General features: G+C 46.9%; 1 protein-coding gene across 1 annotated transcript; it reads left to right on the forward strand.

Annotated features, from left to right (window-relative positions):
• Positions 1 to 12767: 12767 nt before the first annotated feature.
• LOC138659112 (oocyte zinc finger protein XlCOF7.1-like) lies at positions 12768 to 47536 on the forward strand. Its single transcript, XM_069745882.1, has 7 exons — positions 12768 to 12822; positions 23964 to 24102; positions 27447 to 27623; positions 27707 to 27830; positions 27911 to 27978; positions 28197 to 28458; positions 44251 to 47536. The coding sequence occupies exons 2-7, from the start codon at positions 24025 to 24027 to the stop codon at positions 45042 to 45044; spliced, it is 1503 nt and encodes a 500-aa protein (XP_069601983.1). The 5' UTR covers positions 12768 to 12822; positions 23964 to 24024; the 3' UTR covers positions 45045 to 47536.
• Positions 47537 to 72089: the final 24553 nt, after the last annotated feature.

The raw sequence follows: 72089 nt of genomic DNA on the forward strand, positions 1-72089 counted from the left end.
CACACACGGCTCCGCACACATTACACATACGGCTCCGCTCCGCACACATTACACACACGGCTCCGCTCCGCACACGTTACACACACGGCTCCGCTCCGCACACGTTACACACACGGCTCCGCTCCGCACACGTTACACACACGGCTCCGCTCCGCACACGTTACACACACGGCTCCGCTCCGCACACATTACACACACGGCTCCGCTCCGCACACATTACACACACGGCTCCGCTCCGCACACATTACACACACGGCTCCGCTCCGCACACATTACACACACGGCTCCGCTCCGCACACATTACACACACGGCTCCGCTCCGCACACATTACACACACGGCTCCGCTCCGCACACATTACACACACGGCTCCGCTCCGCACACATTACACACACGGCTCCGCTCCGTACACATTACACACGGCTCCGCTCCGCACACATTACACACGGCTCCACGCACATTACACACACGGCTCCGCTCCGCACACATTACACACACGGCTCCGCACACATTACACACACGGCTCCGCACACATTACACACACGGCTCCGCTCCGCGCACATTACACACACGGCTCCGCTCCGCACACATTACACACACGGCTCCGCACACATTACACACACGGCTCCGCACACATTACACACGGCTCCGCTCCGCACACATTACACACACGGCTCCGCACACATTACACACACGGCTCCGCTCCGCGCACATTACACACACGGCTCCGCTCCGCACACATTACACACACGGCTCCGCTCTGCACACATTACACACACGGCTCCGCTCTGCACACATTACACACACGGCTCTGCTCCGCACACATTACACACACGGCTCCGCTCCGCACACATTACACACACGGCTCCGCTCCGCACACATTACACACACGGCTCCGCTCCACACACATTACACACACGGCTCCGCTCCGCGCACATTACACACACGGCTCCGCACACATTACACACACGCGCACATTACACACACGGCTCCGCACACATTACACACACGGCTCCGCTCCGCACACATTACACACACGGCTCCGCTCCACACACATTACACACACGGCTCCGCTCCGCACACATTACACACACCGCTCCGCACACATTACACACACGGCTCCGCTCCGCACACATTACACACACGGCTCCGCTCCGCACACATTACACACACGGCTCCGCTCCGCACACATTACACACACGGGTCCGCACACATTACACACACGGCTCCGCTCCGCACACATTACACACACGGCTCCGCTCCGCACACATTACACACACGGCTCCGCTCCGCACACATTACACACACGGCTCCGCTCCGCACACATTACACACACGGCTCCGCTCCGCACACATTACACACACGGCTCCGCTCCGCACACATTACACACACGGCTCCGCTCCGCACACATTACACACACGGCTCCGCTCCGCACACATTACACACACGGCTCCGCTCCGTACACATTACACACGGCTCCGCTCCGCACACATTAAACACGGCTCCACGCACATTACACACACGGCTCCGCTCCGCACACATTACACACACGGCTCCGCACACATTACACACACGGCTCCGCACACATTACACACACTGCTCCGCTCCGCGCACATTACACACACGGCTCCGCTCCGCACACATTACACACACGGCTCCGCACACATTACACACACGGCTCCGCACACATTACACACGGCTCCGCTCCGCACACATTACACACACGGCTCCGCACACATTACACACACGGCTCCGCTCCACACACATTACACACACGGCTCCGCTCCGCACACATTACACACACCGCTCCGCACACATTACACACACGGCTCCGCTCCGCACACATTACACACACGGCTCCGCTCCGCACACATTACACACACGGCTCCGCTCCGCACACATTACACACACGGGTCCGCACACATTACACACACGGCTCCGCTCCGCACACATTACACACACGGCTCCGCTCCGCACACATTACACACACGGCTCCGCTCCGCACACATTACACACACGGCTCCGCTCCGCACACATTACACACACGGCTCCGCTCCGCACACATTACACACACGGCTCCGCTCCGCACACATTACACACACGGCTCCGCTCCGCACACATTACACACACGGCTCCGCTCCGTACACATTACACACGGCTCCGCTCCGCACACATTAAACACGGCTCCACGCACATTACACACACGGCTCCGCTCCGCACACATTACACACACGGCTCCGCACACATTACACACACGGCTCCGCACACATTACACACACTGCTCCGCTCCGCGCACATTACACACACGGCTCCGCTCCGCACACATTACACACACGGCTCCGCACACATTACACACACGGCTCCGCACACATTACACACGGCTCCGCTCCGCACACATTACACACACGGCTCCGCACACATTACACACACGGCTCCGCTCCGCGCACATTACACACACGGCTCCGCTCCGCACACATTACACACACGGCTCCGCTCTGCACACATTACACACACGGCTCCGCTCCGCGCACATTACACACGGCTCCGCTCCGCACACATTACACACACGGCTCCGCACACATTACACACACGGCTCCGCTCCGCGCAAATTACACACGGCTCCGCTCCGCACACATTACACACACGGCTCCGCACACATTACACACACGGCTCCGCTCCGCGCACATTACACACACGGCTCCGCTCCGCACACATTACACACACGGCTCCGCTCCGCGCACATTACACACACGGCTCCGCTCCGCACACATTACACACACGGCTCCGCTCCGCACACATTACACACACGGCTCCGCTCCGCGCACATTACACACACAGCTCCGCTCCGCGCACATTACACACACGGCTCCGCTCCGCACACATTACACACACAGCTCCGCACACATTACACACACGGCTCCGCTCCGCACACATTACACACACGGCTCCGCACCGCACACATTACACACACGGCTCCGCACCGCACACATTACACACACGGCTCCGCTCCACGCACATTACACACGGCTCCGCTCCGCACACATTACACACACGGCTCCGCACACATTACACACACGGCTCCGCTCCGCGCACATTACACACACGGCTCCGCTCCGCACACATTACACACACGGCTCCGCTCCGCACACATTACACACACGGCTCCGCTCCGCACACATTACACACACGGCTCCGCTCCGCACACATTACACACACGGCTCCGCTCCGCACACATTACACACACGGCTCCGCTCCGCACACATTACACACACGGCTCCGCACACATTACACATACGGCTCCGCTCCGCACACATTACACACACGGCTCCGCTCCGCACACATTACACACACGGCTCCGCTCCGCACACATTACACACACGGCTCCGCTCCGTACACATTACACACACGGCTCCGCTCCGCACACATTACACACACGGCTCCGCACACATTACACACACGGCTCTGCTCCGCACACATTACACACACGGCTCCGCTCCGCACACATTACACACACGGCTCCGCTCCGTACACATTACACACACGGCTCCGCACACATTACACACACGGCTCCGCTCCGCACACATTACACACACGGCTCCGCTCCGCACACATTACACACACGGCTCCGCTCCGCACACATTACACACACGGCTCCGCTCCGCACACATTACACACACGGCTCCGCTCCGCACACATTACACACACGGCTCCGCTCCGCACACATTACACACACGGCTCCGCTCCGCACACATTACACACACGGCTCCGCTCCGCACACATTACACACACGGCTCCGCTCCGTACACATTACACACGGCTCCGCTCCGCACACATTACACACGGCTCCACGCACATTACACACACGGCTCCGCTCCGCACACATTACACACACGGCTCCGCACACATTACACACACGGCTCCGCACACATTACACACACGGCTCCGCTCCGCGCACATTACACACACGGCTCCGCTCCGCACACATTACACACACGGCTCCGCACACATTACACACACGGCTCCGCACACATTACACACGGCTCCGCTCCGCACACATTACACACACGGCTCCGCACACATTACACACACGGCTCCGCTCCGCGCACATTACACACACGGCTCCGCTCCGCACACATTACACACACGGCTCCGCTCTGCACACATTACACACACGGCTCCGCTCTGCACACATTACACACACGGCTCCGCTCCGCACACATTACACACACGGCTCCGCTCCGCACACATTACACACACGGCTCCGCTCCGCACACATTACACACACGGCTCCGCTCCACACACATTACACACACGGCTCCGCTCCGCGCACATTACACACACGGCTCCGCACACATTACACACACGCGCACATTACACACACGGCTCCGCACACATTACACACACGGCTCCGCTCCGCACACATTACACACACGGCTCCGCTCCACACACATTACACACACGGCTCCGCACACATTACACACACGGCTCCGCTCCGCACACATTACACACACGGCTCCGCTCCGCACACATTACACACACGGGTCCGCACACATTACACACACGGCTCCGCTCCGCACACATTACACACACGGCTCCGCTCCGCACACATTACACACACGGGTCCGCACACATTACACACACGGCTCCGCTCCGCACACATTACACACACGGCTCCGCTCCGCACACATTACACACACGGCTCCGCTCCGCACACATTACACACACGGCTCCGCTCCGCACACATTACACACACGGCTCCGCTCCGCACACATTACACACACGGCTCCGCTCCGCACACATTACACACACGGCTCCGCTCCGCACACATTACACACACGGCTCCGCTCCGTACACATTACACACGGCTCCGCTCCGCACACATTAAACACGGCTCCACGCACATTACACACACGGCTCCGCACACATTACACACACGGCTCCGCACACATTACACACACGGCTCCGCTCCGCGCACATTACACACACGGCTCCGCTCCGCACACATTACACACACGGCTCCGCACACATTACACACACGGCTCCGCACACATTACACACGGCTCCGCTCCGCACACATTACACACACGGCTCCGCACACATTACACACACGGCTCCGCTCCGCGCACATTACACACACGGCTCCGCTCCGCACACATTACACACACGGCTCCGCTCTGCACACATTACACACACGGCTCCGCTCCGCGCACATTACACACGGCTCCGCTCCGCACACATTACACACACGGCTCCGCACACATTACACACACGGCTCCGCTCCGCGCAAATTACACACGGCTCCGCTCCGCACACATTACACACACGGCTCCGCACACATTACACACACGGCTCCGCTCCGCGCACATTACACACACGGCTCCGCTCCGCACACATTACACACACGGCTCCGCACACATTACACACACGGCTCCGCTCCGCGCACATTACACACACGGCTCCGCTCCGCACACATTACACACACGGCTCCGCTCCGCGCACATTACACACGGCTCCGCTCCGCACACATTACACACACGGCTCCGCACACATTACACACACGGCTCCGCTCCGCGCAAATTACACACGGCTCCGCTCCGCACACATTACACACACGGCTCCGCACACATTACACACACGGCTCCGCTCCGCGCACATTACACACACGGCTCCGCTCCGCACACATTACACACACGGCTCCGCACACATTACACACACGGCTCCGCTCCGCGCACATTACACACACGGCTCCGCTCCGCACACATTACACACACGGCTCCGCTCCGCACACATTACACACACGGCTCCGCTCCGCGCACATTACACACACGGCTCCGCTCCGCGCACATTACACACACGGCTCCGCTCCGCACACATTACACACACAGCTCCGCACACATTACACACACGGCTCCGCTCCGCACACATTACACACACGGCTCCGCACCGCACACATTACACACACGGCTCCGCACCGCACACATTACACACACGGCTCCGCTCCACGCACATTACACACGGCTCCGCTCCGCACACATTACACACACGGCTCCGCACACATTACACACACGGCTCCGCTCCGCGCACATTACACACACGGCTCCGCTCCGCACACATTACACACACGGCTGCGCTCCGCACACATTACACACACGGCTCCGCTCCGCACACATTACACACACGGCTCCGCTCCGCACACATTACACACACGGCTCCGCTCCGCACACATTACACACACGGCTCCGCTCCGCACACATTACACACACGGCTCCGCACACATTACACATACGGCTCCGCACACATTACACACACGGCTCCGCTCCGCACACATTACACACACGGCTCCGCACACATTACACACACGGCTCTGCTCCGCACACATTACACACACGGCTCCGCTCCGCACACATTACACACACGGCTCCGCTCCGTACACATTACACACACGGCTCCGCTCCGTACACATTACACACACGGCTCCGCACACATTACACACACGGCTCCGCTCCGCACACGTTACACACACGGCTCCGCTCCGCACACATTACACACACGGCTCCGCTCCGCACACATTACACACACGGCTCCGCTCCGCACACATTACACACACGGCTCCGCTCCGCACACATTACACACACGGCTCCGCTCCGCACACATTACACACACGGCTCCGCTCCGCACACATTACACACGGCTCCACGCATATTACACACACGGCTCCGCTCCGCACACATTACACACACGGCTCCGCACACATTACACACACGGCTCCGCACACATTACACACACGGCTCCGCTCCGCGCACATTACACACACGGCTCCGCTCCGCACACATTACACACACGGCTCCGCACACATTACACACACGGCTCCGCACACATTACACACGGCTCCGCTCCGCACACATTACACACACGGCTCCGCACACATTACACACACGGCTCCGCTCCGCGCACATTACACACACGGCTCCGCTCCGCACACATTACACACACGGCTCCGCTCTGCACACATTACACACACGGCTCCGCGCACATTACACACGGCTCCGCTCCGCACACATTACACACACGGCTCCGCACACATTACACACACGGCTCCGCTCCGCGCAAATTACACACGGCTCCGCTCCGCACACATTACACACACGGCTCCGCACACATTACACACACGGCTCCGCGCACATTACACACACGGCTCCGCTCCGCACACATTACACACACGGCTCCGCACACATTACACACACGGCTCCGCTCCGCGCACATTACACACACGGCTCCGCTCCGCACACATTACACACACGGCTCCGCTCCGCACACATTACACACACGGCTCCGCTCCGCGCACATTACACACACGGCTCCGCTCCGCGCACATTACACACACGGCTCCGCTCCGCACACATTACACACACGGCTCCGCTCCGCACACATTACACACACAGCTCCGCACACATTACACACACGGCTCCGCTCCGCACACATTACACACACGGCTCCGCACCGCACACATTACACACACGGCTCCGCTCCGCACACATTACACACACGGCTCCACACCGCACACATTACACACACGGCTCCGCTCACATTACACACACGGCTCCGCTCCGCACACATTACACACACGGCTCCGCACACATTACACACACGGCTCCGCTCCGCGCACATTACACACACGGCTCCGCTCCGCACACATTACACACACGGCTCCGCTCCGCACACATTACACACACAGCTCCGCACACATTACACACACGGCTCCGCTCCGCACACATTACACACACGGCTCCGCTCCGCACACATTACACACACGGCTCCGCTCCGCACATATTACACACACGGCTCCGCTCCGCACACATTACACACACGGCTCTGCACACATTACACACACGGCTCCGCTCCGCACACATTACACACACGGCTCCGCTCCGCACACATTACACACACAGCTCCGCACACATTACACACACGGCTCCGCTCCGCACACATTACACACACGGCTCCGCACACACATTACACACACGGCTCCGCTCCGCTCACATTACACACACGGCTCCGCTCCGCACACATTACACACACGGCTCCGCTCCGCACACATTACGCACGGCTCCGCTCCGCACACATTACACACACGGCTCCGCTCCGCACACATTACACACACGGCTCCGCTCCGCACACATTACACACACGGCTCCGCTCACATTACACACACGGCTCCGCTCCGCACACATTACACACACGGCTCCGCTCCTCACACATTACACACACGGCTCCGCTCCACACATATTACACACACGGCTCCGCTCCGCACACATTACACACACGGCTCCGCTCCGCACACATTACACACACGGCTCCGCTCCGCACACATTACACACACGGCTCCGCTCCGCACATATTACACACATGGCTCCGCTCCGCACACATTACACACACGGCTCCGCTCCGCACACATTACACACACGGCTCCGCTCCGCACACATTACACACACGGCTCCGCACACATTACACACACGGCTCCGCACACATTACACACGGCTCCGCTCAGCACACATTACACACACGGCTCCGCTCCGCTCACATTACACACACGGCTCCGCTCCGCACACATTACACACACGGCTCCGCTCCGCACACATTACACACACGGCTCCGCACACATTACACACACGGCTCCGCTCCGCACACATTACACACACGGCTCCGCACACATTACACACACGGCTCCGCTCCGCTCACATTACACACACGGCTCCGCTCCGCACACATTACACACACGGCTCCGCTCCGCACACATTACACACACGGCTCCGCTCCGCATACATTACACACACGGCTCCGCTCCGCACACATTACACACACGGCTCCGCTCCGCATACATTACACACACGGCTCCGCTCAGCACACATTACACACACGGCTCCGCTCCGCTCACATTACACACACGGCTCCGCTCCGCACACATTACACACACGGCTCCGCTCCGCACACATTACACACACGGCTCCGCACACATTACACACACGGCTCCGCTCCGCACACATTACACACACGGCTCCGCTCCGCTCACATTACACACACGGCTCCGCTCCGCACACATTACACACACGGCTCCGCTCCGCACACATTACACACACGGCTCCGCTCCGCACACATTACACACACGGCTCCGCTCCGCACACATTACACACACGGCTCCGCTCTGCACACATTACACACACGGCTCCGCTCCGCACACATTACACACACGGCTCCGCTCCGCACACATTACACACGGCTCCGCACACATTACACACGGCTCCGCACACATTACACACACGGCTCCGCTCCGCACACATTACACACACGGCTCCGCTCTGCACACATTACATACACGGCTCCGCTCCGCACACATTACACACGGCTCCGCACACATTACACACGGCTCCGCACACATTACACACACGGCTCCGCTCCGCACACATTACACACACGGCTCCGCTCCGCACACATTACACACACGGCTCCGCACACATTACACACACGGCTCCGCTCACATTACACACACGGCTCCGCTCCGCACACATTACACACACGGCTCCGCTCCGCACACATTACACACACGGCTCCGCTCCGCTCACATTACACACACGGCTCCGCTCCGCACACATTACACACACGGCTCCGCTCCGCACACACTACACACACGGCTCCGCACACATTACACACACGGCTCCGCTCCGCACACATTACACACACGGCTCCGCACACATTACACACACGGCTCCGCTCCGCTCACATTACACACACGGCTCCGCTCCGCACACATTACACACACGGCTCCGCTCCGCACACATTACACACACGGCTCCGCTCCGCACACATTACACACACGGCTCCGCTCCGCACACATTACACACACGGCTCCGCTCCGCACACATTACACACACGGCTCCGCTCCGCTCACATTACACACACGGCTCCGCTCCGCACACATTACACACACGGCTCCGCTCCGCACACATTACACACACGGCTCCGCTCCGCACACATTACACACACGGCTCCGCTCCGCACACATTACACACACGGCTCCGCTCCGCACACATTACACACACGGCTCCGCTCCGCACACATTACACACACGGCTCCGCTCCGCACACATTACACACACGGCTCCGCTCCGCACACATTACACACACGGCTCCGCTCCGCACACATTACACATGGCTCCGCACACATTACACACGGCTCCGCACACATTACACACACGGCTCCGCTCCGCACACATTACACACACGGCTCCGCTCTGCACACATTACATACACGGCTCCGCTCCGCACACATTACACACGGCTCCGCACACATTACACACGGCTCCGCACACATTACACACACGGCTCCGCTCCGCACACATTACACACACGGCTCCGCTCCGCACACATTACACACACGGCTCCGCACACATTACACACACGGCTCCGCTCCGCACACATTACACACACGGCTCCGCACACATTACACACACGGCTCCGCTCCGCTCACATTACACACACGGCTCCGCTCCGCACACATTACACACACGGCTCCGCTCCGCACACATTACACACACGGCTCCGCTCACATTACACACACGGCTCCGCTCCGCACACATTACACACACGGCTCCGCTCTGCACACATTACACACACGGCTCCGCTCCGCACACATTACACACACGGCTCCGCTCCGCACACATTACACACGGCTCCGCACACATTACACACGGCTCCGCACACATTACACACACGGCTCCGCTCCGCACACATTACACACGCGGCTCCGCTCCGCACACATTACACACACGGCTCCGCACACATTACACACACGGCTCCGCACACATTACACACACGGCTCCGCTCCGCACACATTACACACACGGCTCTGCTCCGCACACATTACACACACGGCTCCGCTCCGCACACATTACACACACGGCTCCGCTCCGCACACATTACACACACGGCTCCGCTCCGCACACATTACACACACGGCTCCGCTCCGCACACATTACACACACGGCTCCGCTCCGCACACATTACACACACGGCTCCGCACACATTACACACACGGCTCCGCTCCGCACACATTACACACACGGCTCCGCTCCGCACACATTACACACACGGCTCCGCTCCGCACACATTACACACACGGCTCCGCTCCGCACACATTACACACACGGCTCCGCACACATTACACACACGGCTCCGCTCCGCACACATTACACACACGGCTCTGCTCCGCACACATTACACACACGGCTCTGCTCCGCACACATTACACACACGGCTCCGCTCCGCACACATTACACACACGGCTCCGCTCCTCACACATTACACACACGGCTCCGCTCCGCACACATTACACACACGGCTCCGCTCCGAGCACATTACATACACGGCTCCGCTCCGCACACATTACACACACGGCTCCGCTCCGCACACATTACATACACGGCTCCGCTCCGCACACATTACACACACGGCTCCGCTCCGCACACATTACACACACGGCTCCGCACACATTACACACACGGCTCCGCACACATTACACACACGGCTCCGCTCCGCACACATTACACACACGGCTCCGCTCCGAGCACATTACATACACGGCTCCGCTCCGCACACATTACACACACGGCTCCGCTCCGCACACATTACACACACGGCTCCGCTCCGCACACATTACACACACGGCTCCGCACACATTACACACACGGCTCCGCACACATTACACACACGGCTCCGCTCCGCACACATTACACACACGGCTCTGCTCCGCACACATTACACACACGGCTCTGCTCCGCACACATTACACACACGGCTCCGCTCCGCACACATTACACACACGGCTCCGCTCCGCACACATTACACACACGGCTCCGCACACATTACACACACGGCTCCGCTCCCCACACATTACACACACGGCTCCGCACACATTACACACACGGCTCCGCTCCTCGCACATTACACACACGGCTCCGCTCCGCACACATTACACACACGGCTCCGCTCCGCACACATTACACACACGGCTCCGCTCCACACACATTACACACACGGCTCCGCTCCGCGCACATTACACACACGGCTCCGCTCCGCGCACATTACACACACGGCTCCGCTCCGCACACATTACACACACGGCTCCGCTCCGCACACATTACACACACGGCTCCGCTCCTCACACATTACACACACGGCTCCGCTCCGCACACATTACACACACGGCTCCGCACACATTACACACACGGCTCCGCTCCGCACACATTACACACACGGCTCCGCTCCGCACACATTACACACACGGCTCCGCTCCTCACACATTACACACACGGCTCCGCTCCGCACACATTACACACACGGCTCCGCTCCTCACACATTACACACACGGCTCCGCTCCGCACACATTACACACATGGCTCCGCTCCGCACACATTACACACACGGCTCCGCTCCGCACACATTACACACACGGCTCCGCTCCTCACACATTACACACACGGCTCCGCTCCGCACACATTACACACACGGCTCCGCTCCGCACACATTACACACACGGCTCCGCTCCGCACACATTACACACACGGCTCCGCTCCGCACACATTACACACACGGCTCTGCTCCATCCTCCTCTATGACATTAGACATCATCCAGCACAGCAGAGTCCTGCAGACACTGAGAACCCTGGAGCTCCGCCCCCTGATCATGTGACTCCTCCCCATGTGACTGATCACATGACGGTGACGTCACACAGGTCCTGGCCGCACACGGGGCCGCTCTGCAGGTGGAGGTAGGTGTGGGTCCTCGGCTCCGGTCGCTGCCGGTTTTCTTCTCGTTCCTCCCTGGCTGTTCCCGGGTGCGGGCGGAGGTCGCGGTGCGGAGCTGATGGCGGCTCCTCTCTTCTGTACGTGGAGGGGATGAGCTGGAGGAGAGAACAATAGGGGGAGCGGAGCACAATCAGTTATTTGTACAGGACAGGTAGAGCAGGTTCTGGTCCCGGGCCTCCCTGCTGCACATGCGCACATTGTCCCCTGTAGACAGCTGTGATCCCTGTGATTATTGGGGGATTCAGCAGTGATGAGTTGTGGGGTCTTGTGTTGTTGTTGTAGGTGTAGAGATCCCGGCCGTATACAAACCGTGTGAACGGAGCCGACCGCGAACAGCAAATAGTGGATTTAGCCAACACAAAGGTTGTTAGAGCAAACATGGAGGAGACCGGGGACACAGGGGTGAGATTAGCCGTATCCGGACCACCGGACCTGTCCGTAATCTGTCACCGCTGGGCCACAATCGCCTCTTTATTTTTTGGAGGTCCGCCAACCTCTTAACCTCTTCTTCTTTTCCTGCAGGCCGCCAATCTACTCTTCTTTCTTTCCAGCAGGCTCGACAAGCTCTTCTTTTTTTCTTTCCTGCAGACCCGACAAGCTCTTCTTTTTTTCTTTCCTGCAGGCCCGACAAGCTCTTCTTTTTCTTTCCTGCAGACCCGACAAGCTCTTCTTTTTCTTTCCTGCAGCCCCGACAAGCTCTTCTTTTTTTCTTTCCTGCAGACCCGACAAGCTCTTCTTTTTTTCTTTCCTGCAGGCCCGACAAGCTCTTCTTTTTTTCTTTCCTGCAGGCTCGACAAGCTCTTCTTTTTTTCTTTCCTGCAGGCCCGACAAGCTCTTCTTTTTTCTTTCCTGCAGGCCCGACAAGCTCTTCTTTTTTCTTTCCAGCAGGCCCGACAAGCTCTTCTTTTTCTTTCCTGCAGGCCCGACAAGCTCTTAACCTCTTCTTCTTTTCCTGCAGGCCGCCAATCTACTCTTATTTCTTTCCTGCAGGCCCCACAAGCTCTTCTTTTTTTCTTTCCTGGAGACCCGACAAGCTCTTCTTTTTCTTTCCTGCAGGCCCCACAAGCTCTTCTTTTTTTCTTTCCTGCAGACCCGACAAGCTCTTCTTTTTTTCTTTCCAGCAGGCCCGACAAGCTCTTCTTTTTTTTCTTTCCTGCAGACCCGACAAGCTCTTCTTTTTTCTTTCCAGCAGGCCCGACAAGCTCTTCTTTTTCTTTCCAGCAGGCCCGACAAGCTCTTCTTTTTTTCTTTCCTGCAGGCTCGACAAGCTCTTCTTTTTTTCTTTCCTGCAGGCTCGACAAGCTCTTCTTTTTCTTTCCTGCAGGCCCGACAAGCTCTTCTTTTTTTCTTTCCTGCAGGCCCGACAAGCTCTTCTTTTTCTTTCCTGCAGGCCCGACAAGCTCTTCTTTTTTTCTTTCCAGCAGGCTCGACAAGCTCTTCTTTTTTTCTTTCCTGCAGGCCCGACAAGCTCTTCTTTTTTCTTTCCAGCAGGCCCGACAAGCTCTTCTTTTTCTTTCCTGCAGGCGCGACAAGCTCTTCTTTTTCTTTCCTGCAGGCCCGACAAGCTCTTCTTTTTTTCTTTCCTGCAGACCCGACAAGCTCTTCTTTTTCTTTCCTGCAGGCTCGACAAGCTCTTCTTTTTTTCTTTCCTGCAGACCCGACAAGCTCTTCTTTTTTTCTTTCCTGCAGGCCCGACAAGCTCTTCTTTTTCTTTCCTGCAGACCCGACAAGCTCTTCTTTTTCTTTCCTGCAGCCCCGACAAGCTCTTCTTTTTTTCTTTCCTGCAGACCCGACAAGCTCTTCTTTTTTTCTTTCCTGCAGGCCCGACAAGCTCTTCTTTTTCTTTCCTGCAGACCCGACAAGCTCTTCTTTTTTTCTTTCCTGCAGGCTCGACAAGCTCTTCTTTTTTTCTTTCCTGCAGGCCCGACAAGCTCTTCTTTTTTTCTTTCCTGCAGGCCCGACAAGCTCTTCTTTTTTCTTTCCTGCAGGCCCGACAAGCTCTTCTTTTTTCTTTCCAGCAGGACCAACAAGCTCTTCTTTTTCTTTCCTGCAGGCCCGACAAGCTCTTAACCTCTTCTTCTTTTCCTGCAGGCCGCCAATCTACTCTTATTTCTTTCCTGCAGGCCCCACAAGCTCTTCTTTTTTTCTTTCCTGGAGACCCGACAAGCTCTTCTTTTTCTTTCCTGCAGGCCCCACAAGCTCTTCTTTTTTTCTTTCCTGCAGACCCGACAAGCTCTTCTTTTTTTCTTTCCAGCAGGCCCGACAAGCTCTTCTTTTTTTTCTTTCCTGCAGACCCGACAAGCTCTTCTTTTTTCTTTCCAGCAGGCCCGACAAGCTCTTCTTTTTCTTTCCAGCAGGCCCGACAAGCTCTTCTTTTTTTCTTTCCTGCAGGCTCGACAAGCTCTTCTTTTTTTCTTTCCTGCAGGCTCGACAAGCTCTTCTTTTTCTTTCCTGCAGGCCCGACAAGCTCTTCTTTTTTTCTTTCCTGCAGGCCCGACAAGCTCTTCTTTTTCTTTCCTGCAGGCCCGACAAGCTCTTCTTTTTTTCTTTCCAGCAGGCTCGACAAGCTCTTCTTTTTTTCTTTCCTGCAGGCCCGACAAGCTCTTCTTTTTTCTTTCCAGCAGGCCCGACAAGCTCTTCTTTTTCTTTCCTGCAGGCGCGACAAGCTCTTCTTTTTCTTTCCTGCAGGCCCGACAAGCTCTTCTTTTTTTCTTTCCTGCAGACCCGACAAGCTCTTCTTTTTCTTTCCTGCAGGCCCCACAAGCTCTTCTTTTTTTCTTTCCTGCAGACCCGACAAGCTCTTCTTTTTTTCTTTCCTGCAGGCCCGACAAGCTCTTCTTTTTTTCTTTCCAGCAGGCCCGACAAGCTCTTCTTTTTTTTCTTTCCTGCAGGCCCGACAAGCTCTTCTTTTTCTTTCCTGCAGGCCCGACAAGCTCTTCTTTTTTTCTTTCCAGCAGGCCCGACAAGCTCTTCTTTTTTTCTTTCCTGCAGGCCCGACAAGCTCTTCTTTTTTCTTTCCAGCAGGCCCGACAAGCTCTTTTTTTTCTTTCCTGCAGGCCCGACAAGCTCTTCTTTTTCTTTCCTGCAGGCCCGACAAGCTCTTCTTTTTCTTTCCAGCAGGCCCGACAAGCTCTTCTTTTTTCTTTCTTGCAGGCCAGACAAGCTCTTCTTTTTCTTTCCTGCAGGCTCGACAAGCTCTTCTTTTTTTCTTTCCTGCAGACCCGACAAGCTCTTCTTTTTTCTTTCCTGCAGGCCCGACAAGCTCTTCTTTTTTTCTTTCCTGCAGACCCGACAAGCTCTTCTTTTTTTCTTTCCTGCAGACCCGACAAGCTCTTCTTTTTCTTTCCTGCAGGCGCGACAAGCTCTTCTTTTTCTTTCCTGCAGGCCCGACAAGCTCTTCTTTTTCTTTCCTGCAGGCCCGACAAGCTCTTCTTTTTTTCTTTCCTGCAGGCCCGACAAGCTCTTCTTTTTTTCTTTCCAGCAGGCCCGACAAGCTCTTCTTTTTTTTCTTTCCTGCAGGCCCGACAAGCTCTTCTTTTTTTCTTTCCTGCAGGCCCGACAAGCTCTTCTTTTTTCTTTCCTGCAGGCCCGACAAGCTCTTCTTTTTTTCTTTCCAGCAGGCCCGACAAGCTCTTCTTTTTTTCTTTCCAGCAGGCCCGACAAGCTCTTCTTCTTTTCCCGGCTATTCTTTTGATTACCCGAGCTGGTGTGACATTTGCAGGCTGCAATGATGGCGGCACACCAGCCTGGCTAATCAAAAGAAGAGCCTCTAGAAAAGAGGAGTTTAGTGGTCTTCCTGTCCTGCGGTCATAGATTACTGACCGGGCCAATGGTGCGCAGTCCGGCGACTCGATTATCTCATCTCCAGTAATATCAGCGCATCTGAAGGAAGTGGAGTCAGACTGACACCATGAGCGTAATCTTGCTTGTTTCGCTGCTAACAGGTGCCTTTGTCAGGGAAGGTCTGCCTTATGTTTTTCTATGGTCTATAATGACATTGTTTTATTGGCACAATGGTGCACACATCAATGTTAGAATGATCCCATATAAACAGATGTAAGGTTACTGCCTCGCTCTGGGCACGTGGGCAGTGAACATGTGTGATCTGGAGCAAGCGATCACTTATCCCATAATCACTCCGGTCTCTAATTGTTATGATCTCGTCTATCTTACTGTATTTATTGGGTAGAGTCTTCTATAGTATAAAATAAAGACTGGAGACGGCAGTCACCGGCACTTCTGAAAACTTATTTTGCATCTTCATTAAAAGTCACAAGCAGTGTAGACGCCAGCTGAAGCGTAAGCCAGGCGAAACCTCCTCAGCTCCTTGTTCCTGCTTCCTCCCCTATAGTTGTGTATTTTTAATGAAGATGGAATAAAGAATACGGCCTCGAATCATCATTTGGGATTTATTGAAGTCACTTTTTTTTCGTCCAGTGGTAACTCCTGAGATTTTATTGCTATTTTATTCATGGTTCATGAATTCATCACAATATCAAAAATTTTAGTTTTTTTGTGACTTTTTTCATCACCAAAAAGTTCCAATAATGCACCAAAGTGAAAACTCCAGAGACTTTATCCTAGGCAGGAACTTGAGTGAGATTCAACCCAAAATTGCATCTTTTGGTGAAAGTATTTGTCTGCTATATACTACATGGCTCCTATATACTACGAGGCCTGTGCTATATACTATGTGGCTGCTATATACATACATACATATTCTGGAGTACCCGATGCGTTAGAATCGGGCCACCATCTAGTTAATACACAATTGGTTATTATGCAACCCACCATTCCAAATATAAATTATAATACGCCACTGAGCCCCGTCTAGCTATACATAGCCACTTTCCCCACCTAATAAATATATAAATTAATTAGCACCTGTACTCTTTCCCCCAATTCATTACCAGTCATTGCATTCTCAATGACCCCACTATGTACCTCCCGCTCCCCCGACTCATTATATTTACATGCCCCTTCCGCCCCAATTCATTGTCATGTATTTTCTCCCACCCTCTATTCATTATCAACAGCTCTACCCCCACATTCAATACATCATTTACTCACCCACCCTCAAAATTATTTGCTCTCTCCCAATTATGATTTGCTCTCTCCACCCCCACCTTCAATTCAATTGCTGTCCCTCTTCCCTCACTCTCAATTCATCATTTGCTGTCTCCTGTCCCCTCCCCCACTTCATCATGTGCAGTCCTTCACCCCCACTTCATCATTTTCAGTCCCCTTTACCCCATGTCATCCATTGTAGTTTCTTTTAATCCCCACTTCATGTGCAGTCCCCCTTTAACCCCCTCCCCACATCATCATGTGCAGTTTCTTTAACCCCCCACATCATCATGTGCAGTCTCCCTTTAACCTCCCTCACCACATCATCATGTGCAGTCCCCCTTTACCCTCCCTCAACATCATCATGTGCAGTCCCCTTTACCAACATGTCATCCTTTGCAGTTCCTTTTAACCCCCCACTTCATGTGCAGTCCCCCTTTACCCACCACATCATCATGTGCAATCCCTTTTACTCCCATGTCATCCTTTGCAGTTCCTTTTAACCCCCTCCCCACATCATGTGCAGTCCCCCTTTAGCTCCCCACATCATCATGTGCAGTACCACTTTAACCCCCCTCCCCACATCGTCATGTGCAGTCCCCCTTCAACCCCCTCCCCACATCATGTGCAGTCCCCCTTTCACATCCCTCCCCACATCATCATGTGCAGTCCCCCTTTAACCCCCTCCACCTCATCATGTGCAGTCCCCCTTTATCCCCCTCCCCACCTCATCATGTGCAGTCCCCCTTACTCCTTCCCCTGTCATCATGTGCAATTCCTCCTTCCTTCACCCATTTAATTCATTTTGTACAGAAAACAAAAAAAAGTTTTGTATACTTACCTCAGTTGCTCCCCAGCAGCGCGTCTCTGCCGGCAGAGTCCGGTACATGTCCGGCGGCGCATACGCGACGGCGTCGTCGCGTACGCGCTGTCACCTGACATGAAGTGCATAGAAGACAGAGGGAGCAGGAGTTGCGCAGCCGTCAAGATAAGATGGCCGTGCACAGCTCTGGGAAAGCTCCCGGGCCCCATCGCCGATGTGTGTGCCGCAGCGCTCACCACTTTGCTGCAGGATGGGGCCCGATGAACAGTAGCACATAAGGGGGGCCACGGACCTGCGGGGCCCTCTGTGTTCTGCTGTTCACCGGGCCCCATACAGCAGTAAGGGCAGTAATGCCCTGATGGCGGCCCTGCTGATAGGTTTTGTGTTTATAAAAAAATATCGACCTAAATTTACCATTATCATAAATTATAATGTGCCACGAAAAAACATTCTCAAAATCACTGGGATTTGTTGAAGCGTTCCAGAGTTATTAAGTTACTAGATTGTGGCCCGATTCTAACGCATCGGGTATTCTAGAATATGCATGTCCCCGTAGTATATGGACAATGATGATTCCAGAATTTTCGGCAGACTGTGCCCGTCGCTGATTGGTCGAGGCAACCTTTATGACATCATCGTCGCCATGGCAACCATTATGACATCATCGTCGCTGTGCCCGTTGCTGATTGGTCGAGGCCTGGCGGCCTCGACCAATCAGAGACGCGGGATTTCTACGTCGATGCTGTGCCCGTCTCTGATTGGTCGAGGGCTGGCGGCCTCGACCAATCAGAGACGCGGGATTTCCTGGACAGACAGACGGAAAAACCCTTAGACAATTATATATATAGATTACCACATAAAGGGACACTGGTCAGATTTCAGAAATTTGGCTCGGTCACTAAGGGGTTAAAGCAGAGGTGGGGAACCTCAGGGCCATTTACGGCCCTCGATGACTTTTTATCAGGCCCCCGAGTAGATTCTCAGGGACCGCATTCTTGGGCAAGGAGCTGTATTTTGATTGCCACAAGCTCATTAGTTTCTTCTTGCTCTATTAGCGCACACACGCAGTGTTCACTACTGAACATTGAAGGGCATGCAATGAAAGATTACGTCCTGCCACCAATGCCGGAGTCAGGATGTACTTTGTGGGTCCCCGAAGGACGGTATAAATATCCAAATAGCCCTTCGCAGAAAGAAGATTCCTCACTCCTGGGTTAAAGTCTATAAATACAGATGATGCATGGAAGACAGACTTCAGTACTTCAATATCCATCCGAGATTCATTTGTTTCAGCCCCGTTACCTTGTGTGACAGGACGACACTTGTCTGATCTCGGTTAACAGAATTTTCCAAAGGAAAACCTACTTTACTTTTGTTCTACACATCAACCAATCACGGCTCTGTTTTCATGTTGTCCGAGCAACCAAGCAGAGCACAGCTTTCATTTTACCCAATCACAGCTTTGCTTTCACTTTACCTCACCACTGTGACTGAGGCCATTGTTTTTCCTGACAGGAAGGAGATGATATGAAGGAAACTTGATAGGTTTTACATTTCCTTCATACACTTCAATAAGTGTTAACGGCGTTATCTGACGGCCTCCTGGGAGCCCCTGAGAACGCTTGTTTGAATAGAGAATTTTGTGCTTCCATTTTTTCCCCTCACCTTTTTCCAGCCTTATGAGGCTTGTGTGTTGCGGGACGAGTTGTAGATTTGAATGACACAATCCATTTTACCATGTAATGTACTGAAAAAATGGGAAAAAATGTATTCCGAGTGAAGTGAAATTCTCAAAAAAATTACCTCAAATCTGCCATCCTGTTTTAGATTTTGTTTTTACATCGTGTATTTTTATTAAGGGGAAAACACGTGTTTTTCAAAAATTTAATATAATTTTTAAAACTTTTTTTTTTCTTAAACTTTATTGGATTGGAACCTGCGATCATTCGACCGCTTGTCACTGGGCTTCACAGGAGGACCAAGATGGCAATTACAGGGGTCTTCAGCAGTTCCCCAACTGCAGTGGCAATCAGACCGCATCCTGTGATTTTGTTGCTTGTGCCGATGTTAGCCTGTGCACGTGCACGTGTATGTGTTGACAATGGCATTTAAGTGGTTGTGAGCTTCTATAAACTTCAGTTAAAGTCGGTTGTCAGCTGTGTAACACAGCCAGCATCTGCCTGGTATGAAGCAGGCCCCACTCCTGAGCCGACTTTTTACTTTAACAGCCTATTAAAATACGTGTCCAGCATGACAAAGATGGCGATTGCTTTATTGATAAACGCTGGTCATGTAAGTGTAATAAGAAAGAGTTTGAGGAAAATTTTAGTCATCCACACGGTTCTGTTTCACCCGCTAATAGCCCTTCTGCCTGAGTGATCCGAGTCCCGTCTCTGCGGCGTCCATGGCGTCCATTGGTGTGAAGACGTCAGGGAAGGATCTTTGCTAAGACAGAGGGTGCGCCAACATCAGAATTCTGAGCACAGTTGGCTGCAGGAGGACCAAGCGTGGGAGAGACGAGCCCCCAAGGATAATATGACGAGGACAATTCGGACTTGTGACACAGTTTGGAGTGGTGGAAAAAAGCCACAGTATGGTGCCAACTATTCTTACGAATTCACACCATCTCTAGCTCTAAGCTACTGTATATTCTGTAAAACATTTCTAGATGTAGCTGGTAGAGTTGGTGCCACTCTATTCGCATGTCCCAATCCATCGGCCATGACAGTCATATGTGGCTGGCTGCAGATAGAGAGCTGGAGAACTATATTTTCATCATAGGGTGTTAATGAAAGTAAGAAGCCGGGTTCGGAACTCGCCATACCAGGCAGATTCCGGTTGTTTTGCATGACTGGCATCTATCTGTAACTGCAGAGTCCAGAGCTAGCTCTTATCACTGCTGTTTAACCATTTCAGTGCCCCTCTCCACTGCCGGCAGTTTTTTTTTTTGTCATTGGTCTCTGGCAATACAATGGCAGCCAAGAACCTGCAGAAGGCCTCCACCACTGCCATGTTAGGCTACGTTCACATTAGCGTTGCGTCGGGGGCAGCCGTGGCGACGCATGCGTCATGCGCCCCTATATTTAACATGGGGGTCGCATGGACATGCGTTGCTCTTGCATTTTGTGATGCATGCGTCACTTTGGCGCAACTGTCAGGGCATGATGCAGTTTTTTCTGCACCAAAAATCATGAAAAAATGAACCCATGCGTCGCAAAATGCTGCGTTGTGCATGCGTTCACATTTGCATTGTGCGCTGCGTCGCCGACGCTGCACCGCACAACGCAAATGTGAACTTAGCCTTAGTCTTCCTGAGAGGCTCCTCAATTCCATTATATACTGCAGTACTGTGCCAGTATATAGTGTTATCAGTCAGATGCCCACAGGCTCCAGTCCCCAAGGGGAACTAAAAACACAAATAAAAATCCAAAAAATATATAATTTTTAAATATTAAAGCTTTAATTTCCCTCGCAAAAATAGTTTGTTTTTTTGTTTTTAAATGAGGTATTTGATATTGTTGTGACCAAAATAGTGTGATATTACAAAATATAAAAAAGATTTAAGCCATACATTAAATTCCACAAAAAAAAGCTGTATAATGAATTTCCATTTTTTTTTTGGTCACCACACTTTCCCCCAAAATGCGCTAAGAGGTTAGCTCAGCATGAAAAATTAAACAACGACCTTCACAGCTGCGGATCTCATATTTTGTTTTTTTCAACAAATTTCAGAATTTTGTTTTTTTGACACTAGACTATATAAAATCTAGATAATTTTGCTATTGCTGTAATCATACTGACCTGGAGAATCATCTGGCCAGATACATTTTTACTACACAATGAACACTATTTTTAGTTTGCAATTTTATTGTACTTTTTTGTTTTCCCGTTTCTGAATAAAATTGCACAAAAAAAAAAACTGTAGTAGGAAATTATGGTGTAGTCCTCATCATGTAGCAGCTAATAAAGGCTACACCATCACTTCCTATTACTCAACTGATTATTTCCAGTCTAGGTGACTGAGTTTCATGGAGAAGATGGCCTCTGTAAGAGGTGTGTTAAGACTTTGTGTGCGACCTCCTCTGAGCAACGAGCTGCTTCATTTGGTGTACCCGCAATAAAATTTATTAGTAAATGTAAAGATAAAAAAAATTATCCGAGGCACACTGTAACCTCTGATATGTTCTACGGGGGGCAAGATGGCGCCATATCAATTTGTAAACTTGTAAGATGGGTAGAGAGGTTCAGCTGTGTGGCACAGCGCTAGGATAAAATGTCAAAGCACACCACCGATTCTTCTGTGGTGACCCCAGTATACCCGTTCTGTAAGTTGGAACATGACCGGGAAAAAACCACCCTAAGGCCGGCTTCACATTCAGCGTATGAAAATACGGTCCGTATATTACGGCCGTAATACGCTGAAAAGTCCCGAAAATAGTGGTCCGTAGCTCCTCCGTAGGCAGGGTGTTTCAGCGTTTTTTGCGCATGGCATCCTCCGTATGTAATCCGTATGTCATCCGTACTGCGTGTTTTTATCGCAGGCTTGCAAAACCGACATACGGCTATACAAGGGATCCATGTGTCAAAAAACAAAACATATATACTGTATGTATATATATATATATATATATATATATATATATATATATATATATATCAGTAGACACATATATGTATATAAATATTTCATCCAGCGCGATGTAGCAGAAAGTCGGTAATTCAATTACCGGCTTTTGCTTTCTCCTTCCTAAAACCCGACATGATATGAGACATGGTTACATACAGTAAACCATCTCATATCACCATTTGTTTTGCATATTCCACACTACTAATGTCAGTAGTGTGTCTATGCAAAATTTGGCCGTTCTAGCTAGTAAATTAAGGGGTTAAATGGCGGAAAAAATTGACGTGGGCTCCCGCACAATTTTCTCCGCTAGAGTAGTAAAGCCAGTGACTGAGGGCAGATATTAATAGCCTGGAGAGGGTCCACGGTTATTGCCCCCCCCCCCCCCGGCTAAAAACATCTGCCCCCAGCCACCCCAGAAAAGGCACATCTGGAAGATGCACCTATTCTGGCACTTGAGGTGAGTGGGATAACTAGTCACCAAGGTGTCGCCCCTGCTAGTTCATTAAGTGTTTCCTCTTAATATATCCGGTAATTGTATCTTCTGCATGGAATTGATTATTATTTTCCATTGTCTCCTCTTACTTCAGGTTCTTGCAATAAAGGATCCTTTCTCTTCACTATAAAATAATTTTCCTGATTCAACCGAGGATGAATAAGGACAGACACAAGATGGCAGAGAAGTTATTTAGTCTCACTCTAGAGATAATCTTCCAGCTTACTGGAGAGGTGAGAGGCTCTGATGTCATCACGTGACCTCTTTATGTATTATTATTATTTATTATTATTATAGCGCCATTTATTCCATGGCGCTTTACATGTGAGGAGGGGTATACATAATAAAAACAGGTACAATAATCTTGAACAATACAAATCACAACTGGTACAGGAGGACAGAGGACCCTGCCCGCGAGGGCTCACAATCTACAAGGGATGGGTGAGGATACAGTAGGTGAGGATCGAGCTGGTCGTGCAGTGGTTTGGTCGATCGGTCGTTACTTCAGGTTGTAGGCTTACCGGAAGAGGTGGGTCTTCAGGTTCTTTTTGAAGGTTTCGATGGTAGGTGAGAGTCTGATATGTTGTGGTAGAGAGTTCCAGAGTAGGGGTGTTGCGCGAGAGAAATCTTGTATGCGATTGTGGGAAGAGGAGATAAGAGGAGAGTAGAGAAGGAGATCTTGTGAGGATCGGAGGTTGCGTGCAGGAAAGTACAGGGACATGAGGTCGCAGATGTATGGAGGAGACAGGTTGTGGATGGCTTTGTACGCCATGGTTAGGGTTTTATACTGGAGATTGACAGAGGGGAGAGGCCGGGGAATAGCGGGGGGACAGGTGGATTAGTCGGGCAGCTGATAGATTGGAGGGGTGCGAGAGTGTTAGAGGGGAGGCCACAGAGCAGGAGGTTACAGTAGTCGAGGCGGGAGATGATGATGGCATGGACTAGGGTTTTAGGGTTTTTGCAGATTCTTGGTTTAGGAATGTACAGATCCTTGAAATATTTTTGAGTTGAAGGCGGCAGGAAGTGGAAAGGGCTTGGATATGCGGTTTGAAGGAGAGATCAGTGTCAAGGATTACCCAGAGACAGCGAGCTTGTGGGACTCGGGAGAGTGGGCAGCCGTTTACTGTAATGGATAGGTTCGTTGGGGGAGGGGGTCGCGGGAGATGGGGGGGAAAGACAATGAATTCTGTTTTGTCCATATTAAGTTTTAGAAATCTAGCGGAAAAGGATGAAATAGCGGATAGACATTGAGGGATTCTGGTTAGTAGGGTGGTGATATCTGGTCCAGAGATGTAGATCTGTGTGTCATCAGCATAGAGATGATACTGAAAACCGTGAGATTCTATGAGCTGTCCCAGGCCAAAAGTGTAAATGGAGAAGGGCAGGGGCCCTAGAACTGAACCTTGTGGGACTCCGACAGATAGGGGGCGAGGTGAGGAGGTGGTGTGTGAGTGGGAGACGCTGAATGTCCGGTCTGTTAGGTATGATGAGATCCAGGATAGGGCCAAGTCTGTGATGCCAAGGGATGAGAAGGTCTATAGTAATAAGGAATGGTCCACTGTGTCAAAGGCAAAGGTCAGGTCCAGGAGGAGGAGGATAGAGTACTGTCGCTTGCTCTTGGCGGTTAATAGGTCATTGGTGACCTTAGTTAGGGCAGTTTCAGTGGAGTAGTGTGACCGGAAGCCTGATTGTAAGCGGTCGAAAAGAGAGCAGGAAGATAGATGGGAGGACAGTTCAAGATGGACGTGATGTTCCAGTAGTTTTGAGGCATAGGGGAGAAGTGATATAGGGCGATAGCTAGATACAGAGGATAGGTCAAGAGAGGGCTTTTTGAGGATAGGTGTGATTGAGGCATGTTTAAAGCTTGAGGGGAAAACACCAGTTGTTAGTGATAGGTTGAAGAGATGGGTTAGAGTTGGGATTAAGACTGTGGCGAGGTTTGGGATGAAGTGGGAAGGGATCGGGTCAAGTGCACAGGTGGTGAGATGCGATTTTGAGAGTAGAGTAGAGTGGAGAGTCGATCTTCTGTGATGGTGGAGAAGTTTTTTTTCAAGGTGGAGGGATGGGTAGTTGGGAGGAAGGGCTCTGGGGGTTGTTGACCAAAACTGTCTCTAATGCTATCAATCTTCTGCTTGAAAAATGAGGCAAATTCTTCAGCTGAGATGAGTGGTGAAGGAGGAGGTGCTGGGGAATGGAGGAGAGAATTGAAGGTGTTGAATAACTGTTTAGGGTTGTGAGACAGGGAGGATATGAGACGAGAAGTAGGTTTGTTTAGCTGTGGTGAGTGTGGTCTTGAAAGTAGTGAGGGACTGTTTGAATGCGATGAAGTGCTCGTTGGAGTGGGATCTTTTCCATCTCCGCTCTGCAGCCCTGGAAGCTCACCTCAGTTCTTTGGTCAGGCTGGTGTGCCAGGGCTGTCTGTTGATTTTGCGAGCTTTGGTATGTGTGAGAGGGGCAAGAGATTCCAAAGCTGCAGCTATTGTAGTGTTATATAGAGCGGCAGCGTCATCCGCATTGTGTAGGGAACTTATGTCTGTGAGAGGGAGGAGGGATTCAGAGTGAATGTAGATCAAGGTGTTTAAGATTTCTGCGAGGCTGTGCAAGTTTGTGGGGTGGGGATTGTAGACAAGGCGTGGAGAGGGAAGAGAATGTGAGTAGATTGTGGTCAGAAAGAGGAAGAGGTGAGTTAGAGAGGTTAGATAGGGAGCAGAGGCGGGCGAAGATGAGGTCCAATGTGTGGCCATCTTTGTGAGTGGCTGCAGAAGACCATTGAGTGAGGCCGAAGGAGGAAGTGAGAGATAGAAGTTTAGTGGCAGCTGAGAGGGAAGTGTCAATGGGGATGTTGAAGTCGCCCATGATGATAGTGGGGATGTCCGCAGAAAGGAAATGAAGTAGCCAGGTGGTGAAGTGGTCAAAGAAGGTGGTGGCTGGCCCTGGGGGGCGGTAAATGACAGCAATTTGGAGGTTGGTGGGGGCAAAGATGCGCACAGAGTGCACCTCAAAGGAAGGGAGAGTAACAGAGGGTGGCAGTGGAATTGGGGTGAAGGAGCAGTTATCTGACAGGAGAAAACCAACTCCTCCGCCATGCTTGCTGCTGCTGCGGGGTGTGTGAGAAAGGTGGAAGCCACCATAGGAAAGTGCAGCAGGGGAGGCTGTGTCAGAAGGGGTGAGCCAGGTTTCAGTGATGGCGAGGAAGGAAAGTTTGGTAGTAACAAAAAGATCATGGATGTAGGAAAGCTTGTTGCAGATAGAGCGAGCGCTCCACAGAGCTCATGTTATTGGGACTGGGGAAGTGGGGGCTGGGCGAATGGGTATAAGGTTAGAGAGGTTACGGAAGGTTGTGATAGAGCGTGGATGTATGGGAAAAACAGGTGATATGACTGGAAAGGTAAGAGGCTCTGATGTCATCACATGACATTATTATCTATGGGAATAACGGGGGATATGACCAGAGCGGTGAGAGGTTCTGATGTCATCACATGACATCATTATTTCTGGGAATAACCGGTGATCTGACCGGAGAGGAGATGGACTCTGGAGATGTCCGTAGTGATATTATTAATGTCTCCACACTCAGGATTACACAGTAATGAAGACCTCTAGTGATCGCTGTCAGGCCCCTGTGTCTGAAGGACGAGAAGGAAACCTGAGCCCAATCCTGGAGCCTCCACCTCACCCCCGGATACATGAGGACATCAATGACCAGAAGATCCTAGCACTCACCAACAAGATGATTGAGCTGCTGACTGGAGAGGTGACACTGCTGGGAATGCTGGGACATTATACAGGACAGCACTGGAGGATTCTGGGTGATGACGGTATCATTGTGTGTGTCAGGTTCCTATAAGGTGTCAGGACGTCACCATCTATTTCTCCATGGAGGAGTGGGAGTATCTAGAAGGACACAAGGATCGGTACCAGGAGGCGATGATGGAGGAGCACCGGCCCCGCACATCACCAGGTAATAGACAGGACTAAATACACACGGCCTATAATTCTCTGTATGTAATAATGATGTCAGTCCTGACTGTGTCTCCTCAGTTCTCTCCAGTAAGAGGACAACCCCAGAGAGATGTCCCGCTCCTCCTCCTCCTCCACAGGACCATCAGGTAGATGGAGATCTCCCTATGATGTGTAGACGGCTGTGACGTCCTTGTGTTCAGTCTTGTTTTCTCCTCCAGTATTATATGTTTTATACTTGTGTAATGAGAGCGGTGGAGACGTCAGGATCACAGCTGACCACAGACATCACATGTCCAGATCTTCTCACAATTATTCTCGGGGACTTCTCCGATCATCGGGGACTTTTACAATATTTGTTTTGCAGGTTTTGGATCTGGCTAAAGATCTGAACAGTATTAATGCTGCAGAGGAAAATGTGAGGGGCGATCAGCGGAGTGAAGAGGAGACCCCTAATGTGAGGGACGATCAGCAGTGTAAAGAGGAGACCCCTAATGTGAGGGACGATCAGCAGTGTAAAGAGGAGACCCCTAATGTGAGGGATGATCAGCAGTGTAAAGAGGAGACCCCTAATGTGAGAAACAATGATCAGTGGTGTATGGAGGAGACCTCTACAGATAACCGCCCAGGTGAGAAGTATTTTGAAATGAGTGGCTGGATTCGAGTCACTGCAAATTCACTTACTCCACCATTCAATTCACCAGGATCCTTTTTCCTTCTCTCTCTTTGCTCTCCCTCTCTCTTTCTCCACTCTGTATCCCTTTCTGTCTCTCTGTTTTGAAGAAAATTTGGTAAATTCGAATCTCAAAGAATACGCCCATCTCTAGTAGTAACCATGAAATAAAGGAGTACAAATTCCTCTCATTCACCAGCTGTAAATGTAGTTTGTGTTTTAAGCTGCAGATTTCCAAATTTAGTCAAAATAAATATTGTAATTCAAGATAGTGGTAAAATTTGTTTGATATGACTTGCATTTATTTGTGACAAATCGGAAATTTGGCAAAAATTGTTAAAATGCTGCAATTTTTAAACTTTATTCTTATGCCCTTAAATCAGAGAGTTACGTCGTACAAAATAGTTAATAAATTACATTTCCCACATGTCTACTTTACATCAGCACAATTTTAGAAGCGTAATTTTTTTTTGTTAGGAAGTTATAAGGGTTAAAAGTTGACCAGCGATTTCTCATTTTTCCAACAAAATTTACAAACCATTTTTTAAGAACCACATCACATTTGATGTGTCTTTGAGAGACCTATGATGACAGAAAGTACCCCCTCATTGACGTTCTATAAACTGTACCCCTCAAGGTGCTCAAAAACACATTCAAGAAGGTTATTAACCCTTCAGGTGCTTCACAGGAATTCATGGAATGTGGAAGGAAAAAATGAAGTATTAACTGTTTTTCACAAAAAAAATACTTTAGACCCCAATTTTTTTATTTTAACAAGGCTAACAGGAGAAAATGGACCACGAAATGTGTTGGGCAATTTCTCCTGAGTATGCCAATAACCACTATGTGGAGGAAAACTACTGTTTGGGTGCATGGCATTGCTCGAAAGGGATGGAGCGCCTTTTGACTTTTTCCATGAAAAATTGGCTGCAATCGAGAGCGGACACCATGTCTTCTTTGGAGAGCCCCTGATGTACCTAAGCAATGGAAACCCACCACAAGTGACCCCATTTTGGAAACTCGACCTCTGAAGGAATTTATCTAGATGTGTGCTGAGCATCTTGAACCCCCAGGTACTTCACAGAAGTTTTTAACGTTGAGCGGTGGAAAAAAAAAAAAAGTTTTTAGCCTCTTTTTTTTTTTTAATTATTTTCACAAGGGTAACGGGAGACAATGCATCATATACTTTAGTGTGCAATTTCTTCTGAGTACGCTGACACCCCATATGTGGATGAAAACAACGTTTCAGGCACAGTGCAGAGCTCGGAAGGGAAGATGCGCCATATTGGAGTTCAGATGTTGCTGGACTGATTTGAGGGTGCCATGTTACATTGGCAGAACCTCGGAGGTGCCAGAACAGCAGAACCCCACCTCCCCAACCATAAGTGACCCCATTTTACCATCTACACCTCTCAATGAATTAATCTAGGGGTGCAGTGAACATATTGACACCACAGGTGTGTCACAGAATTTTATACCAGTGAAGGAAAAATAATTACATTTTTACCACAAAAATTTTGTTTTAGCCCACATTTTACATTTTCACACTGAGAAATGGGTAGAAATGGCACCAAATTTGTTCCACAATTTCTACTGAATGTGGCAATACCCCATATGTGGCTGTACAGTACTACTTAGCCATACGGAGAGACTCGGGAGGAACAGAGCGCTATTTGTGTTGTGAATTCTGTGGCTGAGTTCACTTCTGTGGTCACAAGTGGTATTGCAGTCTCTGGGCTTCCTCCCTCAGGTGTTTTGGTGAGCTCGTTGGCTGCCTTGCTATTTAGCTCCACCTGAGTCTGTCTTCCTTGCTCCTTGTCAATGTTCCAGTGTTGGATCTGAGCTACTGCATCTTTCCTTGGGCCTGCTGCTCTGCTAGATAAGTGCTTCTAGTTTGTTTTCTGTTTTTTCTGTCCAGCTTGCTATTAACTTTTGCTGGAAGCTCTGAGAAGCAAAGGGGTGCACCGCCGTGCTGTTAGTTCGGCACGGTGGGTCTTTTTGCCCCTTTGCGTGGTTTTCGTTTTAGGGTTTTTTGTAGACTGCATAGTTCTCTTTGCTATCCTCGCTCTGTCTAGAATATCGGGCCTCACTTTGCTGAATCTATTTCATTCCTACGTTTGTCTTTTCATCTTGCTAACAGTCATTATATGTGGGGGGCTGCCTATTCCTTTGGGGTATTTCTCTGAGGTAAGTCAGGCTTGTATTTCTATCTTCAGGCTAGTCAGCTCCTCGGGCAGTGCCGAGTTGCATAGGTAGTTGATAGGCGCAATCCACTGCTGCTTATAGTTGTGTGAGGATAGATCAGGTACTGCAGTCTACAGAGATTCCACGTCTCAGAGCTCGTCCTATTGTTTTTGGTTATTGCCAGATCTCTGTATGTGCGCTGATTACTGCACGCTGTGTTGCCTGATTGCCAGCCATAACAGTACAAGGAGCCCTTCAATGATTTCCAATAGAGGGAAAAAAGAAATCCTGACATCATTTTTTTTTCTTAGCTCTGTCTTCAGTCTTTTTTTTCCCCTAGACATTAGAGTGCTTCAGGACACAGCTGTGGACATGGATATTCAGGCTCTGTGCTCCTCAATGGATAATCTCGTTGTAAATGTACAAAAGATTCAAGATACTATTGATCAGAAATCGATGCTAGAACCAAGAATTCCGATTCCTGATTTGTTTTTTGGTGACAGAACTAAGTTCCTGAGCTTCAGAAATAATTGTAAGCTATTTTTGGCCTTGAAACCTCATTCTTCTGGTAATCCTATTCAACAGGTTTTGATTATTATTTCTTTTTTGCGCGGCGACCCACAGGACTGGGCGTTTTCTCTTGCACCAGGAGATTCTGCATTGAGTAATGTTGATGCATTTTTCCAGGCGCTGGGATTGCTTTACGATGAGCCTAATTCAGTGGATCAAGCTGAGAAAAATCTGCTGGCTTTATGCCAGGGTCAGGATGATGTAGAAGTATATTGTCAGAAATTTAGGAAATGGTCAGTACTCACTCTGTGGAATGAATCTGCACTAGCGGCTTTGTTCAGAAAGGGTCTCTCTGAAGCTCTTAAGGATGTAATGGTGGGATTTCCTATGCCTGCTGGTTTGAATGAGTCTATGTCCTTGGCCATTCAGATCGGTCGTCGCTTGCGCGAGCGTAAATCTGTGCACCATCTGGCGGTATTGTCTGAGAGTAAGCCTGAGCCTATGCAGTGCGACAGGACTATGACTAAAGTAGAACGGCACGAACACAGACGTCTGAACAGACTGTGTTTCTATTGTGGTGATTCTACTCATGCTATTTCTAATTGTCCTAAACGCACTAGGCGGTTCGATAGCTCTGCCGTTATTGGTACTGTACAGTCCAAATTCCTTTTGTCCATTACCTTAATGTGCTCTTTGTCATCATATTCTGTCATGGCGTTTGTGGATTCAGGCGCTGCCCTGAATCTGATGGATTTGGATTATGCTAAACGTTGTGGATTTTTCTTGGAGCCTTTGCGGTGTCCTATTCCGTTGAGAGGAATTGATGCTACACCTTTGGCCAAGAATAAGCCTCAGTACTGGGCCCAGCTGACCATGTGCATGGCTCCTGCACATCAGGAAGTTATTCGCTTTTTGGTACTGCATAATTTGCATGATGTGGTCGTGTTGGGGTTGCCATGGCTACAAACCCATAATCCAGTATTGGATTGGAACTCTATGTCGGTAACCAGCTGGGGTTGTCAGGGAGTACATGGTGATGTTCCATTTTTGTCTATTTCGTCATCCATTCCTTCTGACATCCCAGAGTTCTTGTCGGACTTTCAGGATGTATTTGAAGAGTCCAAGTCTGATGCCCTACCTCCGCATAGGAATTGTGATTGTGCTATCGATTTGATTCCTGGTAGTAAATTCCCTAAGGGTCGTTTATTTAATTTGTCCGTACCTGAACACACCGCTATGCGCAGTTATGTGAAGGAGTCCCTGGAGAAGGGACATATTCGCCCATCGTCGTCACCATTGGGAGCAGGGTTCTTTTTTGTAGCCAAGAAGGATGGTTCGCTAAGACCGTGTATTGATTACCGCCTTCTTAATAAGATCACTGTTAAGTTTCAGTATCCCTTGCCATTGATTTCTGACTTGTTTGCTCGGATTAAGGGGGCTAGTTGGTTTACTAAGATTGATCTTCGTGGTGCGTATAATCTGGTGAGAATCAGGCAGGGAGATGAATGGAAAACGGCATTTAATACGCCCGAGGGTCATTTTGAGTATCTGGTGATGCCGTTCGGACTTGCCAATGCTCCATCTGTTTTTCAGTCTTTTATGCATGACATTTTCCGTGAGTATCTGGATAAATTCTTGATTGTTTACTTGGATGACATTTTGATCTTCTCAGATGATTGGGAGTCTCATGTGAAGCAAGTCAGAATGGTTTTCCAGGTACTGCGTGCTAATTCCTTGTTCGTGAAGGGATCAAAGTGTCTCTTCGGTGTGCAGAAAGTTTCATTTTTGGGGTTCATCTTTTCCCCTTCTACTATCGAGATGGATCCGGTTAAGGTTCAGGCCATCCAGGATTGGACTCAGCCGACATCTCTAAAAAGTCTGCAGAAATTCCTGGGCTTTGCTAATTTTTATCGTCGCTTCATCTGTAATTTTTCTAGCATTGCCAGACCATTGACCGATTTGACCAAGAAGGGTGCTGATTTGGTTAATTGGTCTTCTGCTGCCGTGGAAGCTTTTCAGGAGTTGAAGCGTCGTTTTTGCTGTGCCCCTGTGTTGTGTCAACCTGATGTTTCTCTTCCGTTCCAGGTCGAGGTTGATGCTTCTGAGATTGGTGCAGGGGCGGTTTTGTCACAGAGAGGTTCTGGTTGCTCAGTGTTCAAACCATGTGCTTTCTTTTCCAGGAAATTTTCTGCTGCTGAGCGTAATTATGATGTGGGCAACCGAGAGTTGCTGGCCATGAAGTGGGCATTCGAGGAGTGGCGTCATTGGCTTGAGGGTGCTAAGCATCGCGTGGTGGTTTTGACTGATCATGAGAACCTTACTTATCTTGAGTCTGCCAAGCGCTTGAATCCTAGACAGGCCCGTTGGTCGTTATTTTTTGCTCGTTTTGATTTTGTGATTTCATACCTTCCGGGCTCTAAAAATGTGAAGGCGGATGCTCTGTCTAGGAGTTTTGTGCCCGACTCTCCGGGGTTATCTGAGCCGGCGAGTATCCTCAAGGAAGGAGTCATTGTGTCTGCCATCTCCCCTGATTTGCGGAGAGTGTTGCAGAAATTTCAGGCTAATAAACCTGATCGTTGTCCGGCCGAGAAACTGTTCGTCCCTGATAGGTGGACTAGTAAAGTTATCTCTGAACTTCATTGTTCGGTGCTGGCCGGTCATCCAGGAATCTTTGGTACCAGGGAGTTGGTTGCTAGATCCTTCTGGTGGCCATCTCTGTCACGGGATGTGCGTGCTTTTGTGCAGTCCTGTGGAATTTGTGCTAGGGCTAAGCCCTGCTGTTCACGTGCCAGTGGGTTGCTTTTGCCCTTGCCGGTCCCGAAGAGGCCTTGGACACATATTTCGATGGATTTCATTTCTGACCTTCCCGTTTCTCAAAAAATGTCGGTCATTTGGGTGGTCTGTGATCGCTTTTCTAAAATGGTCCATCTGGTGCCCTTGGTTAAATTGCCTTCCTCCTCTGATTTGGTGCCTTTGTTCTTCCAGCATGTGGTTCGTTTACATGGCATTCCTGAGAATATTGTTTCTGACAGAGGTTCCCAGTTTGTCTCGAGGTTCTGGCGAGCCTTTTGTGGTAGGATGGGCATTGACCTATCTTTTTCCTCGGCCTTCCATCCTCAGACTAATGGCCAGACCGAACGAACCAATCAGACCTTGGAAACATATCTGAGATGTTTTGTTTCCGCTGACCAGGATGATTGGGTGTCATTTTTGCCGTTGGCTGAGTTCGCCCTTAATAATCGGGCCAGCTCGGCTACCTTGGTCTCTCCATTTTTCTGCAATTCTGGGTTCCATCCTCGTTTCTCTTCAGGACAGGTTGAGTCTTCGGACTGTCCTGGTGTGGATTATGTGGTGGACAGGTTGCAGCAGATCTGGACTCAGGTAGTGGACAATTTGACCTTGTCCCAGGAGAAGGCTCAGCTTTTCGCTAATCGCAGACGCCGTGTGGGACCCCGACTTCGTGTTGGGGATCTGGTTTGGTTATCTTCTCGTCATATACCTATGAAGGTTTCCTCTCCTAAATTTAAACCTCGTTTTATTGGTCCGTATTGGATTTCTGAGATTCTCAATCCGGTGTCTTTTCGTCTGACCCTCCCAGACTCCTTTTCCATACATAATGTATTCCATAGGTCGTTGTTGAGGAGATACGTGGCACCTATGGTTCCATCTGTGGAGCCTCCTGCCCCTGTTTTGGTGGAGGGGGAATTGGAGTATATTGTGGAGAAGATTTTGGATTCTCGTGTCTCTAGACGGAAACTCCAGTATCTGGTCAAATGGAAGGGTTATGCTCAGGAAGATAATTCCTGGGTTTTTGCCTCTGATGTCCATGCCCCAGATCTTGTTCGTGCCTTTCATGTGGCTCATCCTGGTCGGCCTGGGGGTTCTGGTGAGGGTTCGGTGACCCCTCCTCAAGGGGGGGGTACTGTTGTGAATTCTGTGGCTGAGTTCACTTCTGTGGTCACAAGTGGTATTGCAGTCTCTGGGCTTCCTCCCTCAGGTGTTTTGGTGAGCTCGTTGGCTGCCTTGCTATTTAGCTCCACCTGAGTCTGTCTTCCTTGCTCCTTGTCAATGTTCCAGTGTTGGATCTGAGCTACTGCATCTTTCCTTGGGCCTGCTGCTCTGCTAGATAAGTGCTTCTAGTTTGTTTTCTGTTTTTTCTGTCCAGCTTGCTATTAACTTTTGCTGGAAGCTCTGAGAAGCAAAGGGGTGCACCGCCGTGCTGTTAGTTCGGCACGGTGGGTCTTTTTGCCCCTTTGCGTGGTTTTCGTTTTAGGGTTTTTTGTAGACTGCATAGTTCTCTTTGCTATCCTCGCTCTGTCTAGAATATCGGGCCTCACTTTGCTGAATCTATTTCATTCCTACGTTTGTCTTTTCATCTTGCTAACAGTCATTATATGTGGGGGGCTGCCTATTCCTTTGGGGTATTTCTCTGAGGTAAGTCAGGCTTGTATTTCTATCTTCAGGCTAGTCAGCTCCTCGGGCAGTGCCGAGTTGCATAGGTAGTTGATAGGCGCAATCCACTGCTGCTTATAGTTGTGTGAGGATAGATCAGGTACTGCAGTCTACAGAGATTCCACGTCTCAGAGCTCGTCCTATTGTTTTTGGTTATTGCCAGATCTCTGTATGTGCGCTGATTACTGCACGCTGTGTTGCCTGATTGCCAGCCATAACATATTTGCCTCATTGAGAGCAGATTTTCCTATAATAGTTTGTTTATTCCATATACAGAGCCCCTAAGTGCTAAAGAGTAGAGTTGAGCGAATTTGTTCGGATTCACTCGCCGAATCTGAATTTGCCGTATTCCTGCCATATTTGTACCCTATTCGTGCCGAATGTACGTTTGATGATCGGTTCCGAACATATTAGGTAATTTCTACTCCCATTTACTCTGACGTTCGGCTGTGTTAAACGAATATTGTAAAAACAATATTCGCTGCCGATCGTATTTGGAACCGAATCTGAGCAAATTCGCTCAACTCTACTAAAGAGCAAAATCCTCCCTCAAGTGACCCCATTTCGGAAATTCTACCCCTTTGAGAATTTATTTAGTGAAAATTGCCAATCTCAGTAAGTTGTAGTCACTAGTAAGTTGCAATCACCAGTACGTTGTAGCATCTGGAGATATGGACCCCGTAAATTAGCCGGCCTCTGATCGCTACAGAAATGCCAAATGTGGAAACTAAATATGGATTAGGCACACTGGAGATCAGAAGGGAGGGGGGCATTTTGGATTTGGGAGTGCAGAATTTTCTTGATTTCTTTTGGGGGCGAGGAGCTATTTAGTTTTTCCAGAGCCTTTGTACTACCAGTACAGCACGTGAAAGCCCCCTGTATTTCCTTTAACAGATGACAGACCAGAGTGGTATTAATTACAATAAATAGATAAAACAGATACAAATATACCTTGAGAAAGGTGTCCGAAACAAGCGTTGGGGTGAACGCGCGTCGGGGTGGACGCACGTAGCCCGGTGACAGCAGCAGTGTAGTCTCCACTGACTTAAGGTAATTATATCACCCCATGTATTATTGGCCTAATGAGGTCTTGATGGGAGGGTTACGTTATAGAGTGTTAATTATTTATAATGGTGGTACAGAGGGTGAAATAATGTATATATATTTGTATCTGTTTTATCTATTTATTGTAATTAATACCCCTCTCCACTAATACCCAATGAGGGAGTGAGCTGTCTACTGTATGGCACTGTGGCCGTGCGTCAACACTAAGTGATGGTGTGAGATTTGTTGGGTGTTTCACTCCCCTAATGTTGGCAATATGGTTTTTAAGTGAATTTTGTGTCAATAAAATTATGGTTTTTGTACAAGTATGATTGCCTTTTGATCATCGTCTTTTTTTTTTTTTTTTTGTGAATTAAATTAAAGCTTTTATTTCGAACATTTTACATAACATTTGTGAACACATTTATCCGGCGTTCTCCGTTGCTCACTTGTATCGGGGTTTCCATCTACATTTCCAAGTGATGTGATTTCATATAAACCCCCCAAGGGAGCCAGTCACTATAATGAGGCAGCAGATTTACTCTGGACTCCGTCTGGCCTCTGTTCTGCGGTGTCCTTATTTTCAGAAAAGCACAAAACTGTGGCTGATCGCGCTTTTATGCAATCCTAAAAAGACGGACAGCGCCGGGTCACTAGTCAGATGGCATCCACAGTGCCTCCATCTGCTTCGTTATAGGGAGCCTTCCGCCTGTGATTTTGCCTTAATCGCGTATTTTAGAGATTTACGCGGAAACTCTGGTGTAAGTAAACGTAGAGGCAGGATAGATATGAGCCGAGCCTTACTGGGATTTTGGGAGGCAGAATGAACTAATTAAGAAGTCAAGAATTTTTTTTTCATGACGTTCTCCTTGCGGTATAAGTGCTCTTTCACACCTCCTGATATTTCTGGTACCATAAACAGTACCGGATTTATTACTGTACAATACATGTGTGTAATACTTGTGGCAACTGTGTGCTGCATCAGTACCACACATACCGGCGCTGAGTTCTGAAGACAGTTCGCATCATTCTCTAAATTTAAAAAAACGGTGTGATGGTGTGATATGCTATGTGGGTATCATTTTTGTGTACGGTACAGACCAAAAGTTTGGACACACCTTCTCATTTAAAGATTTTTCTGTATTTTCATTGCTATGAAAATTGTACATTCACACTGAAGGCATCAAAACTATGAATTAACACATGTGGAATTATATACTTAACAAAAAAGTGTGAAACAACTGAAATTATGTCTTATATTCTAGGTTCTTCAAAGTAGCCACCTTTTGCTTTGATGACTGCTTTGCACACGCTTGGCATTTTCTTTATGAGCTTCAAGAGGCAGTCACCGGGAATGGTCTTCCAACTATATTGAAGGAGTTCCCCGAGATGCTTAGCACTTGTTGGCCCTTTTGCCTTCACTCTGCGGTCCAGCTCACCCCAAACCGTCAGGTCATCTGGCGTAGCACCCCACCACTCTCCCTCTTGGTCAAATAGCCCTTACACAGCCTGGAGGTGTGTTTGGGGTCATTGTCTTGTTGAAAAATAAATGATGGTCCAACTAAACGCAAACCGGATGGAATAGCATGCCGCTGCAAGATGCTGTGGTAGCCATGATGGTTCAGTATGCCTTCAATTTTGAATAAATCCCCAACAGTGTCACCAGCAAAGCCCCCCCACACCATCACACCTCCTCCTCCATGCTTCACGGTGGGAACCAGGCATGTAGAGTCCATCCGTTCACCTTTTCTGCGTCACACAAAGACACGGTGGTTGGAACCAAAGATCTCAAATTTGGACTCATCAGACCAAAGCGCAGATTTCCACTGGTCTAATGTCCATTCCTTGTGTTCTTTAGCCCAAACAAGTCTCTTCTGCTTGTTGCCTGTCCTTAGCAGTGGTTTCCTAGCAGCTATTTTACCATGAAGGCCTGCTGCACAAAGTCTCCTCTTAACAGTTGTTGTAGAGATGTGTCTGCTGCTAGAACTCTGTGTGGCATTGACCTGGTCTCTAATCTGAGCTGCTGTGAACCTGCAATTTCTGAGGCTGGTGACTCGGATAAATCTATCCTCAGAAGCAGAGGTGACTCTTGGTCTTCCTTTCCTGGGGCGGTCCTCATGTGAGCCAGGTTCTTTGTAGCGCTTGATAGTTTTTGCAACTGCACTTGGGGACACTTTCAAAGTTTTTCCAATTTTTTGGACTGACTGACCTTCATTTCTTAAAGTAATGATGGCCACTCATTTTTCTTTACTTAGTTGCTTTTTTCTTGCCATAATACAAATTCTAACAGTCTATTCATAAGGACTACAAGCTGTGTATCCACCAGACTTCTGCACAACACAACTAATTGTCACAACCCCATTTATAAGGCAAGAAATCCCACTTATTAACCCTGACAGGCCACACCTGTGAAGTGAAAACCATTCCCGGTGACTACCTCGTGAAGCTCATCAAGAGAATGCCAAGAGTGTGCAAGGCAGTCATCAAAGCAAAAGGTGGCTACTTTGAAGAACCTAGAATATAAGACATAATTTCAGTTGTTTCACACTTTTTTGTTAAGTATATAATTCCACATGTGTTAATTCATAGTTTTGATGCCTTCAGTGTGAATGTACAATTTTCATAGTCATGAAAATACAGGAAAATCTTTAAATGAGAAGGTGTATCCAAACTTTTGGTCTGTACTGTATATTTGTATTTTACTTGTTTTCATGGTGTTCTCTTGTAGGATGAGTTATTTGCTAATTGATGAGTGGCTGTTGCTGCCACCTTATTGTTTGCTAATATGGTAATGACCTATTGACCTAGCTTGTTAAAACCGTGAGCCCCTTTGCCTTTTGGGCTGTATGGATGATATTGCTACGGATGAATGTGGAAGGCTGACTATCGCAAGATTGTTGTATGCTGCGAGAAAGCTTATTGCAATGCATTGGTTGAATGAAAAACCGCCAGGGAAAAAGGAATTTATTCACCACATAAGGGGTATTGGCGTGCCCAGGAGAAATTACTCAACAAATTATATGGTTATTACTCTTGTGACAATGCTAAATTTCGGGCTAAATCAACATATTCGCAGGGAAAAAAAGTAACATTTAAATTCCTGTGAAACACCTTAAGGGTTAATAAACATCTTGAATGTGGTTTTGAGCACCTTGAGGCTATGTGCACACGTCAGGATTTCTTGCAGAAATTTCCTGAGGAAAACCGGAAATTTTCTGCAAGAAATCCGCATTTTTTTTTTTTTGCGTTTTTTTCCCGTTTTTTTTTTTTTTTAGCATCTTGCAAGCGTAATTAGCTTGCAGAATGCTAAAGTTTTCCAAGCGATCTGTAGCATCGCTTGGAAAACTGACTGACAGGTTGGTCACACTTGTCAAACATACTGTTTGACAAGTGTGACCAACTTTTTACTATAGATTCTGCCTATGCAGCATCAATAGTAAAAGATAGAATGTTTAAAAATAATTTTTAAAAAAATTAAAAAAATGGTTATACCCACCCGCAGACAGCCGATCTCCTCAGCGGCGACCGTTCCTATAGATGGTGTGTGTGTGCAGGACCTTCGATGATGTCGCGGTCACATGAGCGATCACGCGACCAATCACAAGACGGCGACGTCATCGCAGGTCCTTCACACAGAGCATCTATAGGAATGGAAGCGGCAGCATGCACCGCTGAGAGGCGGGAAGACTCCGGGGCCATCAGAGGGTAACTATATGACTATCTTTTATTTTAATTCTTTTTTTTTTTGACCAATTATATGGTGCCCAGTCCGTGGAGGAAAGTCTCCTCTCCTCCACCCTGGGTACCAACCGCACATAATCTGCTTACTTCCCGCATGGTGTGCACAGCCCCATGCGGAAAGTATGCAGATCAATGCATTCCTAGGTGTGCGGAATCCCCGCAATTCCGCAAATTTAATGAACATGTTGCTTTTTTTTCCGCAATGCGATTTTTTTCGTGAAAAAAAAAGCAACATTTGCACAAGAAATGCAGAATACACTTTAATAGGAGGCATATGTAAGCGTTTTTTTTTTCGCGTTTTTATAGCGAAAAAACACGAAAAATACTGAACGTGTGCACATGGCCTGAGGGTTGAGATTTTTAGAGTTGTCACTTTTATTTTTTTTTTCTGTCATATAGACTCCTCAAAGTCACTTAAAATGTGATACCGGTCCCTTAAAATAAATGGTTTTGTTGGAAAATTGAGAAATTGCTGATCCACTTTTAACTCTTCTAACTTTCTAAGAAAAAAAGTTTTTAAAAAAAAAAGATGCTTATGTAAAGTAGAATTGATAAATTATATTTATTAACTTTTGTGTGATATAACTCCTGGTTTAAGGGCATGAAAATTAAAAGTTTGAAAATTGCAAAAAAAAATGTTTTTCTAACATTCAGATATGTTCAGAAGTAAAAGCAAAAATTATCGGCCTAAATTTACCACTGACATGAAGTACAATATGTCACACAAAAAAAAAAAATCTCAATGAGTGGGATCCTTTTGAAGCGTTCCAGTGTTATTATCTCATAAAGTGACAGTGTTCAGAATTGTAAAATTTAGCCTGGCCAGAAAGGTGAAAACAGGCTCGGTGGCGATGGGGTTAATGCACCCAAACACTAGAATGGAAGGCTGTCATCCAATATACGCAAGAAAGTATTTTTTCCCCCACAGTTGGACCTAGATGATACCTGGTAATGAAATCTGTCTAGTGGTTGTTTCTTAATCTTTATTTTCAGTTTTGTGTTAATGATATGCTCATGCGGCCTGTGGGGGGTTTTCATGTGGTGCTCTGATTAGCTATTCATGTGTATGGCTTCTGACAGATCACTGATCCCTCACTATCCTTATTGAAGAAATGACCAATTATAGGATTGACAAGGCTATGTTTAGGTGGATTCATAACTGGATCAGTGATCATACTCAATTATTGGTAATAAATGGTTGCACATTCAATTGGAAGAGTGTTTCAAGTGGAGTACCACAAGGCTTTGTACTGGCCCCACTGTTTTTCAATATTTTTATAAATGATCTAGATAAGGGAACTGAAGGTAAACTAATCAAATTTGCAGACGATGCAAAGCTAGGAGGGATAGCTAATAGTGATGAGAGAATATACTCGTTACTCGAGATTTCTCGAGCATGCTCGGGGGTCCTCCGAGTATTTTTTAGTGTTCGGAGATTTAGTTTTTCTTGCCGCAGCTGAATGTTTTACATCTGTTAGCCAGCATAAGTACATGTGGGGGTTGCCTGGTTGCTAGGGAATCCCCACATGTACTTATGCTGGCTAACAAATGTAAAACATTCAGCTGCGGCAAGAAAAACTAAATCTCCGAGCACTAAAAAAACACTCGAAGGACCCCCGAGCGTACTCGTGAAATTTCGAGTGACGAGTATATTCGCTCATCACTAATAGCTAACACTAGAGAAGACAGAGAAAGGATTCAGAAGGATCTAGATAAGATTGAACAATGGGCAGCGACTAATAGAATGGTGTTTAACAAGGAGAAATGCAAGATTCTACATCTGAGCAAGAAAAACGAAAACTACGTCTACAGACTGGGAGGAATAGAACTAAGCAACGGCACGTCTGAAAAATACTTGGGTATTCCAATAGATCAGAATCCACATGAGTCAACAGTGTGCTGCAGCAGCAAAAAAGGCAAACACCGTTTTAGGATGTATTAAGAGAAGCATACAGTCTCGATCACGTGAATTAATTTTCGTCTACCTCCCCCTCTACTCCTCCTTGGTCAGGCTTCATCTGGAATACTGAGTCCAGTTCTGGGCCCCACACTGTAAAAAATACATTGAAAAACTGGAGCAAGTTCAGAGTAGAGCGACCAGCATAGTGAGCGGACTGCATAGTATGTCCTACGAGGAACGGATAAAGAATCTGGGAATGTTTAGCTTGCAAACAAGAAGGCTATGAGGAGACTTAATATCTGCTTGCACATATCTGAAGGGCTGTCACCACGTAGAGGGATCATCCTTATTCTCATTTGAAGAAACAGAATAGGAATCTTGTGGGTGTGATACCATTTAATGGCTAACAAAATATAGTGAATAATGTTACAAAGCAAGCTTTCGAGACTGCTTACGTCTCTTCATCAGACTGATATGAAAAGATATTTGAGGAAACCCAATTATATACTGTAAGGAGCACAGGTATGGTGTGATACACAAATACGAGAGAATCCTTAATTGGTAAGCTTAGACAAGTGGTGTGAAAGTTTTATGGACCCCATATATGCATGTGAGATCTAAGGTGCCTTTATTGTTTTTGGAGGAAATTGCTCAGATTTGATAGTGGCCATAAATCCTCCTGACAAATTGAGTCCTGTGTGAACAGAATCAAAGATGGTGATGAATTTTGTTTTCCCAAACCCTGCGATGTTTCTGTGATTTGAAATTGCCTTTCAAAATGACAAGTTTCATATTGTCTATGTAGTGTCCTGGACCACAGAAATGTTTGGCCACAGGTAAATTGGTTTTTTTGTCTGTAATTTTATGGCGATGAGACCTCATCCTTGCTCTCAGTCTCTGTCCACCACATTGGAAGAGAACATGCGAATGTCTCGGGGATCTTATAGTCCTGTTGTGTGTTGGGGATTTGGATCTTGTCGTTGGTCTCTATATGAGTGCAGGTTTTGCATCTCCTCCCATTGCAAGGGTATGTCCCTCTTGGTGAATCTGAGGGCATTGAACTGCAGATCATGAAGCTCAAATTAGGAGGTTGCCTGTAGGGGGGTCTTTGAATAATATTTTTAACCGGTCATCCTTGTGTAGGATATGGTTAAGTTTCTTAGCCGTTTTTCTCAGTATTTCAAACTGTGGGTTGTAGGTCACTACCAGAGGTACACGATGATTTTCCTCTTTTTTTTCTGTTTTGAAGTACTTAACTTCTAAGGATCCTTGTGGCCCTAATGATTTGATCATCAATGGAGGTGGGATGGTAACCTTGATTTAAAAATGACATTTTAAGCTGGGTTTTAGGTGTTCATCCCTGTCCTTAGGACTGGAACAGATGTGGTTATATTATTCTGATTTGCACATGGTAACACAAGAAGCAATGGGATGAAACTGAAAGGGAGAAAAGATACACATTAGATATTAGAAACAACTTTTTGACAGCGAGGGTGATCAGTGCGTGGAACAAGAGGTGGCGAGTTCTCTTTCAATGGAAGTTTTCAAAAAGAGGCTGGACTGACATCTGTCTGAGATGGTTTAGTGACTCCTGCATTGAGTAGAGGGTTGGACACGATGACCCTGGAGTTCTCTTCCAACTGTAACATTCTATGGTGAAAATGTTTGTCACAGGTCATTGGGGAGTTAGGTAGAAAGGGGATTATCCATCTGTTTTTGTACAGCCATATGATGAGCAGGACATTTTCTGTCTATGATATTGGTGAGGTTCACTGATAAATTATGATCTGTTTAGCCACCAATGTAAGACTTTTATATTTTCCACTTTTTATCACTGTGGGGGCAACGTTTTCTAAAATAGTGATAGCATTTGTTGTACTACTAAAAAAAAGATAACATCAGTTTTATTCTTTGCAGATGACTATTCCACGAGCTCAGAGGGAAATCTCATACCACAATTTTCTGCTTTCAAATGTGAAGATATATCAGAGGATACATACGAAGAGCATGCCATTATCTCAGAGATACCTCCTGATTTTTACACCAAAGTTCTGTCATCTGAAGAGTCGGACGACAGAATGGGTGAAGAACATCAAAAAGATGAAGAGAAGCCGTACATATGTTCAGAATGTGGAGAATGTTTCAACGGGAATTCAGATCTTGATAGACACATGAGAATTCACACGGGGGAGAAGCCATTTATTTGTTTGGAATGTGGGAAATCTTATAGTTTTAAATCGTCTCTTATTGTACATCAGAGAAGGCACACGGGCGAAAAGCCATTTTCAAGTTCAAAATATGGGAAACATTTTGCCCAGAGACCGACTTTCACTGTGCATCGGAAAGGTCACAGAGGGGAGAAGCCATTTCCGTGTCCAGAATGTGGAAAATATTTTAACTATAAATCTGATTTTGTTAAACATGAGAGAAGTCACACAGGCGAGAAGCCGTATTCGTGTTCAGAATGTGGGAAATGTTATAGCGCAAAATCAACTCTGGTTGTGCATCAGAGAACTCACACTGGGGAGAAGCCGTATTCGTGTTTAGAATGCGGGAAATGTTTTACACGGAAATCGCCTCTTGTTGTACATCAGAAAACTCACGCGAGGGAGAAGTCCCTTTCGTGTTCAGAATGGGGGAATTGTTTCACCGACAATACAACTCTTACTGTATTTCAAGGAAATCAAACAGGAGACGAGATGTATTTATGATAAGAATATTGGAAAATGTATAGAATTAAGTAGCTTGGAAAGTCAACGAAGCAATTTTCATAGACAAAACATGGTATTTGTTATTCTCACCAGTTAGATTTCACATTTATTTTCTGTTTTATATATGTAACATAATATACATATTTTTTTGTCCAGAACCTCACTGTAGGGAAAATACTAAAGTCATTTACTCAACCTCTAAGGATGCACCACTGCCCACATTCTTTGTTGACAGGCAGCAGTGGTGATGTCATGATTACAGTGACCACTGCAGCCTATCACTAGGCTCAATGGTGATAATGTAAACTGCAGGAGCTGTTGAGCCCAGTGATTGGTTGCAGCAGCCACGTGCACTATAGTCGTGACGTCAACAAAGACGAGGGATATTGGCGGAGAGGAGTTGATGGGTTACTTGGAGTGAGTATTCTTGATTTTATTATTTTTGCCCTTCACAAATCTGTAGCATAAAATAAATGTACATTTTTAAATATCTGAGTTCTCACATATGAGAAAAACCTATTTCATATACGACATGTGTAAGGGTGAATTCACGCGCAGCAGATTTTTTGGAAGACAGTACTTTGACTGTCCCATTTATCTGAATAAACTTTTCAGATATCAATGTGATCGCCACTTAAGATAGTTGTCGCAGTTATTTATTTATTTTTTTAATCTAATAGTTTAATTGTTCAGAGAAGCAGAAGAGAGGCTAGTCTGCATGTGACTGAAAAGTATGAAAAGTGACATACGCGGGCTCGAGCGGCTAATCGAGCGGAGCCTTTGAAATGTTCATTATTGCACACTGTCGGGATTCGGCAATCTACAGAAATTTACGCAAAACTACTTTAACGAACTTACACAAGGAAGTAACCATCTTTTTTTTTTTTTTAATTATATATTGTATAGTTTATATATTAGTGTAGCAGACGTTATTGGAATATCGACGTTGAATATGAAATTAATAATAATAAAGTCCTAATAAAATATAAAGCCTAATCGGCTAGGAATTACGTTTTCTTTATAAAAGTAACAATCGCTGATCAAAACTAAATTCCCTCAACACACGGGCTCAGACGTAGTCGAAGAAAGAAGCAGTACTTTTGCCATTTGCGGTTTATTAAAATTTACAGCTGTTGTTGAGATATTTAATCTATTTCGTTTGTTTACAGCTCGTTGCCGAGGAGACCGACCGTCGCTGTTGTCTAGTTTGTAAATACTGATTAGGAGGTAACACATTGTGCGCTTCAGGAATTCCGGACAGCTTCAGAGCGGCGATTTGCAAGCTCAAAAGAAAAAGCGCTTAAAAGCACAGCGCATATTTGGTCAGAAGAGGTGGTCGGTCTCCTAGGCAACGAGCTGTAAACAAAAGGCGTTTTCAGTAAACAGTAAATTTAAATAAACAGTAAATTGCTTGTTATTGTGTTTAAGCGCTATCCAACAGCACTAATCTAGGACAATGTGAATAAGCTTTTACGTTTTAGTCTTTCTTGACTAGAGTTGAGCGACTTTTACATTTTTCGGATCGAGTCGGGTTTCGTGAAACCCGACTTTCTCAAAAGTCGGATCGTGTGAAATCGGCCGATTATTGCGAAAATTCGGGGCTCTCTCTCTCCTCTCTCTCTCTCCTACACCCAAAACGGTAAAATGGCGGTTATACCCCCACCCCCTGTGACGCCGCAGAAAGCAAGACGAGACCTATGTCATCACGCTGCCCACAATCCTTCATTGGCTGAAAAATGGCGGTTAAAGCGTCATATGAAACGCGACTTTGGCACGAAGATCAACGACCGCCTTGGCGGGATCGGCTCCGGTTTCACGAAACCTGACTTTGCCAAAAGTCCGCGGCTTATGAAATTGACCGATCCGTTTCACTCAACCCTAGTCTTGACCAATCCCAGTGTAAATTCCACTCCCAACATCCCATTTTTTAATCCCACCCCCACCCAAAAAAAAACTGCACACCCAATTTAATCCACTGTTATTAAAAAAAAAAAAAGTGTTATATATACTTAGTATAGACTCTAAGTTTTGACGCTATAAATGGGAACAGTCTCCACCAGGCCAAGGTCACCCAAACATTCAGCTGTAGAACCAGCCTAAATATCTGTATCAAAATCAAGACCAGACAGTCCAGTAACTTTTCTCAGTTCTCCTTTCCCTCGTGTTCCTCAGAATCTGGTCCAGTCCATCATTTGTCCTCCATGCACACAGTAGCATGTTGTATCTGGACGTACGGACTGGAGACCGGTTCCTCCTGCTCTACAGAACAACCATCAATATTCTAGATGGTGGCTGGACCATACTAGTCAAGTGACTCCGCTATTTCCTTATAGATTGTAAGCTCTTGCGAGCAGGACCCTCCACTCCTCTTGTTTTGAACTGAATTACGTGTTACTCTGTCCTGTTTTGATATTGTTTGTACCTGTACCCTCTGAATTGTAATGTTGCTGCGAAATATGTTGGGGGAAAAAAACATGTCTTGTATAAATTAAGCCATCTGGATTTCGTGCTTTCTTCAGAGCTTTGAACTTTGGACACCATTCTAATCTCCGCTTCCCCGATCATTTCTGAGCGGTCTCCTAACTTTTCAGAGATTGTTTTAACCAGAGAAACCATTATCAAATCCATCCTTTTCTTCCAACATTTCCCACCACGCTGCCATACAAAGACCCCCAGCAATGGAAACTGGCTGTAAAATCCAGAAAGGACGGTTATCGGCCACGTCCTCTAGGTGTGATGCTTTGAGTCTTCATACCATGCGGGGGATGTCTCTGTAAAGGCCCTCCTACCATATAGACTAAAACCAGAGAAACCTGCCAATATTGGAAAGATCGGCGGCCACCAGTCTAATATTGAATTTTAGCGGCCGATCTTTTTGTTTGCCGGGAGATAAGCCACCATCAGAGGAGAGCGGCAGAGGTTCTTCTCATGAAGAACGCGAGTGCCCAGTTGTGCCGACTGTTCCTGTGTATGGGGGTGTCAGGAAGGAAAGCCGCTGTCTGAACTATCATTTGTCTCACAGCTATCTAATGTGTATGGAGAGCCTTAACCCCTTCATGACCCAGCCTATTTTGACCTTAAAGACCTTGCCGTTTTTTGCAATTCTGACCAGTGTCCCTTTATGAGGTAATAACTCAGGAACGCTTCAACGGATCCTAGCGGTTCTGAGATTGTTTTTTCGTGACATATTGGGCTTCATGTTAGTGGTAAATTTAGGTCAATAAATTCTGCGTTTGTGATAAACACGGAAATTTGGCGAAAATTTTGAAAATTTCGCAATTTTCACATTTTGAATTTTTATTCTGTTAAACCAGAGAGATATGTGACACAAAATACTTAATAAATAACATTTCCCACATGTTTACTTTACATCAGCACAATTTTGGAAACAAAATTTTTTTTTGTTAGGAAGTTATAAGGGTTAAAATTTGACCAGCGATTTGTCATTTTTCCAACGAAATTTACAAAACCATTTTTTTTAGGGACCACCTCACATTTGAAGTCAGTTTGAGGGGTCTATATGGCTGAAAATACCCAAAAGTGACACCATTCTAAAAACTGCACCCCTCAAGGTACTCAAAACCACATTCAAGAAGTTTATTAACCCTTCAGGTGCTTCACAGCAGCAGAAGCAACATGGAAGGAAAAAATGAACATTTAACTTTTTAGTCACAAAAATTATCTTTTAGCAACAATTTTTTTATTTTCCCAATGGTAAAAGGAGAAACTGAACCACGAAAGTTGTTGTCCAATTTGTCCTGAGTACGCTGATACCTCATATGTGGGGGTAAACCACTGTTTGGGCGCACGGCAGGGCTTGGAAGGGAAGGAGCGCCATTTGACTTTTTGAATCAAAAATTGGCTCCACTCTTTAGCGGACACCATGTCACGTTTGGAGAGCCAGCGTGTGCCTAAAAATTGGAGCTCCCCCACAAGTGACCCCATTTTGGAAACTAGACGCCCCAAGGAACTTATCTAGATGCATAGTGAGCACTTTGAACCCCCAGGTGCTTCACAAATTGATCCGTAAAAATGAAAAAGTACTTTTTTTTCACAAAAAAATTATTTTACCCTCAATTTTTTCATTTTCACATGGGCAACAGGATAAAATGGATCCTAAAATGTGTTGGGCAATTTCTCCTGAGTACACCAATACCTCATATGTGGGGGTAAACCACTGTTTGGGCACATGGTAAGGCTCGGAAGGGAAGGAGCGCCATTTGACTTTTTGAATGAAAAATTATTTCCATCGTTAGCGGACACCATGTCGCGTTTGGATAGCTCCTGTGTGCCTAAACATTGGCGCTCCCCCACAAGTGACCCCATTTTGGAAACTAGACCCCCCAAGGAACTTATTTAGATGCATAGTGAGCACTTTGAACCCCCAGGTGCTTCACAAATTGATCCGTAAAAATGAAAAAGTACTTTTTTTTCACAAAAAAATTCTTTTCGCCTCAATTTTTTCATTTTTACATGGGCAGTAGGATAAAATGGATCATAAAATTTGTTGGGCAATTTCTCCCGAGTACGCTGATACTTCATATGTGGGGGTAAACCACTGCTTGGGCACTCGGCAGGGCTCAGAAGGGAAGGCGCGCCATTTGACTTTTTGAATGGAAAATTAGCTCCAATTGTTAGCGGACACCATGTCGCGTTTGGAGAGCCCCTGTGTGCCTAAACATTGGAGCTCCTCTACAAGTGACCCCATTTTGGAAACTAGACCCCCCAAGGAACTTATCTAGATGCATATTGAGCACTTTAAACCCCCAGGTGCTTCACAGAAGTTTATAACGCAGAGCCATGAAAATAAAAAATATTTTTTCTTTCCTCAAAAATGATTTTTTAGCCTGGAATTTCCTATTTTGCCAAGGATAATAGGAGAAATTGGACCCCAAATATTGTTGTCCAGTTTGTCCTGAGTATGCTGATACCCCATGTGTGGGGGTAAACCACTGTTTGGGCGCACGGCAGGGCTCGGAAGGGATGGCACGCCATTTGGCTTTTTAAATGGAAAATTAGCTCCAATCATTAGCGGACACCATGTCACGTTTGGAGAGCCCCTGTGTGCCTAAACATTGGAGATCCCCCAGAAATGACACCATTTTGGAAACTAGACCCCCAAAGGAACTAATCTAGATGTGTGGTGAGGACTTTGAACCCCCAAGTGCTTCACAGAAGTTTATAACGCAGAGCCATGAAAATAAAAAATAAAAATTATTTTCTCAAAAATGATCTTTTAGCCTGCAATTTTTTATTTTCCCAAGGGTAACAGGAGAAATTTGACCCCAAAAGTTGTTGTCCAGTTTCTCCTGAGTACGCTGATACCCCATATGTGGGGGTAAATCACTGTTTGGGCACATGCCGGGGCTCGGAAGTGAAGTAGTGACGTTTTGAAATGCAGACTTTGATGGAATGCTCTGCGGGCGTCACGTTGCGTTTGCAGAGCCCCTGATGTGGCTTAACAGTAGAGACCCCCCACAAATGACCCCATTTTGGAAACTAGACCCCCAAAGGAACTTATCTAGATGTGTGGTGAGCACTTTGAACCCCCAAGTGCTTCATAGAAGTTTATAATGCAGAGCCGTGAAAATAATAAATACGTTTTCTTAACTCAAAAATAATTATTTAGCCCAGAATTTTTTAATTTTCCCAAGGGTAACAGGAGAAATTTGACCCCAATATTTGTTGTCCAGTTTCTCCTGAGTACGGTGATACCCCATATGTGGGGGTAAACTACTGTTTGGGCACATGCCGGGGCTTGGAATTGAAGTAGTGACGTTTTGAAATGCAGACTTTGATGGAATGCTCTGCGGGCGTCACGTTGCGTTTGCAGAGCCCCTGGTGTGCCTAATCAGTAGGAACCCCCACAAGTGACCCCATTTTAGAAACTAGACCCCCCAAGGAACTTATCTAGATATGTGGTGAGCACTTTGAACCCCCAAGTGCTTCACAGACGTTTACAACGCAGAGCCGTGAAAATAAAAAATCATTTTTCTTTCCTCAAAAATTATGTTTTAGCAAGCATTTTTTTAGATTCACAAGGGTAACAGGAGAAATTGGACCCCAGTAATTGTTGCGCAGTTTGTCCTGAGTATGCTGGTACCCCATATGTGGGGGTAAACCACTGTTTGGGCACACGTCAGGGCTCGGAAGTGAGGGAGCACCATTTGACTTTTTGAATACGAGATTGGCTGGAATCAATGGTGGCGCCATGTTGCGTTTGGAGACCCCTGATGTGCATAAACAGTGGAAACCCCTCAATTCTAACTCCAACACTAACCCCAACACACCCCTAACCCTAATCCCAACTGTATCCATAATCCTAATCACAACCCTAACCCCCAACACACCCCTAACCACAACACTAACCCCAACACACCCCTAACCCTAACCACAACCCTAATTCCAACCCTAACCCTAAGGCTATGTGCCCACGTTGCGGATTCGTGTGAGATATTTCCGCACCATTTTTGAAAAATCCGCGGGTAAAAGGCACTGCGTTTTACCTACGGATTTTCCTCGGATTTCCAGTGTTTTTTGTGCGGATTTCACCTGCGGATTCCTATTGAGGAACACGTGTAAAACGCTGCGGAATCCGCACAAAGAATTGACATGCTGCAGAAAATACAACGCAGCGTTTCCGCGCGGTATTTTCCGCACCATGGGCACAGCGGATTTGGTTTTTCATATGTTTACATGGTACTGGAAACCTGATGGAACACTGCTGCGAATCCGCAGCCAAATCCGCACCGTGTGCACATAGCCTAATTCTAAAGGTATGTGCACATGCTGCGGAAAACACTGCGGATCCGCAGCAGTTTCCCATGAGTTTACAGTTCAATGTAAACCTACGGGAAACAAAAATCGCTGTACACATGCTGCGGAAAAACTGCACGGAAACGCAGCGGTTTACATTCCGCAGCATGTCACTTCTTTGTGCGGATTCCGCAGCGGTTTTACAACTGCTCCAATAGAAAATCGCAATTGTAAAACCGCAGTGAAATGCGCAGAAAAAAACGCGGTAAATCCGCCATAAATCCGCAGCGGTTTAGCACTGCGGATTTATCAAATCCGCAGCGGAAAAATCCGCAGAGGACCAGAATACGTGTGCACATACCGAAACCCTAACCCTACCCCTAGCCCTAACCCTACCCCTACCCCTAACCCTATTCTAACATTAGTGGGAAAAAAAAAAAATTCTTTATTTTTTTATTGTCCCTACCTATGGGGGTAAGAAAGGGGGGGGGGTCATTTATTATTTTTTTTATTTTGATCACTGAGATAGATTATATCTCAGTGATCAAAATGCACTTTGGAACGAATCTGCCGGCCGGCAGATTCAGTGGGCGCACTGCGCATGCGCCCGCCATTTTGGAAGATGTCGGCGCCCAGGGAGAAGACGGACGGACCCCGGCTGGATCGGTAAGTATGATGGGGTGAGGGGGGCCACAGGGGAGGGGATCGGAGCACGGGGGGGGGGAATCGGAGCGCGGGAGGGGTGGAACGGAGTACGGGGGGCATGGAACGGAGCACGGGGGGGCTGGAATGGAGCACGGGGGGGGTGGAACGGAGCACGGGGGGGTGGATCGGAGTTCAGGGGGGGTGATTGGAGCACGGGGGGGTGATTGGAGCACTGGGGGAGCGGACACGAGCACGGGGGGGGCGCGGAGCACAGGACAGAGGGGAGCCGGAGCAGTGTACCGGCCAGATCGGGGGTCTGGGGGGGCGATCGGTGGGGTGGGGGCACACTAGTATTTCCAGCCATGGCCGATGATATTTCAGCATCGGCCATGGCTGGATTGTAATATTTCACCCGTTATAATAGGTGAAATATTACAAATCGCTCTGATTGGCAGTTTCACTTTCAACAGCCAATCAGAGCGATCGTAGCCACGAGGGGGTGAAGCCACCCCCCCCCCTGGGCTAAACTACCACTCCCCCTGTCCCTGCAGATCGGGTGAAATGGGAGTTAACCCTTTCACCCGATCTGCAGGGACGCGATCTTTCCATGACGCCACATAGGCGTCATGGGTCGGATTGGCACCGACTTTCATGACGCCTACGTGGCGTCATGGGTCGGGAAGGGGTTAAAGGGAATGTCATCAACATGTGTTGTTCTCAACAAACGAAGAAATGTCTTTACATTAATTAATGCTTTAATTTAACCCCTTAATGACCGCCAATACGTCTTTTAACTGACCTGAGATATAAGAGAATAGCCTCCCCATACAGGTACAAGACAATTCCAATAAGCATAATTGGTGGTGCGAAAGCGTGCTGAAAAATAAGATGATGTTTATATAAATGGTCAGCATACACCCTCCTAGCATGGACAATATGGATAACTGCCAAAAACACATTGAGAACAAGACGAGACCATGCAGTCACTGAATCCAATAAAACAGTATAACTTTATTACAGAGAAAGTTAAAAAATACATACAAAAGGCCAGACAAATGGCGTAGAGAAGGGCCGGCAGATGACATCAAAATATCTGCCTCAGGCAACAAGAAGTGCAGTCACCCAAGGTATAATGACCCCGGCAACATCCCAGAACCCAACACCTGGTATATATAAGCACATAGCGCATCACATATTAATCACCTATAAGAACTAAAGTGTCGACAGTGCTGCCACAAGGGGCTACATAATAGCCTTAAAGGTATAGAATAGTAAAGTAAAGTGCATGTGGGCGCTAAGAATCACTGTGCTGATACCTTATGTGAAGGGTCCGGACCGCTGCACCCCCCGGGGTGTCCTGTGTCCCCTGCAGCGGTCCGGACCCTTCACATAAGGTATCAGCACAGTGATTCTTAGCGCCCACATGCACTTTACTTTACTATTCTATACCTTTAAGGCTATTATGTAGCCCCTTGTGGCAGCACTGTCGACACTTTAGTTCTTATAGGTGATTAATATGTGATGCGCTATGTGCTTATATATACCAGGTGTTGGGTTCTGGGATGTTGCCGGGGTCATTATACCTTGGGTGACTGCACTTCTTGTTGCCTGAGGCAGATATTTTGATGTCATCTGCCGGCCCTTCTCTACGCCATTTGTCTGGCCTTTTGTATGTATTTTTTAACTTTCTCTGTAATAAAGTTATACTGTTTTATTGGATTCAGTGACTGCATGGTCTCGTCTTGTTCCCCATACAGGTGACAATCCAGCATCTGTCGGTTGTACACTATAGCTGACAACTTGCTGCATCAGCGACGATCAGTATTTGCACCATCTAAATCTGTTTAACCCCTTAGATGCTGCTGTCAATAGTGACTACATCATTATAAATGGTTAATAGAGTGTGGGGGCTTCTTCTTTGTCCCAATTGGTACCCTCATATCATGATTTTGTGGTCATGATGTTTGCGATGGCAATTCATGGCCAAATAGCGGCCTTAGAGTCTGACGGCTGTAGCAATCTGTTTAGAAGTTAGAGACATTGAGGTGGTAAAAATACACATTTTCATTTCTGTCATACCACTTTGCATTAATTCCTGTAAAGCACCTGAAGGGTTAATAAACTACCTGACAGCAGTTTTCAATATGTTTAGGGGTGCTGTTTTTAAAATGGTATCACGTTTGGGGGTTTCCCAATATATGGGACCCCTAAAGTCACTTCAAACATGGATAAGTCCCTAAAAATCATCTCCCAATCTCTTCATACCATGCACTGTCCTCCCTCCCCCACTGCATCTAGTTCACTCTCTGACTTTGAAGCAGTTACAGAAGAAGAAGTAAGCAGGCTCCTTGCATCTTCTCGCCCGACCACTTGCACCAGTGACCCCATTCCGTCACATCTCCTCCAGTCCCTTTCCCCGGCTATCACCTCTCACCTAACAAAATATTCAACCTTTCCCTCACTTCCGGTATTTTTCCCTCCTCATTTAAGCATGCCATCATACATCCATTACTTAAAAAACCATCCCTCGATCAAAACTGTGCCGCTAATTATAGACCTGTCTCTAATCTTCCCTTCATCTCTAAACTCCTCGAACGCCTGGTCCACTCCCGTCTTACCCGCTATCTCTCAGATAACTCTCTTCTCGACCCTCTTCAATCTGGCTTCCGCTCTTTACACTCTACTGAAACTGCCCTCATTAAAGTCTCTAATGACCTACTAACAGCTAAATCTAATGGTCACTACTCCATGCTAATTCTCTTGGATCTCTCTGCAGCATTCGACACTGTAGATCATCAGCTCCTCCTCACTATGCTCCGCTCCATCGGCCTCAAGGACACCGTTCTCTCCTGGTTCTCCTCCTATCTCTCTGACCGATCCTTCACTGTATGTTTTGCTGGTTCCTCCTCCTCTCACCTTCCCCTTACTGTTGGGGTTCCTCAAGGATCAGTCCTAGGCCCCCTACTCTTCTCGTTGTATACTGCCCCTATTGGACAAACAATCAGTAGATTTGGTTTCCAGTACCATCTCTATGCTGACGACACCCAATTATACACTTCTGCTCCCGATATCACACCGACCTTTTTAGAAAACACCAGTGATTGTCTTACCGCTGTCTCTAACATCATGTCCTCCCTCTATCTGAAACTAAACCTGTCAAAAACTGAACTCCTCGTGTTCTCTCCCTCTACTAACCTACCTTTGCCTGACATTGCCATCTCCGTGTGCGGTTCCACCATTACTCCAAAGCAACATGCCCGCTGCCTTGGGGTCATCCTTGATTCTGACCTTTCATTCACCCCCTACATCCGATCACTGGCTCGCTCTTCTTACCTGCATCTCAAAAACATTTCTAGAATTCGCCCTTTTCTTAATTTCGACTCTGCAAAAACTCTGACTGTTTCACTTATTCATTCTCGTCTGGACTATTGTAACTCTCTACTAATCGGTCTCCCTCTTGCAAAACTCTCCCCGCTCCAATCTGTCCTGAATGCTGCTGCCAGGATCATATTCCTCACCAACCGTTACACCGATGCCTCTACCCTGTGCCAGTCATTACACTGGCTACCCATCCACTCCAGAATCCAGTACAAAACTACTACCCTCATCCACAAAGCACTCCATGGCTCAGCACCACCCTACATCTCCTCCCTGGTATCAGTCTACCACCCTACCCGTGCCCTCCGCTCCGCTAATGACCTCAGGTTAGCATCCTCAATAATCAGAACCTCCCACTCCCGTCTCCAAGACTTTACACGTGCTGCGCCGATTCTTTGGAATGCACTACCTAGGTTAATACGATTAATCCCCAATCCCCACAGTTTTAAGCGTGCCCTAAAAACTCATTTGTTCAGACTGGCCTACCGCCTCAATGCATTAACCTAACGATCCCTGTGTGGCCTATTTATAATAAAAAAAAAAAAAAAAAAAAAAGGTTCCTCGCATCATGTTCTCATACACTTTATGCAGTATTAGCCCTCTGTGTCTGTACTGCTACATACTTAGGCAGGTAACTGGTTCATGCAGCTTTACATGAACACCTGAGCCTTACACTATGGCCGGTCCGAATAACTAAAGCAATTGTTACCATCCACCTCTCGTGTCTCCCCTTTTCCTCATAGTTTGTAAGCTTGCGAGCAGGGCCCTCACTCCTCCTGGTATCTGTTTTGAACTGTATTTCTGTTATGCTGTAATGTCTATTGTCTGTACAAGTCCCCTCTATAATTTGTAAAGCGCTGCGGAATATGTTGGCGCTATATAAATAAAATTATTATTATTATTATTATTATTAAAAAAATAAATTTTGTAAATTTCTTTGAAAAAATGAAAAATTGCTGCTACATTTTTAAACCTCCTAAACTGCTAACAAAATAAAATAATATTTTACAAATGGTCCTGATGTAAAGCAGACATGTGGGAAATGTTATTTATTAATGGTTTGTTGTGGTATGACCATCTGGATTAAAGGGATAATCATTCAAATTTAGAAAATTGCAAATTTTTTAACAATTTTCTCAAATTTTTGATATTTTTTGTAAATAAACACAAAAAATGTTGAACAAAATTTACCATTATCATAAAGTATAATGTGTCACGAAAAAACAATCTCAAAATCACTGGGATTTGTTGAAGCGTTGCAGAGTTATTACCACATAAAGTGACACTGGTCAGATTTCAAAAATTTGGATCGGTCACTAAGGGGTTAAAAAATATATATATCAACATCTTTTTATTGGTATAAAATCTGAAAAATAATGTAACATTTTTATATTTTCCACTTTTTAACACTGTGGGGGCAAGCTACTGAAATTTGCCGTAAAAATCTAGTATACTGCTAGTTCGCTTTACGATGGCAGTAAAAGTGGGTGGGGTCTGCTCACGTGTGTGTGTGCGTGTGTGTGTGATGTCACCCCTCTCCTTCCCTTCTGGGTGTTTCCAAAAGGATAAAGGTACCTTCACACATAACGATTTCGTTAACGATATCGTTGTTTTTTGTGACGTAGCAACGATATCGTTAACGAAATCGTTATGCGTGACAGCGACCAACGATCAGGCCCCTGCTGGGAGATCGTTGGTCGCTGCGAGTGATCAGGACCTTTTTTTGGTCGCTGATCACTCGCTGTAATTGCTGAATCGTCGTGTGTGACGCCGATCCAGCGATGGTAACCAGGGTAAACATCGGGTTACTAAGTGCAGGGCCGCGCTTAGTAACCCGATATTTACCCTGGTTACCATTGTAAAAGTGAAAAAAAAAAAACACTACATACTCACATTCCGATGTCTGTCACGTCCCCCGGCGTCAGCTTCCCGCACTGACTGTGTCAGCGCCGGCCGTCCGTAAAGCAGAGCACAGTGTTGACGTCACCGCTCTTCTTTACGGCCGGCGCTGACACCGTGCAGGGAAGCTGACACCGGGGGACGTGACAGACATCGGAATGTGAGTATGTGCTTTTTTTTTACTTTTACAATGGTAACCAGAGTAAATATCGGGTTACTAAGCGCGGCCCTGCACTTAGTAACCCGATGTTTACCCTGGTTACCCGGGGACTACGGCATCGCTGAAGACAGTTTCAATGATGCCGAAGTTTTTCCCCTGATCGTTGGTCGCTGCAGAGAGCTGTCTGTGTGACAGCTCTCCAGCGACCACACGACGACTTACCAACGATCACGGCCACATCGTATCGCTGGTCGTGATCGTTGGTAAATCGTTTAGTGTAACGGTACCGTAAGAAAGGCTGCAGATTAGGATCACCGTGCGGAGCTATCACTGGTGACTGCAGAGTGATACTGACAAGTAAACACCGAGGACGACCGGCGGCACCGATTCTGTTAGTGCTGCTCGCTGTATCACACGTTGAAGTTAATAACGCAGAGTTTATCAAGTACTGGGATTATATATGCGGAGTGTATCATATGTTGGGATTAGCTGTATCATACATGATGGGATTAGATATGCAGCTCTGCCATGTTGGCGTAAAGCAGGGGTGGGGAACCTCAGGCCCCAGGGCCATTTACAGCCCTCGATGACCTTATATCAGGCCCCCAAGCTGATTCTCAGGGACCGCATTCTTGGGCAGGGAGCTGTATTTTGATTACAACCAGCTCATTAATTTCTTCTTGCTCTGTTAGCTCACACACACAGTGTTCAGTACTGAACACTGAAGGTCATGCAATTAAAGATTACATGCTGACACCAGTGCCAGAGTCAGGATGCGCTTTGTGGGGCCCTGAAAGATGGTACAATTATCCAAATGGCCCTTGGCAGAAAAAAAATTCCTCACCCCTGGCGTAAAGCATCCTTCACATGTCTGACACCGGGATGTATGAGTGAGGCATTATGCTGATGCATCAGCGCTCAGTTATTGCTCATGGCGCAGCTGCTTAATGATTTCTCTGCGGTGCTCTGAACACTGCAGTGACTGCGTCGGTGAGTGGTGGTTGGCAGCCTGACATTGCACTACTAATCCCAGGCTGCTGAGCTGTTCTCACGGCTGGAAGAAGTCTTCAACATATGCAGTGTTACGAGAATAGCTCGGTAGGCTGACCATAGTACAAAGTCAGGCGGCCGACCCCCACTCGCTGCTCACCGCCCATCATCTCATGTCACCGCTGAACACTGTGAGCGGAGACGGGGGAAATTGTAGCTGACGGCGCAGCTCTGGACTACAACAAAATGGTGCAGGGCTCCCTCCACAGCCCAGGGGTTGTGCATAGTTCACAGCTGAGGCAGCCACAGTGTGAGAAATGTAGTCGGACACTGGCCGCGGTCTCCTATGCCCCGGGGTTGCTGTATTTGCGGTGTGAAAGTGTCGTGCTCAGACACACACCATCACATGATCCCCTTCGCCAACTTGGGATTTTCATTTCTGTGCATTTTTTTTTGCTCCTCTTTCTAGAGCCGTAACTTTTTTTTTCTGTTAATATGTCTTTGTGATTACTTCTTTTTTGCGGGATGAGTTGTACTTTTGAACGACACCATTGATTTTTTTTCATATAAATGTACTGGAAAACGGAAAAAAAATTCAACTGCTTTGAAATTGCAAAAAAAAGTGCAATTGCATAAAAAAAAAATTTGTCTTCCTTTTTTTATCATGTTCAGCAAATGCGAAAACTGACTTGCCATTATGATTTTCCAGGTCTTTATGAGTTCGTAGAAAAAAAAGCCATTTTCCGAGACCCATAGTGTCTCCATTTGTCAGTCATTTGACAGGGGTGCCGACGGGCGGGGTTAGTGACACGCTTCCGGCGCGCTAATGCTAAATGCCACTGCAGAGATTGACAGCGGCATTTAACATGTTAAGGGCCATGGATGCATCACAATCCACCCGTGGCTGTTAGGGGCACATGGCAGCTGTTCAAATCAGCGGTCATGTGCCTGAAAAGATGTGGGCTCAGCTCCAGAGCCAGCAAAAAAGAGGGGGAGGCGACCTATGACGTACATATACGTTGTAAATGGGTTAAAATGGCCGCCCCCAGTGGCTGCAGAAAAAAACATGTTAAAATGCAAAACATTGCATTTTGTATTGAAAAATTGCTCTTTGTGAAGATTCACAAGACTGCTGTCACATAGAATAACGGGAGACTTGTACCCTACGGACGGACAACCCTAATTAAGGTGTGCAAAGGTCATTGTGAATAGAGGGGAAGGGGATGAGATCTGACATTATGCAATCATTATTATGATTGGTAGATCCTTTGTTATTAACTGTATGTAGAGGTTTTACCTGTCATTGTAATCCTGCTGTTGATGATAATGAAACTGCTGAAAACTCTTAGTGAAAGGACAAAGTATGACTCTAAAAAATGTCACCAGTATGAAAATTTCAGGATTATTTAAAAAAAAATTGTCAAAATTACTGAAAAATAAATGTAACACAAAAGCTGGATTTAACCCGCCAGTGACCAGATTATGTAAATTTGTGTGTGGGTGTATGGAGCGAGCTTGGGAATTGCTCCCACACCAGGCAAATGTCTGCTGTGTCACACAGTAGGTATCTGCCTGCAACAGGAGCTCCGGCCACTGCTGACAGCAGCATTTAAATAGCGGTCTCCAGTGTATGCATACATTGGTTCTCATCGGCCTCCCGTGACTGCACGGAACCGATGTAATGGCAGCTGGGGGCCCACTGAAAGCCCCTTGTCCTTGCCATTTTGGTTGTCCTGTCAGGCCCAACCTGTCACTTAGACAAGTTAATTAACCCCTTAACGACCTCCGATACGCCTTTTAACGGCGGCAGTTAAGGGTACTTAAACCACAGCACCGTTAATTAACGGCGCTGTGGAAAAAGTGAATAGCGCCCCCCAGAGTCGGATTTTCTCTGGGGTCTCGGTTGCCGGGGGTAGCCGAGACCCCAGAGAACATGATTCGGGTTTTTTTTTACCGACCCCCGGGTTGCCATCGCCAGTAATTAACCATTTACCGGCGGTCGCAAAAAAAAAGGCGATGTGTCATTCTCTGTCCTCTGATGTGATCGCACATCAGAGGACAGAGAAATAGAGGGATTCGGGGACCCTGTTATACTTACTGGTGTCCCTGGGTTCTCCTCCTGCCCGTCGGCTTCTTCATCCGGTAAGAAAATTGCGGGCGCATGCGCAGTGCTGGCAGCTAGAGGAGTTGGGGCTAAATTTAGGTTTAGGGTTGGGGCTAAATTTAGGGCTAGGGTTAGGCTTCTTTCACACTTGCGTCGGTACGGGGTCGTCGCAATGCGTCGGCCCGACGCACGTGGAAATTGTGCACAATATGGGCATCGGATGCAGTTTTTCAACGCATCCGCTGCCCAGTCTATGTCCTGGGGAGGAGGGGGCGGAGTTACGGCCACGCATGCGCGGTCGGAAATGGCGGACGCGATGTTCAAACAAACGTTACACTGAACGTTTTTTGTGACGACGGTCTGACAAAACAACGGATCCAGCGCATGATGGACGCGACGTGTGGCCATCTGTCGGCAATACAAGTCTATGGGCAAAAAACGCATCCTGCAGGCACATTTGCAGGATGTTTTTTGTCCAAAGCGACAGATGCCACACGACGCAAGTGTGAAAGTAGGGTTAGGGTTGGGGCTAAAGTTAGGGTTGGGCTTGGATTAGGGCTAGGGTTGGGGCTAAAGTTAGGGTTGGTGCTAAATTTAGGGTTAGGGTTGGTGCTAAAGTTAGGGCTAGGGTTGGGGCTAAAGTTAGGGCTAGGGTTGGGGCTAAAGTTAAGGCTAGAGTTGGGGTTAGGGTTTAGATTAGGGTTGGTATTAGGGTTAGGGTTGGCATTAGGGTTACGTTTGGGATTAGGGTTAGGTTTGGGATTAGGGTTAAGGTTGGGGTAGGGGTGTATTGGGATTAAGGTTAGGTTTGAGGTTAGGGTTGAGATTAGGATTAGGGGTGTGTTGGATTTAGGGTTTTGATTAGTGTTATGGTTAGGGTTGAGATTAGGGTTGTTTTGGGGTTAGGGTTGTGATTATCATTAAGGTTGTGATTAGGACTATGGATCGGGTTGGGATTAGGGTTAGGGGTGTGTTGGGGTTAGGTTTGGAGTTAGAATTGGGGGTTTTCCACTGTTTAGGTACATCAGGGGTCTCCAAACACGACAGACAATTTTGCGCTCAAAAAGTCAAATGGTGCTCCCTCCCTTCAGAGCTCTGTCGTGTGCCCAAACAGTGGTTTACCTCCACATATGGGGCATCGGCGTACTCGGGATAAATTCGACAACAACTTTTGGGGTCCAATTTCTCCTGTTACCCTTGTGAAAATAAAAACTTGGGGGCTAAAAAATCTTTTTTGTGGAAAAAATATATATTTTTTATTTTCACTACTCTGCACTACTTCTGTGAAGAACTTGGGCATTCAAAGTTCTCCCCACATATCTAGATAAGTTCCTTGGGGGTCTAGTTTCCAAAATGGTGTCACTTGTGGGGGGTTTCAATGTTTAGGCACATCAGGGGCTCTCCAAACGCGACATGGCGTCCGATCTCAATTCCAGTCAATTTTGCATTGAAAAGTCAAATGGCGCTCCTTTGCTTCCGAGCTCAGCCATGCGCCCAAACCGTGGTTTACCCCCACATATGGGGTATCGGCGTACTCAGGACAAATTGTACAACAACTTTTGAAGTCCATTTTTTCCTGTTACCCTTGGTAAAATAAAAATTTGGGGGCAAAAAGATCATTTATGTAGAAAAAATGTGTTTTTTTTATTTTCACGGCTCTACGTTATAAACTTCTGTGAAGCACCTGGGGGGGTTTAAAGTGCTCACCACACATCTAGATAAGTTCTTTAAGGGGTCTAGTTTCCAAAATGGTGTCACTTGTGGGGGGTTTCCACTGTTTAGGCACATCAGGGGCTGTCCAAACGCGACATGGCGTCCGATCTCAATTCCAGCCAATTCTACATTGAAAAAGTAAAACGGAACTCCTCTTCCAAGCTCTGCAGTGCGCCCAAACAGTGGTTTACCCCCACATATGGGGTATCGACGTACTCAGGAGAAATTGCACAACTTTTGTGGTCTAATTTCTCCTGTTACCCTTGTGAAAATAAGAATTTGTGGGCGAAAAGATCATTTTTGTGTAAACAAATGCGATTTGTTATTTTCACGGCTCTACGTTATAAACTTCTGTGAAGCACTTGGGGGTTCAAAGTGCTCACCATACATCTAGATAAGTTCCTTATGGGGTCCAGTTTCCAAAATGGTGTTACATGTGGGGGGTTTCCACTGTTTAGGCACATCAGGGGCTCTCCAAATGCGACGTGGTGTCTGATCTCAATTCCAGCCAGTTCTACACTGAAAAAGTAAAACGGCGCTCCTTCCCTTCCGAGCTCTGCCATGCGCCCAAACAGTAGTTTACCCCCACATATGGGGTATCGGCGTATTCAGGAGAAATTGCACAACAAAATTTGTGGTTAAATTTCTGTTTTTACACTTGTGAAAACTAAAAGAAATGGTTTTGAAGTAAAATGTTTGCAAAAAAAAGTTAAATGTTCATTTTTTCCTTCCACATTGTTTCAGTTCCTGTGAAGCACGTAAAGGGTTAATAATGTGGTTTTGAGCACCTTGAGGGGTGGTTTTTAGAATGGTGTCACACTTGGCTATTTTCTATGACATAGACCCCTCAAAATAACTTCAAATGTGATGTGGTCCCAACAAAAAAAAATGGTGTTGTAAAAATGAGAAATTGCTGGTCCACTTTTAACCCTTATAACTATTTGTCATGACATATCTCTCTGATTTAAGGGCATAAAAATAGAAAGTTTGAAAATTGCAGAATTTTAAATTTTTTTGCCATATTTCCGCAAGTAATAAATAATCGCAAGTAATATCGAAGAAATGTTACCACTAACATGAAGTACAATATGTCACGAAAAAACAATCTCAGAATCAGCGGGATCCGTTAAAGCGTTCCAGAGTTATAACCTCATAAAGTGACAGTGGTCAGAATTGTAAAAATTGGCTCGGTCATTAAGTACCAAATTGGCTCTGTCACTAAGGGGTTAATAAAGCACAGACTCAACCACAGTCTCCTTATTGGACTCCAGTATAGTGGTTTAGCTGACTGTATAGCTACGTGGGCCTGTCTCAGTTAGTGAGGACAGAACAGTAGCCACAAAATATTTTTTTTCTTGTGTTGTGCGTTCTTTTGAAAAAAATGCAGCGTGTCAATTCTTCCAGTGTTTTTGCTGCATTTCTTTTACCTTTGTTGTAGTTGTATTTCATTCTGACCCAAATGTCAGCTGACAGATCACCAGTGAGACCAAATTGTGGAATTACGCCCGTCATTTTACAAGCGCGCTTGGAGACAAAAAGACACCTCACACATATCCTGTGAGCAAGTCACTTTTATCTGAAGTAATAGAGCAAGAGGCAATATTATATACCATTTACACATTAATGCAATTCATGTAGCCCCCACCATCACCCAGGGTCATACTGACCTTTATTCTCTAACGTACCCAGAACATGTTGTGACTGACTATTGGGAACATACATGATAAGAAGTATGGTCTCCTTGAAGTGGAGACACTAAGGCTATGTGCACACTTTGCAGATTCCACTGCGGATTTTTCCGCAGCGGAATTGCAAAATCCGCAGTGAAAACCCATCGCGGTTTTTACTGCGGATTTATCGCGGTTTTTACTGCGTTTTCTTCTGCGGATTTTCAACTGCAGTTTTCTATTGGAGCAGCTGAAAATCCGCAGAAAAGAAGTGACATGCTGCGGAATGTAATCCGCGTTTCCGCGCGGATTTTTCTGCAGCATGTGCACAGCGTTTTTTGTTTCCATAGGTTTACATTGAAATGTAAACTCATGGGAAACTGCTGCGGATCCGCAGCGGTCAAATCCGCGGCGGATCCGCAGCAAAATCCGCAAAGTGTGAATATAGCCTAAGACTACTGCATCAACAGATTCTAGCAATTGTAGCAATTAAAGGCAAAAGGCACTTAAAGGCAAACTATTAACCCTTCTATATCAATTTCCCCCTTTTGTAAATGGTATAACCTCTGCTACGGGGTCAGCCGATGTCCACAAAGGAGCTACTGTCTCATGGGTCTAGTACCCACAAGAGGACTTCCTACCTGCTTCACCCGTCCACCCTCAGTGTGGACACTCATCTCCCCCGTCAACAGTGGCCATACGGGGCCTATGATATACTACAGAAGGTTCAGCCTTAGGTTTTTTTTTTTCTACACATACATTATTCCATAGCTTAGGTAATACATATATTAGCGCTTTTACGGCTACATAAAAGAATAAGCAAAGCAAAATTTGCATACAAATCTGTAAAATACCAAAAATAATCCATCCCGCTAAGCCAATTGGATGGATTTAAAAAGGAGTCTCTATATTGTATTAGTCTCATTAAGAGCCTTAAGGAATCACGAAAATCTGAGTCCAAGTCTCACTGTGCATGCAGTGGGGTGTTAATACCTTCCTTGGCTCCTGGGGTAAGGCTAAGTACAGCATAGTCCTTGCAGATACTGGGCTGTGTGCACAGATCCAACAGTCCAGCAGTTTTTGTCCTTCCGCGTCTTTTATAAGAAAAGCAAAATGTTGAATAAGTTTGTTTATCCAGTGTCTCTGTAAGGTGCAAACATCCTACCACTGCCAGCAAGGTGATTAGGACAACAGTCATTCTGCTGGTGAAAAGATCTTTTTGCAGTGACTGGCATGGATCCAGCTGGGCTTTCCCTCAAGTTTCCCTGGACTTTAAAACGGGCCGTCAAACCGTGGATCTAGGCTCCTTCTCACGTGTCTGTGTATGACCACCCAATCACCTGGATTCAGCTGATGTACGTCTGCACTGGCATTAGTATCTGGAATGGATGAAAACACATGTTTATGCACCACATTAAGTCTTTTCTGCAAGGCATGGACATGGGCTGTCATAGCACCGTGTTGCCTTTGTAGCACCTGTGGGAAGTACAGACCAGCCTCTGGCAAACTACTAAACAGGACTTCAAAAGGACACAAGTCTGTCTCTCTATTTGGAGTGTGTCTGACTGACATGCGTGCAAGAGACAAGCACTCTACCCCGCTCTTTCCTGTGTCTGCCGTGGCCTTTGATTTTCCAGTTTAAGTGTCCCATTTAGTCTCATCACTTTCCCACTACTTTGTTGTCTATATGGTGCATGATATGCTTACTGTACTCCCAGGACCTGCATGACTTCCCTCATTATTTCTCCTGTGAAGTGTATACCCCTATCGCTTTCTATGGTTTCTAGGACACCATACCTGCAGATCAGTTCTTTCATTAGTTTGTCTGCAGTTGCTTTAGCATTTGCACATTTTACCAGATAGGCTTCCAGCCAACCAGAGAAGAGATCTACACATACTAGGACATTTTTCACACACTCCTACCTTGGGTAGCTGTATGTAGCCAGTCTGCAGTCTCTGAAATGGGTAGAGGGGCCTGGGTGTCACTTTCTTAGGGATTTTTACTGTTTTACCTGGGTTGTGCTGTGCACAGATGAGGCATGACTGTACGAGCTTTGCGGCTGCGTAACTGAAACCAGGAGCGATCCAGAAGGCATCTTGTGTTGCTTGCGCCATGATTGGGAGCAGGGATCTTGGTATATACGATTTATCCTTATTCTCCCGTACTCTTTCTGAGTTCAGCTCAGCTCCCATTCTCCCAGTGTTCCTTCTCTGTTTGGGCAGCTGGAGGGATTTCAGGACATCTAGGCTCAGTGTGGCTGGAATACGCTGACTCTCCTCGCCACCGTCCACTGCTCCCTAGGCCGCCTTGCTGCTACTTTAGCAGCCTCGTCTGTCCTTCCATTGCCCTTTTCCTCCACAGAGTCACCGTCCGTGTGTGCTTTTACCTTGACGATGCCAACCTGGACTGATAACGTCAATGCCTCCACTAATTGTTTCACCAGCTCTGCATTTTTAATGGGCTTACCGGCTGATGTAAGAAACGCTCTGCTTCTCCAGATAGGGCAATAATCATGGGATATTCCCCATGCACAATTTGAATCTGTGTAACTGTTAGCGACTTTACCTGCAGCAGCTCTACACGCCTCAGTGAGTGCCTTCAACTCTGTCTCCTGCACCGACATGTGAGGAGGGAGTGGTTCAGCTCGGATTACCTCATGTGAGGATACTACTGCATATTCAATGTAGAGTCGCCCATTCTGGTGGTATCTGGAGCCATCTACAAAAATAAAAAACCTCAAAATATGCATTAGGAACAGGTTTTTTTTTTTTTACTTCCCACGAACATATGTAAAACCCACTGTCTCCTGACTCATCAGTTCCTATGCAGTCATGTTCGTGCGTCATGTCAACGTCATGTCATGTTCTCTTTCCCACCTGCCAATGCTGTCACCAATGTGCGTCATGTCATGTTCTCTTTCCCACCTGCCAATGCTGTCACCAATGTGCGTCATGTCATGTTCTCTTTCCCACCTGCCAATGCTGTCACCAATCCCCCCTTTTCTGAATCCACAGGCAGATGAGTGGCTGGATTCAGAACATTATGTCTTTTGAGGGTGACGTATTGAGGAATTAGTATTAGAGCACATTCAAGTCTGATCAGTCTGATCTGTCTATCCATGGGAGGCCCGGGTACAGGTGTTTTGGTTGAACTTGTACGAGTATGGCATTAATGTCACGTGGGGAACAAATTGTCAAAAAGAAAAAGTCAGTGTGATCTCACATGCCTTTCAGTAATACAGCAGCTCTTACAGCACAGACTCATGTAGAAGACCCTCTAATCACGGGGTCTAATTGTGCTAAGTAGTAAGCTATCGGTCTCTGTTTCTTTCCATGTTGTTGTTTCAGTACTGCGTTAGCATGTTCTCCCTGCTCTGTGAAAAATAAGAAAAATGGCTGATCATAGTTTGGAATGTCTGACACAATGAGCAACTTGAGAGAGTGGAAGGAGTCAATTGCTTCTTGAGTGAGATTGTAGGGGTCTGATGGCAAACAGTCATAGAGTGGCTGCATCATAGCTTCATTTATGAAGCAGACCTTATCCAAGGCCTACAGTAGATCACCAAACCTAGAAAAGTGCGTAGATGCTGGTGTGACCTGGGTAAAGGGAGATTTGTATTGCCTGTTTTCTGTCTTCAGTCAGGTGTCTTGTACCTTCAGCAATAAATATCCTAAAAATGTCACTTTTTGTTTGCAAACACGTGAGACTCTGCAACCCTTTTCTGCTAAAAACACAGCATCTGTGACCGTACGGTGTGTGTATTAGGGACAGTTGAGGTCACACTCACTGTAACATCATTAATAGCTCGTTAGTCATGAACTATTCTGTAAGCACTAGGGAAACCCCTGGGTCCTTTTTTTCTTTTTCTTACTGGGATACAAAGGGGTGTTGCAGGGGGAATATCTCTGCACTAGAACCCCTGCCTTAACATACTCTTTAATATTCCTGCTCAGGGCCATTGATTTGACTAGACTTAAGGGGTATTGCCTTAACCAAAGAGGAGTGATTACTTCTCTTGATTTATCATGACAGGGGGAATGGGCAGCCGACCCATATCAGATTTTCCCCTTGCTCAAACGGTGTCTGGTACCTGACTCTTTTCCCTGTCCTCAGACATTCTGGTGTCAGGTGTTACTTTCACTACTCTTGCCATATACACCATTTCTGCAATATTACACAAGTGTTTATATAAGTCACACATTAATGTCCAAATATTATTTATACCCGTATTTGATTGGGTAGAGTATCCCTTAAAAAAAACTAAATTTGATTCACAAAATGTTACCAAAAGAAAATTATATATATAATTACGAAAGATACTGAGTCATAAAACGGGGGAGCACAATGCCATAGGCCACAGCAAAGCACAAGCTTATTCTAAGAAAGTAGCAGCCCTATATAAATCCATAACTAACAGTTCCAAATACAAAAAGAAGGGATTTGGAAAATACCAAATATCGATGTCAGTTGCTTGCGATAAGGTATAAGAACTGGAAAAGACGAATAAACAGTGACTATGGTTTGAGCCAATATAATGAATGGCTGAAAAACTATATATCATATGAAGACAACCTAGAAATACACAGTAACTATACCATCTTTGTGTAAGGAAACTACTAAAACTGGCAAATGAATGGAATTAAGTGTAACTATAATAGGGCATGATTTACCTGTGGTATAATGTGTACGTGGAAGACCCTGGCGTCCCTCTGCCACAAGTGTTTATATGAAAAGGGCACTTGTGACTGTAATACCCTCAGGAGAGCACTGTATAGTGCCTAGACAGCACTCAACTCTGCTCCCAGCAATTCATAGGGGTATTGTCACTAACAATAAGTTTGTAAGCACCTCTTGGCTGTCTCGTGACTCTAGTCTTATTTGTTTATTCATAGGGGCTTCAGTCGCTTGTCCCCCTACCCTCACGTATTCCACAGTCTCGTTAGTAATCATGTCTGGCAGTATCAAGTCTTTGTGTACCACAGTCCCAGCTGCCCTAGTGTCGGTCAAGAATTCTGTCTATTTCCCTCCCAGCATTGGTATGGTGGTCATCAAGGCAGGACCAGGTTCGGAGGGGACAATAACAGGGCACAAATTTGTCACTGGGTTGTCAGTTTCCTAGTCTGAAGGTGAAGGAGGTGGAAGATTGGTCTGAGTGTCCATTTTCTCCACAATTCCAGCACTTCACTGTTTCTAAGTCCTTAGGTCCCTTACTACGTCTCTACTGTTTTCCTTGTGCTCCAGCATACATGACACATCGTCTTATTGTCCTAGTTTCTTCAACTCCTGAGCAACCTTCAGAAGGTCTTTGGATCTACATTTCTCCATTTAGGTCTGGCTGTCTGTACGGCGTCTCGTAAGCCTCTTGTCATACCGTCAATGAATGTATTTACCAATATTTTAACATCAAGTGGGTTTACTGGACTTTACCCCATGTCTGCCCATTTCAGCTGTAACCGTCCAGAGTACATCTCTACACTCTCCTTTTGCCACATCTGTAAAAGTCTTAATTTGCATCCTAGTACATCACCTGCTTTTGTGCTCACCAACTCTCTAGGTCTGCTCAGGTGCACTTATACGTCCATCATATTATCTTTGTCTGTAAAAAGGGAAAAGTTTAATCTCAGGGTCAGCCAATTATTTTAGCGTAGCTAGCTAGTCAGAGGGCTTCCAGGGATAACACTCCTATATCTGTCTTACACTACCTGATGTGGTTGGTTCTCTGGTGGTGGGGGTGACATGACATGCTGGTCTACAGCTCCTTCCCAAAAGGATTACTGTCAGCTTACTTCCAAAAGTTAATGTCCCCACTACCCACAATCCTGTGTCAGCTTCTTATGTCACTACATGTGATCTTGTCTGGACAGGATTCAGTGTAATTCACTTAGGTTGGGTTGCAGCACAGATCATACAAGTATTTCTCCAGTCTGGGTTTGTCTGACTGCAATGTTTACAAGTCCATCTGTCTTGTCTTGGTCTCTGGTTATACAAAGGTATAATGGTAACAGTAATGTGTCAGTCACAGTCGGACTTTTAAGCATGAAAACATTCATAATACACCTTACTTCCGTCCTGCTGCACTCTCTCAGACGCCATTTATTCACATGCTATTTTCCTCATTTGTCTGTGCCTTTTTGAACATCCAAACATCCATCCACACACTGGCATTTTTGCCTGTTTCAATATTGGTCTCACATCTTTCACTGCTTCCTTTCCTTCTCTGTCTTTTACAATCTCTATAGCGGTTCTGGATCCCATTGGGGGCCCTGACTGCACACAGAATAAGTTGCCCATGGCTTCAACTTATCCGCTAAGACAACTCAGCTCTAAAAATGCCCTTTATTAGTGTGCCTTGCCTTAAACCAGGGTTGCAACACGTGACAAGTCAGAGCGAGTGTCAAGGTTTAGCGAGCAGGTTACACCACCTACCACTCGGTAGACCTAAAGGATTCTAGCGAGCAGGTTACACCACCTACCACTCGGTAGATCAGCTGGCTAGCACAGCTCCATGGAACGGCAAGGTTACACCACCTTTGTGCCGTAGGCTGACTGTAGCAGGTTAAACCACCTATTACATCAGCCGTGCAGTTGGCTACCTCCTCCGTTGATCCTCAATTTGCTATATCAATCACTCAACTTAAAGCAGGTGAATCTTTTACCAATCTTTCAATCACTTACAATTTCCTCTAAAACTAGGCACAGTTCTTTTCACTTTCAAATTCCAACTTGAACTTACGATATTTCTTTCTACTTCAATACATACAGTACTATTGCTTTAAACACAAATTTCTCAGCGCGTACTGAACCAAGGACAGAATATGCACAGCTCCATATTCTTCAGCGCAGCTGCATGGCCCCCCTTTTCTCTGGCCCGCAGCACAAGGAGGAGAAATCACAAAATTCGCGCAGGGGTTTGCCCCTCCCATCAGGTATAAACACAGATAAGAGCTTGTTGTCTTACACGCACAGAAACAGAATGCAGCAGTTTTCAGACTTAATCTCTACAAAACATTCATCCTCTCTGAATTAAAAACAGTTTCTCTATACAGGCAGATCACTGCACAACTTGAATAAGCTGATTCTGACAGCGTCCGGCCAAAACACATATAGAAACCTATCCAATGTCAAACCATATATAACAAGGGTTTCACTGAATCTCAGATGTAAATTAAATGTACATTAAAAATATCCACAACTCATTCATCCTGGACAATCAACAACAGTTGGATAAGTAATGATACTTATGTGATCACTCATACATACATGCTCATTCAGGGATTGTTGTTTCTTTTCCTTTCACTTTTACAAGAAGAAAATCCCTTATCTCAATCACTCCACCTAATTCAGCTCAAACTGCGTTGAATAGTGTCTTCTCATTCAGAGTTCTCATAGACATACATACATACAAGGCTCACACAGCCTGCCTATTTTGCACTTTGGAATTAACACAACTCTATATAACAAAAACTGCAGCAGTGTCCACTGACACTCTGAAAGCACTTTAAGGCCAAACAACAAAAACCACGGCCTTAATACAAAATACAGCTTCATATAATGTACTGCCAATCCAAAATGACCAAAATAACAACACTGCACAGAGTCTATCCCAGCTCTGTATTACACACTATGCAAATACACATCCAATTAGGATACTGACATATAATACAGATAACAATTATCATCTTATAACTCTATTATTCAATTCTCATACGGACATAAACAGACAAAACACAAA

Source organism: Ranitomeya imitator, chromosome 1 (genome assembly GCF_032444005.1).
Source record: "Ranitomeya imitator isolate aRanImi1 chromosome 1, aRanImi1.pri, whole genome shotgun sequence".
Lineage (NCBI taxonomy): Eukaryota > Metazoa > Chordata > Amphibia > Anura > Dendrobatidae > Ranitomeya > Ranitomeya imitator.

What these genes read in the sequence shown, in the direction of transcription:
- LOC138659112 (XM_069745882.1), top strand. Translation starts at nt 24,025, where the DNA reads ATGAATAAGGACAGACACAAGATGGCAGAGAAGTTATTTAGTCTCACT. An exon ending in TTGAGCTGCTGACTGGAGAG is followed by an intron (nt 27,624 to 27,706) that starts GTGACACTGCTG and finishes TGTGTGTGTCAG; the next exon opens with GTTCCTATAAGGTGTCAGGA. An exon ending in CTCTACAGATAACCGCCCAG is followed by an intron (nt 28,459 to 44,250) that starts GTGAGAAGTATT and finishes TATTCTTTGCAG; the next exon opens with ATGACTATTCCACGAGCTCA.